This window comes from Bos indicus x Bos taurus, chromosome 1 (assembly GCF_003369695.1).
Source record: "Bos indicus x Bos taurus breed Angus x Brahman F1 hybrid chromosome 1, Bos_hybrid_MaternalHap_v2.0, whole genome shotgun sequence".
NCBI classification, from domain to species: Eukaryota; Metazoa; Chordata; class Mammalia; order Artiodactyla; family Bovidae; genus Bos; species Bos indicus x Bos taurus.
In genome coordinates this window covers 371,833-443,921 of record NC_040076.1, presented here as the reverse complement: position 1 = coordinate 443,921, position 72,089 = coordinate 371,833, and the positions used below count along the sequence as shown (strand labels likewise).

Here is a 72,089-nt window from a genome sequence, read left to right as displayed (position 1 = left end):
CATTGATCTCTGTGGGACACCAACAAGACATCAAGCAAACAACTTCATCTTGAGAGCAAGCAACATCATCTTGGGACTCAAATAATTAAGGAGTTGTATGAGATGTCGTCAGATGGGAAAAGCTATTTAAAGCTGGTTCATGTACCAAGTCTCTTCAGTCATGTCTGACTCTTTGTGACTCTATGGACCATAGCCCACCAGGCTCCTATGTCCATGGGATTCTCCAGGCAATAATACAGGAGTGGGTTGCCATGCTCTCCTCCAGGGGATCTTCCTGACCCAGGGATTGAACCTGCGTCACCTGAATTGCAGGTGGATTCTTTACCCACTGAGCCACCTGGAAAGCCCCAAGTTGGTACACAGTTCAACACAATTCCTTTCAGATGTCATGATGAACTGCAGAGCATTTTTTGCTGCATTCAAACATTGCCCTCTGAACCAGGGATTATGTTGCCATTATGAAATATGTGGATAAGTCTTCTAATCTGTGCCAGTCTTACACTTAGAGCTCCTTACTGGAGGACATAGGGTTTGAAGTCACAATAGCATTCTGCCAAATACCAGAAAGGGGTGGAAATAATGATCCACCTTTGCTGAGAATAATAGCAATTGCTCACATTTGCTGATCACTTTGTATGTGCTGTGTACTCTTCTGAATGCAACCACCCACACCTTTCATCTTTATAAAAATAAGTGAGATGATTATAGCTATGAAAATAAGTGAGATGATTACTGCTATGCAGCATCTAAGATGACTTAGACACTGGCAGCTGTAACTTGCACAAAGTCATAAGTGAAATCATTGATAGAATGAGCTTATATGCTGCTCTTTGGTTTTTGCCATCTGGCCCTGTGTTAGGAAGAGCAGAGCCAATGACGGTGCTGGAAACCGTGCTCCCGGCTCAATGCAGAGACCGTTTAATGGGTCTGCCTGAAGGATCTCTCCCAAGTCACTTCTTATCTGACTGCATAACCTCTCCTTCATCCAACAGTGCTTAAAGGAGAGTCTGTTGTGTGTGCCCTGGAATATACCAAGAATTCAAGAATTCCATGCAATTTCATTTTTCAGAAACAAGGATTCCTCTTATTCATTCATGTATTACCTGGTGAATTATCCCAATTAGAAAAGCAAAAACAAACTCCCAAAACTTAAAACATGAGTGCTGTGAAGTACTGCTTTCCAGAAAGCCTGACATTATCTCTTTGTGTGTGTGTGTGTAATGAAGTTTTATTAAAGTATAAAGGAGATAGAGAAAGCTTCTGACATAAGCTTTAATCAAGATTTTTCCAGCCCTTGACATGACTTCTTGTTTCTCTCTGGTTTATATATCTTTTTTTTTCCCTCAAAAAATAAGGACTTTACACAGGCATTTTAGACTATACAGTGATGTTTTGAAATTAGATATTAGTGGATTGATGATCATAATATATCTATTTAGTATCTATTTTTGTTGTTGTTGTTCTTTGTATACCCTGAAAGTATTGCCAGTTTTAAAATTCATCTCCCTGAGGGAGAGAGTTCCATTACAGGAAGAATAAAAAGACATCTATAAAGAACAACATGGGCAGTGATGTTTTATATCATCTGGGCAAAATGAACTCTCTGCTTATCTATTTATCTAAGTCTTAAAGGCAAGGCAGGTATTTTTTTAAAAGTAATTTAAATATAAACTTATAATTGAATTCTATTTAATGATTATTTTAATAAAATATATAATAAAATTATGAAGTTGTAAGTTTTTGATGAACTATATTTATACAAATAAGATACTATAATTTTATTAAAGTATTGTATCAAAAGATTCAAGGACATCAACAAGTTAAATTGCCTAAACTTTTTAATTACACATTTTAATCAAGTTGCATTTAAGAAAAGCTGATATGCTTAGTTGCTATATGATAAGACTTGAAAATGTCTTTGTGGTAACATCAGAAATTAAGAATGTCAGTGGTTTTAAAGACAGCATAACAAGCTGCTCCAAAACACTAGTTTAAAAACAAAAACAAAAAACAAAAAACTGCTGCTTATTGCATGGATCACTATTACATGAGTCAGTAAGGTCAGTACCCTCATGTGATCTTGGCTGGTGTACTTACGTGTATATTATCAGCTTTGCAGTCTCGGTGATCTAAGAAGGCCTCATACTCCAGTTGGGAGGTTGCTAAATGCTATTTCATGGAATAGGGGTGTAAGGCATATTGCTCATTATCCAATAGGCTGGCTTGTGCTTATTCACATGGCAGTTTTTCTAAGAGATTATGCAAATTCCAAGAGATTTTGAGAAAGCCACAGGGCCATCAGATGCTTGAAGATGGCACAATATCTCTTCAGCTACCTTTTATATCAGTCAAAGCTAGTCCCAAAGTAGTCTACATTCAGAATGTGGAGAGATTGATTCCACCGTTAATCAGAAGAGTAGAAAGCGGCGTGGATACCTGGATAACTGAAGAACTGGGATCATGTTGAAAACTACCATATTGGATAGCAAATCACCTTAAAAGATATAACTTCCAAAATTTTAGTCTTCAGCAAAATTAGAAGGCAATCTAACTTTAATGTATTACTTTCAAAAATTTGAGGAAAGATCATTGTGAGAAATTGGCTGAAATATTTGTGTCATTCCTATTCCAGCACAAATTCTGACAGATTCTATTCCCATTTACATTCAATGCTCTCAAATATTATGAGTGTTTAGATCTTTTGACAGGTAGACATCGCAGAATTTATCTAGATATATTGAATAGAGAGAATAGTGTACAATTTATTCAAGCAAAAGTGAGCTATTAATGTTAGGTGAAGTAAAAGTTGCTCAGTCATGTCCAACTCTTTGCGACCCCGTGGAATTCTCCAGACCAGAACATTGGAAGACTTGGTATTTCTGTTTTTCAATATTTATTCATTTGACTACACCAGACCTTAGTTGCAGCACATAGAGTCTTTCAGTTGCAGCACAAGGAATCTAGTTCCCTGACCAGAGATCAAAGCCAGGATCCCTGAATTGGGAGTGTAGACTTTTAGCCCCTGGACCACCAGAAAAGTCCCAAGATCTGGTATTTCTAATTTGCCAGATTGAATAGGTCTGGATGCTAGTAACTACCTTCTTCTCGTATGTTGAATGTGGTCAAACAGGCTACTGGTTTTCAACTCTTAGGGCCACTCCAAGTACTGTTTTTTTAAAGCTAGGAGTTTAGTTGAGAGGGTTTCCCTTGTGGCTCAACTGGTAAAAAATTTGCATGCAATGTGGGATACCTGGGTTCTATCCCTGGGTTGGGAAGATTCCCTGGAGACAGGAAAGGCTACCCACTCCAGTATTCTGGCCTGGAGAATTCTATGGACTAGTCCATGGGGTCACAAGGAATTGGACACGACTGAGCAACTTTCACTTTCACTTTCTTTAGTTGAGAAGGATACAGACATTTTATTCAGGAAAGAAAAAAAAAAACCTGATAATGTTTTTGACGTCTTCATAGGCAGAATAATAGCTTGAAATGCATGTTAGGCAGGTACTCACCATGCTTCCTTTTTGTATGTAAAATTTTCTGAGATCTAGTCTACCATTTTTAAGTCTCTGGTGGACTCTATCACTGGAGAAGGAAATGGCAACCCACTCCAGTCTTCTTGTCTGGCAAATCCCATGGATAAAGGATCCTGGTAGACTAGAGTCCATGGGGTTGCAAAACAATTGGACACAACTGAGTGACTCAACAACAATCATAGCTGGTTATGTTGCCACACTGGAGCTCTTTTGAAAACACATTGGGAATATAGACCATGTCTTATCAACTTTCATTCATGCCAGATCAGATCAGATCAGATCAGTCGCTCAGTCATGTCCGACTCTTTGCAACCCCATGAATCGCAGCACACCAGGCCTCCCTGTCCATCACCAACTCCCGGAGTTCACTCAGACTCACGTCCATCAAGTCAGTGATGCCATCCAGCCATCTCATCCTCTGTCGTCCCCTTCTCCTCCTGCCCCCAATCCCTCCCAGCATGAGTCTTTTCCCATGAGTCAACTCTTCGCATGAGGTGGCCAAAGTACTGGAGTTTCAGCTTTAGTATCATTCCTTCCAAAGAAATCCCAGGGCTGATCTCCTTCAGAATGGACTGATTGGATCTCCTTGCAGTCCAAGGGACTCTCAAGAGTCTTCTCCAACACCACAGTTCAAAAGCATCAATTCTTCGGCGCTCAGCCTTCTTCACAGTCCAACTCTCATATCCATACATGACCACAGGAAAAACCATAGCCTTGACTAGACGAACCTTTGTTGGCAAAGTAATGTCTCTGCTTTTGAACACGCTATCTAGGTTGGTCATAACTTTCCTTCCAAGGAGTAAGCGTCTTTTAATTTCATGGCTGCAGTCACCATCTGCAGTGACCTGCATATACAATATCCAAAAATATCCAAATATGCAAACACAGTATTTATTCTATTAAAAAAAATTATTGTTGTATCATTGACTCAGTATTGCACTCTGACCTCCTTGTTTCTCAGGCTTTAGTCTCCTGGATAAAACTCCAATGTTGGAATATGTCTCCTAAAACTCTGTCTCTTCTGTTTTCCAAACCAGGGTACATAATACCTATTTTATAAAAGTATCTCTCTTAAGGACTTGAAATTTTTCCTCTGAAACCTTCTATTATACTTATTGTTTTATATCTTACACAATTTCTACTTTGTAAAGTGCCCTACTATCATCACTGAATTTTCATCCCTTGAAGGATGAACACTATGTCTTAACTGCTATTTGTACTTTTTGTAAGAGGAAGGCATGTTATTATTGAGAGCCTAGTCTACCATAGGTATTAAAAAAGGAGAATGAAATTAACAATTATTAAGATTACACAAGTATGCCACATGATATTTATGTCCTTTAACCTTTGTAATCAGATTATTTTGTCTAAAATTTTAAATGAAAAAGACTTGAAAGATTGCTAACTTTTTTCCCAGTAAGTAAGAGAGAAAGTCAAGTTTAGTATGGTTAAGCAAAACACATGTACTTTCTATTTTACGTATTAACACTTCATTAATAATAAATCTCTTTTTATCAACCAACCTTTGCAGACACAGTTTATTTACATATCAAGGGCAAAATCTTCCAGAATAATGTTTATTATGAAAATATTTTAGAGTCCATGATGTTGGAGACTGTGTCCTTGACATCCTTATTTCTCAGACTGTAGATCAGGGGATTCAACATGGGGATGACCACCGTGTAAACACAGACGCCACTTTGATTGTGTGCCTGGAGAGTGTGGAGCTGGGCACAGAGTAGAGGAAGAGAATGGTGCCCGGGAAGATGCTGATGGTGGTCACGTGGGAGGCGCAGGTGGAGAAGGCTTTGTGGTGACCACAGGCTGAAGGCATCTTGAGGATGGTGACAAGAAACACATAAGACAGGAGAATGATGAAGAGTGTGCTGACCTCATTAAAGGTGGAGAAAATAAAAAGCAGCAACTGGTTGAGATAAGTATCAGAGCAAGAGAGGGAAAGCAGGTAAGAGAACTCACAGAAGAAGTGATTGATTGTGTTGAAACCTCAAAATGATAATTTGATAACAGTACAGGTGAGTATCAAGGAGCAAGCTACTCCCCAAGCATAAGATCCAACCACTAACGTGGCACAGAGTCTCAGGGACATGGCCACCACGTAGAGCAGAGGGTTGCAGATGGCCACGAAGCAGTCTTAGGCCATCACAGCTAATAAAAAGGACTCAGTCACCACAATGGTGCAAAAGAAAAAGAATTGTATTACACAACCTACAACTGAAATGGTTCTGTCTTCTACCGTGAGGTTCACCATGGTCTTGGGAGCAACGATGGAGGAATAAGAAAAGTCCACAAAGGGGAGGTGGCTGAGGAAAAAGTACATGGGGGTGTGCACTTTGGGGTTAATTTTGATGGTTGGAATCATCCCAAGATTCCCCGCCACAGTGACACTGTAGATGGTGAAGAATGTCAGGAAGAGGGGGACTTGCAACTCTGGGTAATCGGAGAAGCCCAGGAGAGTGAACACGGCCCCACTTTTACTTCTCTCTGATAGAAACATGGCTTCTGTTTGTCAGAATCTGAATCAGTCCTAGAAAGAAAAATATTAAGGGAAATAAGGATGTAAGACACTTGGTTAACTATTCCTTTCCAAAGCTGGAAGAGGAAGCAAAGTGTCTCTTTTAGAACCTCTCTCTGTGTTTCTTACTCACGATTGCTAAATGTCTAAAATTTAAAAAAGATAACCATTTAAACTTTTCTTTAAGTAGCACAGTACCCTTATTGAAATTTTTAGTTTGAATTATAATTTCAACATTTAGAGATGATATGAAATCAAAAGATTTGGAAGTTATTTTAAGTGAAACCCTTCTATAACACTTTTAGGTCCTCTTGAACATTATAAATTCATAAAAGATTAACCTAGCCTAGTACCATAACTGATTATTTCAGTCCTAAAACTAGCAGCAGAAGTGAGAAAATTTTAAATTACACTTTGCATCACATGTTCACAATGTGACCCTAAGAATGACCCCTCTAATAGTTCACATCTGTGCCTTTATTGTTAATTCCACATGATACTTTAACATTTACTTTTGTTTCTGACTCAGTAAATCTATTGTCAAAATAAACCTTAGTTAATTTTTTTCAGATAGTGTTCTTCTCAACCCAGGGAGCCCTAATTATCCCACCTCATTGCTTGTGGAATAATAACACTGAACAAATAATAAGGATAATACAGTCTATGTCTTTATCAAAGACATGACAAAGCAGAAGACAGAGATCCTTGACTTTCCCTGTAACATGCAAATAAGGATCAATCTACACGTCTGTGACTGGAATCTTGATCCAGACTCCCGGAATTTTCCATTTGTCTAAAAGAGAATCTATGTTCAATGTCTTAGTACTAAGATATTCCATTTACTCATAATCATGTTCCAATTTGTGACAAACTAGTGATCTTAAACCTATGGGAAATTGCCCAATGAAAATGTACATATCAGAGAGCTATACTAGAAGGCAGCAGCAGGTGAGATGAGAAAGGAAGTTGAGAAAAATGTAACTAACTCTACTAAAGATTCTAACATAGAAATGTCCATAAATAAAGACATTTATTCTGTCCCTACATTACCTGTAAAAGAGAAAGATCAAACATTTAAGGTAGTACTTCAGTGTGATGATATTTCATGAGAAAATGCTAATAGAAAAGAATTGTATTTCTCTAATTGGTGACCAATGACTTCTAAAGGGATAGTGGTAAAGAATCCACCTGCCAATGTAGGAGATGCAAGAGATGTAGGCTCAATCCCTGGGTTGGGAAGATCCTCTGGTGGAGGAAATGGCAACCCACTCCAGTATCCTTGAGTGGAATATTATGTGGACAGAGTCGGGTTGGCTATGTAGTCAATGAAGTCACAAAGAATAGGACACAACTGAGCGACTCAGCACACATGCATGCACAATTGGTGACCTACACCTCTTAGACCCTACCATACCAGGACTTTTCTCTATCATTTCCGATAAGGTTGTCTCTAGTCCCATAACTCAAGAAATATATTTTATATGGCTCAACAGTGATGTCAGACCATAGGCAAAACTGAGACACTCAAGATCCCTATATCTTCCTATACTCATAAATTTGAGTATAAATTTTAAAAAAACAATCTATCACAAAGCTAGACATTCTAAATATAGCTGATTTGTCTAAGCCATGTGAAAATTAATATTAAACTAATGCTTTATTTCATCCAATGGATTTTGTGACCCAAATGTTATTTTTAAATTGCTGGTGAGTTTCTTTGGATTTAGGAAATATGACAGTTAATATCTTTCCTATATCTTTTTTCTCTATTTTGTTTAATTTTTGCTCTCAAGGCTGGTTTACATACCTAATTAAAAATAGTGCCTTTTACGTTTCTTTCACTAGCATTTGTTTAATCTCTGGTTATTTTTTTATTAAATATTTGTCTTTATTTCAATTTGACTACTCCTTCAAAAGTTTGTAGACACCAGATAATGCACCTCCCACAGATTCTCAGAGCTCTTCTAACCCTCCATTCCAGGCACTTGTGTTCAGTCACTCCATTGCTTCAGACTCTTGTGAATCCATGGACTGCTTGTAGCTCGCCAGACTCCTTTGCCCATGGACTTTTTTCCAGGCAAGAATACTGAAGTGGGTTACCATTTCCTACTCCAGGGGATGTTCCTAAACCAGGGATCAAACCCAAGTCTCTTGCATCTCTTGCACTAGCAGCAGATTCTTTACCACTGTTCCACCGGGGAAGCCCTGTTGTTTTAAGGGCTCAGCTGAGCCAGTTCTCACACAAAGCTCTGTAGGCTGAGTCCACTTCCTCTTCCTTTACAGTTCAGATTGGTAACTTTCACAATGACTCAGTATTACTCAAGGACTCTCTATGTCTAAATGGTAAATTTTCCCTCACACTTTTTTTCTAATACCCTACTTAGAAAATAATATTAATTTTTGTTTAGAATCTTATTTTTGAATTTAATTTTGGTTGTGTACCTGTGGCGGATTCATTTTGATATTTGGCAAAACTAATACAATTATGTAAAGTTTAAAAATAAAATAAAATTAAAAAAAATAATTTTGGTTGGAAGGGGTATATACAGATATACCTGCTCCCTTCTGAGCCTCCCCCTCTCAGTCCCATGCCTTCTCCTAGGTCATCACAGAGTGCCAGGCTGAGCTCCTGTGTTTCACAGCAGCTTCCCATGATACCTGCTGATGGGTGAAAGTAGAATCTCTCCTGGTTGGGAGTGATGGATATAGTCTTATATCTAAAGTCACAACCTATGGGGCATAAACCCTAGAGACTGTCTGTTGCCTCATTCTCTTAAAGCCTTGAAATGATTAAAATTAATCACAATTCTCTGATGTAATTCTTTCTTGTGTTCTATAAAACCTGGAGCAGCGTTAGGGGCATTTCACATGAACATTTGTAGGTTAAAATCACTTCTCTCAGACCCTTCCTCACACTCATACTTTTTTACAGTTATAAAAATTATGTAATTATAGATGAAATCATTATTAAATATTAATTTAAGGACTATAACATGCCAGGCATAACCTTGTTCCTTCATACTTTTACTCTAACATATGGAAGAAGTATGAAGGTCCAGCATTTAGATCATCATGATTCACTGAGAGTTAAAGCAGAGATATTTACTAAGTTAAATATTTAGTTTGGACAATGAACTGATCCCTTTAAAATAGCTGTTCTGTTTGATTGCACCACCACATCCATTCCATTAATTACTTCTGTTTATTGAATTATTGAAATAACACATATTCATTGTAGAAACCAAGGACTATAGAATTTAAATAAGGAAAATTAACACAGTATAAATAATTTTTATTAACTCAAGTGCATTTCAAATCTCACAGTCAAGTTTAGTAAATATGACCAACATTACCTGAAGTAAAAGATAAAGGTGAGCATCTCCAGTGGTGCAGTGTGGGCATCATTTATCCCTTGAAATGATGTGATGAGAAACTTCACCTCTGTGACATTCTTTCCACAGAATCTATTATCTCATCTTACTATAAGAAATTTATTAAGCAAACCCATATCTGCAAGCATTCTACAGGATACCTCATCCATACTCCTTAAAATTATTGAAGCCAAAGGAAAAAAAAAAAAAAAGGAAAGAGTCAAAATTTGTAACAGATCAGACATTAGGGAGACATGATGACAGTACAATGTGGTACCTGGATTGGGTCCAAGAAAATAAAGAGGGAATTAAAGGGAAAAAGCTGATGGAATCCAAGTAAAATTTAGATTTTAGTGATCATATTGTACTAATATTTATTTTTATTTTATTGTGGTAAGAACATTTCACATAGGACCTACCAAATTAAGATATTTTAAATGTACAATACAGTATTGTTGACTACCAATATGATTTTTGTACAGTATATCTCTAGAACCCATTTAACCTGCTTAATTGATATTTTATGTCCATTGATTTGTAACTTCCTGTTTCCCCCTCCTCTTGCCTCTGACATCTATCACTCCACTTTTTGACTCCATGAACTTATACGTGGAGTTATACAGTATTTGTCTTTCTGTGACTGACATATTTCACTAAGCATACTGTCATCCATGTGGTAATTTACTGCATAATTTCTTTCTTTTTTTATGCCATTTTTATGTACATGCCACATTTTCTTGATCCACTTTTTGGTCCATAGACATTTAGGTTATTTCTAATCTTTGTTATTGTGAATAGCTCTGCAATGAACAAGGGAATGCTAATATCTCTTTTAAATCATTTTAGTTCTTTTGAATTAAATCAATATTTGAATTAAATAAATAAATATTCAGAAGCAGAGTTACTGGATTATCAGAGCATATATTTAATTTTTATACTATGAAAAGCCGCCATAGTATTTTCACAAGTATATTTAAGTAACAATCAGAAGGCAATTTTTCCACGCCAGTTCTCACTATCATAATTCTTTATCAGTGATTTTTTTTCAGAGATTTTCAATTCTGACACCATTGATATTTTGGACTGGATTATTCTTTTTATGGGAGCTATCCTGTGCAGCTTCTCTGGCCTCTGTCCACTAGATGATAGTACATTCACCCCTGTCCCTGCATTGTGACACCAAAAATGCCTCCAGATATTGTCTATTGTCCCCTTGGGAGGTGAGGGGGAGTGAATAAACCACTGATCATCTTTTACTTGATTCTGGTAGATTTTCATGTCCTTCTAGTTAACTTATATGCAATTAAATATCTATTTCCTTACCTCCCAAATACTATTATATAAGCCACCTGTATTATCATCAATCCTGGGAAGCATGGTATCTAAAATGTTTATCCTTACAATTTCTTCCCATTGTTTTTGTTTGTGGTCTTGTGAGTCAGCACTTGTTTTTCCCTGCCAGGCCAATTGGTGTAAACAACGGTGTAGGAATGGTGAAGAGGAGCTACCCCACGTCCGAGGTTAGGGACGGCAGCTGAGAGGAGCTACCCCACATCCGAGGTCAGGGGCAGGAGCCGAGAGGAGCTACCCCACGCCCGAGGCCAGGGGCTGCGGCCGGGAGGAGCAACCCCACCTCCAAGGAACGGTGGCTGCGCGGGTGCAGGAGAGCCTAGAGGAGCTATTCCACGTTCAAGGTCAGAAGGGGCGGTGGTGAGGAGATACCCCTCGTCCAAGGTAAGGAGCAGTGGCTGCGCTTTGCTGGAGGAGCCGTGAAGAGATATCCCACGTCCAAGGTAAGAGAAACCCAAGTAAGACAGTAGGTGTTGCAAGAGGGCATCAGAGGGCAGACACACTGAAACCATACTCAAAGAAAACTAATCAATCTAATCACACTAACACCACAGCTTTGTCTAACTCAATGAAACTAAGCCATGCCCTTGGGGCCACCCAAGATGGGCGGGTCATGGTGGAGAGGTCTGACAGAATGTGGTCCACTGGAGAAGGGAATGGCAAACCACTTCAGTATTCTTGCCTTGAGAACCCCATGAACAGTATGAAAAGGCAAAATGATGGGATACTGAAAGAGGAACTCCCCAGGTCAGTAGGTGCCCAATATGCTACTGGAGATCAGTTGAGAAATAACTCCAGAAAGAATGAAGGGATGGAGCCAAAGCAAAAACAATACCCAGTTGTGGATGTGACTGGTGATAGAAGCAAGGTCCGATGCTGTAAAGAGCAATTATGCATAGGAACCTGGAATGTCAGGTCCATGGATCAAGGCAAATTAGAAGTGGTCAAACAGGAGATGGCAAGAGTGAATGTCGATATTCTAGGAATCAGCGAACTAAAATGGACGGGAATGGGTGAATTTAATTCAAATGACCATTATATCTACTACTGCGGGCAGGAATCCCTCAGAAGAAATGGAGTAGCCATCATTGTCAACAAAAGAGTTCAAAATGCAGTATTGGATGCAATCTCAAAAATGACACAATGATCTCTGTTCGTTTCCAAGGCAAATCATTCAATATCACAGTAATCCAAGTCTATGCCCCAACCAGTAATGCTGAAGAAGCTGAAGTTGAATGGTTCTAGGAAGACCTACAAGACCTTTTAGAACTAACACCCAAAAAGATGTCCTTTTCATTATAGGGGACTTGAATGTAAAAGTAGGAAGTCAAGAAACACCCGGAATAACAGGCAAATTTGGCCTTGGAATACGGAATGAAGCAGGGCAAAGACTAATAGAGTTTTGCCAAGAAAATGCACTGGTCATAGCAAACACCCTCTTCCAACAACACAAGAGAAGACTACACATGGATATCACCAAACGGTCAACACCAAAATCAGACTGATGATATTCTTTGCAGCCAAAGATGGAGAAGCTCTATACAGTTAACAAAAACAAGACCAGGAGCTGACTGTGGCTCAGATCATGAACTCCTTATTTCCAAATTCAGACTGAAATTGAAATGAAAGTAGGGAAAATCACTAGACCATTCAGGTATGACCTAAATCAAATCCCTTATGATTATACAGTGGAAGTGAAAACTAGATTTAAGGGACTAGATCTGATAGATAGAGTGCCTGATGAACTATGGACTGAGGTTCGTGACATTGTACAGGAGACAGGGATCAAGACCATCCCCTTGGAAAAGAAATGCGAAAAAGCAAAATGGTTGTCTGGGGAGGCCTTACAAATAGCCGTGAAAAGAAGAGAAGCAAAAAGCAAAGGAGAAAAGGAAAGATATAAGCATCTGAATGTCGAGTTCCAAAGAATAGCAAGAAGAGATAAGAAAGCCTTCCTCAGTGATCAATGCAAAGAAATAGACAAAAAAAAAAAAAAAAAAAAAAAAACAAAACCAGAATGGGAAAGACTAGAGATCTCTTCAAGAAAATTAGAGATACCAAGGGAACATTTCATGCAAAGATGGGCTCGATAAAGGACAGAAATGGTATGGACCTAACAGAAGCAGAAGATATTAAGAAGAGGTGGCAAGAATACACAGAAGAACTGTACAAAAAAGATCTTCATGACCAAGATAATCACGATGGTGTGATCACTCACCTAGAGCCAGATATCCTGGAATGTGAAGTCAAGTGGGTCTTAGAAAACATCACTATGAACAAAACTAGTGGAGGTGATGGAATTCCAGTTGAGCTATTTCAAATCCTGAAAGATGATGCTGTGAAAGTGCTGCACTCAATATGCCAGCAAATTTGGAAAACTCAGCAGTGGCCACAGGACTGGAAACGGACAGTTTTCATTCCAATCCCAAAGAAAGGCAATGCCAGAGAATGCTCAAACTACTGCACAATTGCACTCATCTCACACACTAGTAAAGTAATGCTCAAAATTCTCCAAGCCAGGCTTCAGCAATACATGAACCATGAACTTCCTGAAGTTCAAGCAGGTTTTAGAAAAGGCAGAGGAACCAGAGATCAAATTGCCAACATCCGCTGGATCATCGAAAAAGCAAGAGAGTTCCAGAAAAACATCTATTTCTGCTTTATTGACTATGCCAAAGCCTTTGACTGTGTGGATCACAATAAACTGTGGAAAATTCTGAAAGAGATGGGAATACCAGACCACCTGACCTGCCTCTTGAGAAATCTGTATGCAGGTCAGGAAGCAACAGTTAGAACTGGACATGGAACAACAGACTGGTTCCAAATAGGAAAAGGAGTACGTCAAGGCTGTATATTGTCACCCTGCTTATTTAACTTCTATGCAGATTACATCATGAGAACCGCTGGGCTGGAAGAAGCACAAGCTGGAATCAAGATTGCCGGGAGAAATATTAATAACCTCAGATATGCAGATGACACCACTCTTATGGCAGAAAGTGAAGAGGAACTAAAAAGCCTCTTGATGAAGGTGAAAGAGGAGAGTGAAAAAGTTGGCTTTTAGGAAATGAAGATCATGGCATCTGGTCTCACCACTTTATGGCAAATAGATGGGGAAACAGTGTCAGACTTTATTTTTCTGGGCTCCAAAATCACTGCAGATTGTGACTGCAGCCATGAAATTAAAAGATGCTTACTCCTTGGAAGAATAGTTATGACCAACCTAGATAGCATATTCAAAAGCAGAGACATTACTTTGCCAACAAAGGTCCATCTAGTCAAGGCTATGGTTTTTCCAGTGGTCATGTATGGATGTGAGAGTTGGGCTATGAAGAAAGCTGAGCTGCTGAAGAATTGATGCTTTTGAAGTGTGGTGTTGGAGCAGACTCTTGAGAGTGCCTTGGACTGCAAGGAGATCCAACCAGTCCATTCTGAAGGAGATCAGCCCTGGGATTTCTTTGGAAGGAATGATGCTAAAGCTGAAACTCCAGTACTTTGGCTACCTCATGCGAAGCGTTGACTCATTGGAAAAGACTCTGATGCTGGGAGGGATTTGGGGCAGGAGGAGAAGGGGACGACAGAGGATGAGATGGCTGGATGGCATCACTGACTCGATGGACATGAGTCTGAGTGAACTCCGGGAGTTGGTGATGGACAGGGAGGCCTGGCATGCTGCGATTCATGGGGTCGCAAAGAGTTGGACACGACTGAGCGACTGAACTGAACTGAACTCAACTGAAAATCTTATTTAGAGCAACCTGGTTGATTCTACTTCTCCAGAAGTGACCTTTTAATTCTTTTAAATTCAGTTTTGCTTAAATACCTGCCTATTCTCCCTTGCACAGTTTTACCCTGAATTGGCAGAAGCAGAGACATGCACCAAAGAGTCTCAGGGCCCCTCTGTCCTCACTCCCAGGAAACACTTGTTCAGGACACTGCTATGAAGGAGTTCAGCTGAGCCAGGCCCTTCTACATATCTTTCAGGAAAATATGCACTTCTTGTTCCTGATATGTAACGTTCACGGTGACTCAAAATTCCCCCAAGTGATTTCCCTCATGAAGAAATAACTGAAGCTAAGGTATCTGTTAGATACCCTACATGGGACTGTGGGAAAGGCAGCCCCCCTCCCCCCTCCAGAGGACTTGTTGATTTACCGGGAAGGCTGAGTCCCATATGTCTCCTCCACTCTCTGTGGCACAAGGCCCTAGAGAGAATCCCTTTCCTTCCTCTTCAGAGGCTCAAAACAAGCAATTAAAGCTAATTATTGTTTTCTGATGCAATTTATATTTCTTGAAAACATGAGGAAAAATCAATAGCAGACTTAGAAACATTTTATATGAAAGTAAGTCAAAAGTTTAACTGTCACCTTCTCATTAAGCCCCATTATCATTCCCAGAGACTCCAAAACTGTTGCATAATGACATCACAGCAAAAGTTACGGAGAAGGCAATGGCAACCCACTCTAGCACTCTTGCCTGGAAAATCCCATGGATGGAGGAGCCTGGTAGGCTGCAGTCCATGGGGTCACTAAGAGTCGGGCATGACTGAGCGACTTCACTTTCACTTTTCACTTTCATGCATTGGAGAAGGAAATGGCAACCCACTCCAGTGTTCTTGCCTGGAGAATCCCAGGGACAGGGGAGCCTGGTAAGCTGCCGTCTCTAGGGTCGCACAGAGTCAGACATGACTGAAGCGACGTGGCAGCAGCCCCAGCAGCAAAAGTTATCTAGATTGCACAGTAAACATTTCTCTTTTTTAAATACATTGTTTTATGCTTTTAACTTCTTTTAGATTTACCAAGGTATAATTGACAAACAGAATTTATATATATGTAAGGTATAAATTTGATGTTTTGATATATGTATGTGTGTGTGTATGTATATATATATATATATATATATATATTAGATTTGTTTAAAATCACATACAATGACACAGACAAAATATGCAATAAAACTAGTGTTTTTCTTATTGCTTGCCTGTTTGCTTCTCAATTCATATATTTCTCAGCTAAATATTACCTAATGACCTAAAAAATTCAAAGGAAGCTAACAAAGAAACACTGAATTATAAGCTGTTGATGTTAGAATTATAAATTATAATTTTCTGTATGACAAAAATATCCTAAACAACTTCTAATTCCTGTAATTTGAAAGATAATTCTGCTTAGAATGTGTATTCCATCCAAAAACTCTAAAGGAATTAAACAAGCTACTGGAGTGGAACAGCATTTCAGAATATGCTCAGGCTCCCCTGTCCCTGGGATTCTCCAGACAAGAACACTGGAATGGGTTGCCATTCCCTTCTCCAGGGGATCTTCTCCATTCAGAGATCTAAGCTGGGTCTCCCCATTGCAGGGAGAGCCTTTACCATCTGAGCCACCAGGGACAACAAAGAGGTGAATATGAAATTAACAGAAATGCTTGCTGCTGCTCATTTATGAAATCAAAACTTAGAAATAGAGTGCAAATCTCAAAGAAATATCAAAGTTACGGTATACGTTTATATACAGGACTTTCCTGGTGGCTCAGATGGTAGAGAATCTGCCTGCAATGTGGGAGGTCCAGGTTCCATCCCTGAGTTGTGAAGACTATTATGATATTAAAAATATTTTAATATTTATAATATAATATAATTTATATATAATAATATACATTATATAATATATATTATATATGTATGTTATATAGATCATATATGTAATATATATCATATATATAATTATATAATATATAATATGTATATGTAATATATATTATACATATGATATATAATATAATATCTATATATAATACATATAAATATATAATATATAATAAATTATGAATATAAAAATATATAATTATATATAAATATATAATGTAAATATATAACTATATATTTATAAAAATATATATATTTATAAATATAAACATTTATAAATATACAAATATATAAAATATATGTATTTAAATATATAAATATATATACATAAATATATATACATAAATATATAAATATATTAAAAAGTATATAATATATAAAATATATTAATATATATTTCATTTAAATTTAATATTTTAATACATATTTAATATAATATATGAATATTATTAATACCATATATATTGTTATATTATATTATATATTAATATACATAATATATTAATATAATATATAATATATATATATAATATTATAGGTATTATGTTATTATATGTGTTATGTATGTATTATGTATATGTACATTATATGTATTATACTATATACATATTGTCGGGGTCCAGCCCCGGTGGATCCAGGGAATTCGAAGGGGAGACGGCATTGGTGATCAGGAAACAACAGTTTATTTAAATGTTAATTAAAGATATAAAGAGTGGTTAAATAAGGATAGCTCAGTGAGGAAATTCAGTGGAGAAAAGAGGCTGAATAATTCAGCCAGAAGGTGAGAGAAAGAACGACGTGGGGAGACCAAGTTTCGGTGAACAAGGCCCACACTTTATTTTCCAAACTAGTTTTTATACCTTAAGTTATGCATAGAGGATAATGGGGGAAGGGGTAGAGTCATGCAGCAAGCCAGGCTTTCTTCCTGCAAACTTATGCAAAAGTTTGGGTGATTTGCATCATCTTCTGGCCCAGAGGCCTGTTAACATTTTAAGACCCTTTCTTCAGAAAACTTATTTTTCTCTAAAGGTGATTGGTCAGGAGCCACCCTCCAAAAGCATTAGATAAAGTTGCCATTCCTATATGGCAAAGATGTGGTGGGCTACAACAAGAAAAAGAATTAACTCAAGGGTCCAAGGTTACAAACATTAAAGCTACTACTTACACCAATTATATTAATCAATACACTGCCAGGGACACAGCAGGTAAGGGATATGGAAACTTAGTAGCAAACATTGGCCCAACAAGTGAAAAACCCTTCACCAATACAATTTCTAATCAATCTTTTAACTGCTCAAAGGAATCTGTATTTAGACAGTTTAGAACATCTCATGCCTCTCACAGTTGGGAGGCTCTGAGCAATCACATGTGGCCGGAAAAACCTATTTAGGCAGGCTAGAGGACTTCCAAAGGAGTTTGTAGGTTGAAACACTATCACACCCAGGAACTTTATTAACTGGAGCTGTAAGTTAACTCTTTTTTTTCAGAGAGAGGTAGTGGGGGACAGCCCCCCCGTAAAGTCAGAGGTGTAGGTGAGAGCACAAAGCAGTAAAGTAGGCAGACTCTGGTTTTGGGGGATAGATGCTAGAGAATTTCCAGGGGGACTCCTGAGGCTCGATCCCGCCTTTGCATATGCCGAGCCTCCTTCCTCATGACCTTTGCCACGGGCGGAGCTCCTGCTCCCGCATCTCCTCCTTTTTTATTTCTTAAAACAGCCAGATGCAGCTCAGTCGCGAGCGTATGAATGTTCTGCCAAAGAATCCTGACAATACAAGGAAGAATGATTATGAGAAGCAAAATTAAAGCACCAGCAGCGACATAACCAAGGATATTAGACAGAATGTTTTTTCCAGAAATAAAGTTAGAGAAAGTGTGAAAAAAGTCATTAGCTGCTCCAGCGATGGTAAAATCCAGTCAAGAGTGTTCTAGGGTCTGTATTTGATTATGAAGTTTCCCTAAGTCCAGGCCAATGTCAGAGCTGTCCTCATGACCTTTGCCACAGGCGGAGCTCCTGCTCCCGGCAATATATTATATTATATGCATATTATATATATATATGTATATATTATAATATATTATATATATTATATAATAAATAATGTATAATATATTATATATAATAAATTATATTATATAATACTATATTATATTATATTATTATAATATAATATAATTATAAATATATAATATATATTTATATAATATATATTATATAATATTTATTATATATTATATATAATATATATATATATATGTATATATATTATATATTATATATAATAAATATATATAATATATGATATATAAGATATACTATATATAATATGATATAATATTATATAATTATAATTATATATATTTATATATACTATATATTATATTGTATATATTATATATAATAAATATAAATAAATGAAATAATATAACTATTATATAATTATATTATATATAATATAATAAAATATAATATAATGTGTATAATATAATATATAATGTTATATATTATAAATATACTTATATAATATATATATTTTATATATTAATATAATTAATATATGGTATAATCTTTAATATAATATATATAATATATAATATAATATTAATCATGTTGTCTTAATAAAAACAATAAATTCTTATTAATGCTGGAAATATTTGAATATCATCATGCTGGATACAGAATGAGATCTCAAGAAATAAAAAAGCAACATAACACTCTTTTCAGTCTTAGTTAAGCATAGTGGTATTTGTATGTTTAGTCAGTCCTTCATTCACATATTCACTCATTTATTCATTTGGTAAATGCTCATGAGAGTTCATTGATATCATTTAGCCACAGGGTATATACCTTTTCATATAATAAGAAGTAGAGTAGGATAATGTTTCATTTATCTCTGGAAAGAGCTACGGTACATGTGGAACTATAAAGGACTATCAAACCATGTTATGGTCGGTGAACAGTTTGGGCCATTTAAAGAATTTCTTATATTTTGTTATAAGAAATATAAGAATTTCTTATATTTTGTTATCAATTTAAATGTTTACTTTTCTTGAACATGCTGCTGCTGCTAAGTCACTTCAATCTTGTCTGACTCTGTGAGATCCCATAGATGGCAGCCCACCAGGCTCTCCTATCCCTGGGATTCTCCAGGCAAGAACACTGGAGTGGGTTGCCATTCCCTTCCCCCATGCATGAAAGTGAAAAGTGAAAGTGAAGTCTCTCAGTCGTGTCCGATGCAGCAATGCCATGGACTGCAGCCTACCAGGCTCCTCCGTCCATGGGATTTTCCAGGCAAGAGTACTGGAGTGGGTTGCCATTGCCTTCTCCATTTCTTGAACATGCATCAGTTTAAATGTTTACATTTCTTGAATTTCTTATATTTTGTTATCAATTTAAATGTTTACTTTTCTTGAATTTCTTATATTTTGTTATCAATTTAAATGTTTACTTTTCTTGAACATACATGTCATATCATGAGGAGTTTTTCATCTGTATCAAGAACATAAAATGTAACGGTAATTTATTGCTGATACATAATAATATTGGTATGTTGGAAATAGTAATTAAATACCTACTATGCAAATAAATACCTAGTAAAATAGCATGTTTTTCTTAGAAATGTATGTTCTGTGTGATTATTCAGGACTATAAATGAAGAAGCTATTATAAGATGTAATAGATTCATTATAAATTTTGCAATCTTATTTATTATCTTCTAGATATTATTTGTCACTTTCAAGCTTGCCTAGAATATTAGAAAAAAATAGAATTATATAATTAAATATATATCAACCTGTTCCATTAAAATTTTGTCTAGAACCTAAATTAGGAAACTAATACATAGTATTATAATGTGTGAGATTTTAGAGGACTATTATCATTTTAATTATGTTAATTATTTTTAATTTTCTTCTCCAAAGAAGTAGAAAAATTCATTGACATAAGTTCACTGGTCAAAATAGTAAATATTTTTTTTTAACCATTTCCCTTTATTTTGTATGCATCAATAAGTTCATTAAGACATTTTAGTTATAAGTACAAAGCCTCCCATATACCACTCTTTACCACCTCCATCTTTTATTCCCTTTGTGAAAACGTAAAGTCCTCATAGCTGCTTTAGAAACATAAAAATCTCTGATTTGTTTGAAAAAGCCTCAGTATGCATAGGCAATGTTTAAAGAGGCTTTGGTAAAATAAAAAGTAGAAAGCTTTTAAAGCAGATGTAGAGATTCTGTCAACTTAGAAGCAAGGCCAAGATGTGAGCGTATATTGGAAAACGATCCAACTTGGGTCATCAGTTGCTTCTTGAGGTTGGTCTAACAGCTGGAGTGTTCTTGTTATTAACTAAGTGTCCTTATTAACCAGGGGCAATTCAGCCCTGTCTTCAGGGTCCTCCAAAATGCTTTGTAAAATAACTACAATGGCCCAAATTAAGGAAAAAGCAAATAACTATAATTGCTCTGGTACATATACTTTGCCAAGCCAACAAAAGCTGATTTCTAAGATGTTGGAAGGCCTTTTTAATTATCAAAGAGAATTAAAATTATGTTGTCTTATTTTTATTTCTATATTTAAAATATTGCTTTTGTTTTGAAGTATTTCAGTTTTCTCTGAAAATTTGCATATATAAGTTTTCAACTAACAATAAGAGACTAATACTTGTTTCCTTATTTTATATTTGCAGAATGTTGATTTATGTCTTGTGTTAGATGCTGTGGAAGATATGAAAAGTTAATAGGTGAAATCTCTGCCTTCGAAGAGAGTATGTTCTCTTTGAGGGAGTAAAGAAATGCATAAATGAACAATTAAATAGTAATGGAAGGAACTCTAAAAAAGTACTGAACTCTTTATGCTAGACTATGCAGATAACTACACATCACATTGACTTATGCAGACACAATAATATTTTTTAGAACATTATAAAAGAAAATGGAAATGGTGCAGAAAACATTCAGGTTTTTGAAAAAAATTACAGATTCGATGTCTGCTCCCACAACTTACAAGTTGACTTTACTTGGGTTCCCTGAAATAATTTCTCCTTTGCATGGTCCTTTTAGCCACTGAGAGAATAAAAGTCAGATATTAAGCTGGACCTGCCATTTTTTTTTTTTTATTAAGTGAGACAATACATATATGTGGAGGATTATGTAGACTTGGGGGCTTTTTCTGATTGTCTTTCTTTGCCAAGAGCAGCAGCAGAGGAAAGAAAATGGAGAGGAGTGGTGTAAATGTGAGTATTGAAAAGGTTTAAGGAAGTGAGGAAGGGTGACCGGATGACAGAATGTCCTTTAGTTCAGTGTTACTCAAAATGCTGGCTTATGAAATATTTATACTGAAATTAGTACAGAAATTGAGAGTTAAGTGTTTAGAATTTTTATGGCAGTTTGATAGAGTAATTCTATGCTAATTTAGTAATAACTGGGGACTGACGGTCTGTGGTTAAGACTTCACCTCTCAATGTAGGGGTTACAGGTTGGAGAGTTACAATGAAGGGGTTGCCTGTTTGGGGAGGTAAGACCCACATGCCTTGCAGTCTAAAAACCAAAACATAAAACAGAAGCAATATTGTAACAAATTCAATAGAGACTTAAGAATGGTTCACATTAAAAAATATTAGTAATAATATTTTGAGGCTGTATTTTTACATCTATAACTTTTTTTTCTCTTTGCTTTTCTAATCATTTATTTTATTGAATTTTAAAGGGGTATCAGCCTGCAATTGATTCTTCAGCTCCAGCAGTTTGGAAAACCCTGTTTTTACCAGAGTAGACATTTTAAATTTTACCAATTGAAAGTTGATCAATTAGCTCAGTGACTTTTTTTGAAACTAACATCACAGTTCCTCCTCTTTTTCAACAGTGATGTAAACATTTTATTATTGTCAATGTGATGTTGGCAGCAGGGGCTTTGAGGATTTCACGGCACCAGCCTGTCTATGACTGCTTGAATGAGGGACTTGCAGGAGACAGGGACATACAGAGATTTTTTTGCCACTGTCATAGATGCGATGAAAAACTTGTAAACAAAAGGATGAATGTTTAATAATGCAGAACATCACAGCAGCAAGGGAATAGAAGTTATCCAGCAAACAGCACTAAGACAAATGCCAGACTCTCTAGAATATTCACAGGACCAGGGTATACATTGCTTCAGCCTGGTTGATGCTGCTCAGGTAAACTTTAGTAGTCAGCATTTTCTCCCCTGATGACTTACACAACTCTGGCTTAGAATCTGGTAAATAACTTGGGGAAGTGAAGACCAAAGAAGAAATGTCTGGCATTAAAAGTAAATCAGGTGGGAAGAGCAAGAAAGATATCTACAAACAAAATCTGTTTCCTGCTCTCATTTCCTCCTACTTTCTGGCTGACTTTATTTATTTATTGTGTGTATGTGTGAACTTCCCAAGCAGAATTGATCTTAGACAACACCTGGATGATAGATGTCAGAAGTCTATGACAAGCTATTTTTGGATTTGGTGACCGGAAATCAGAAAAGTCAACAATAGCTAACAAAACTCAGTCTGTGTATTGCAAATACTGTCAATGAATGCCTGATTTTACGCCTTTATTTTTAAAAGAAAAATATAGTTGACAAAGTCATCTATTTGTCTATCACTTCTACACTTATATTTTACAAAGAATTTTCAATAACTTTAAGATGTATTTTTACCAATCCACTTTTTTAATTTGGAGATTTTTCATAGACATCCTTTTTAATAAGGAAAGTCCAAAGGCAGAATGATTTAATTATAGGAGCCTCAGGGAATTCTCTTAGCATTTTTTATTTTTTAAACCTTTTGGAGACAACTATAGATTCACATGCAGTTGTGCAAAATACAGTGATTCCATGGCTCTTTCACTCAGTTTTCCCCAAAAGCATAACATAACTGTTGCATAACAATAGTATAATATCAGTCAGGAAGCTGACGTTGACATAATTTACAGAACGAATTCAGATTTCGTAAGTTTTACATGCACTCATGTGAGTACCTATGTGTGTATTTGCTGCTAAGTCACTTCAGTCGTGTCCAACTCTGTGCGACCCCATAGATGGCAGCCCACTAGGCTCCCCCGTCCCTGGGATTCTCTAGGCAAGAACACTGGAGTGGGTTGCCATTTCCTTCTCCAATGCATGAAAGTGAAAAGTGAAAGTGAAGTCACTCAGTTGTGTCCGACCCTCAGTGACCCCATGGACTGCAGCCTTCCAGGCTCCTCCATCCATGGGATTTTCCAGGCAAGAGTACTGGAGTGGGGTGCCATTGCCTTCTCCGTGTGTGTATTTAGTTCTCTGAAATTTTTATCACGTTTGTAGATTTGGGCAACCACCACCACTGTCAGGATACAGAATATTCACATCACAAGCTTCTCCTGAGCTACCTTTTTATAGCCAAAATCACTATACTTCCCCATCCTTCCTGAACTCTTGGAAAACTCTAGGCTTTTCTCCATCTTTATTTTTTGTCATTTCAAGTACGTTGTGTAAGTGGAATCATACAGTACATAAGACTATGTGGTTGACTTTTTAAATTAGCATTATTCCTTTGAAATCAACCAGGTTATTGTGCCTATGTTCATTCTATTTTATTGCTGAGTAGTATTCCATGGTATTGTGGGCCACGTCTTTAAATCATTCACCCATTGAAGGACATTTGGATTGTTTACTTAGAAATAGTCTTTTTTTTTTTTTCTTTTGTAATTGAGATAATCCCCTCCGTGATCTTATTCTCAAAGAACTTATTTGAGCAAAGAGATTTGTAAATATTCATCCATGAGTGGAAGGTGGGTAGGGAAAGGGAGGGGAGGAGAGTGTGTTGGGGGGAAGAGAAAGTATAGAATTCTGAGTTGAATTACAGTCATCTCAGTGCAATGATCCTTCACAGGGTCTCTGTTCTGTACTGGGCCATGTTTCCCATACCCAGAGGGAAGATCAAATTGCCCTGGAGATGTGGCCTTCTCCAAGGAGAATCTCCCTCAGGACCCAAAGTTTGCTGCTTAGGGGGTATCTTAGGCCAGAAGTACCAGGAGTGTCGCAGTCCGTGGGTAGGATAGCAATCACCGTGATCCCCTGTGAGGTGGAAATCGCAACGTTGGGGTGGGAAATGGCGGTGGGAGCACTAATGAGAAACTGAGGTTGTTTTTTCTGTGGAGAAGCTGGATACCCGTGTTTGGGCAATTCCAAAGCACGGGGCCGAGGCCTACATGCTTACATATAGAAACGGTGGGTGGCATACAGTGGGTGAGGGGCGGGGGGCAAGCAGTGACGCCCTCCCAGGTGGCTGCGACGGCAGGAGCAGTTAGTGCTACGCCTTGCCGGGAATACCGAGTCCCCTCACTCATGGCAGAAGTTTGAGCCGTGACTCCCACGGCGGTGAAAGGAGGAAGCGTTATGAGCGGTGTCGCTCTGGGGAGTGAGTCAGCAGGGGGAAGGGGCCAGCAGCTTCACTCCCCTTGTTCCTCTCTCCTGATTCTTAAAGGAGTTACAACGGCCCAGTCAGGTCTCAGGTTGACAGTTCCAACCAGTATTTCTCAATATGATTCATAACAAAACCTAAGAGTTGAAGGATCTTGTGTAAAACATACACACAGAGGTGATGGGCCAGGAATGAAGAGACCTTACCTCTTGTTCTGATATTCATCATTCAGTTTCCTCATGTGCAAGACACGAGGACAGTTTTGAAAGGCTTCTTACATTAAAATTGTATAATTCTGTCAAAACCACCAATGTAAACATTTCCGTGTTCCGTTGAACTATCATGCTTCATTACCCTATTGTTATTTAACTCCCATTTCAAAATTACTGGGTTTCCCTGATAGCTCAGTTGGTAAAGAATCCGCCTGCAGTGTGGGAGACCTGGGTTCTATCCCTGGGTTGGAAAGATCCCCTGGAGAAGGGCAAGGCTACCCACACCAGTATTCTGGCCTGGAGAATTCCATGGACTGTGTGGTCCATGGGGTCGCAAAGAGTCGGACATGACTTCCATTTGAGGTGACCACCCCAGAAAAACCTAGAATGAATTATCTCTATTATCATTCTCTCCTAACATTAGATATAAATTGCCACAGATAAAAATTACTTTACAGCGAAATTACTCTTAAGGAAGAAATTCATTGTCTAACAAAAATAAACAATTTCATCTGAATCTGAATAAAAGCAGTAATCTTCAACAAAAAGCTTCTTTCAATACTAAACTCATTTCACTCGTTTTAAAGTATCTAACCTCAGCAATATGTCTTTTGTGCTCATTAAAAGAAAAGCTTTGATGTGCTTTTGTTTCCAGATGTGTTACATCTTAGTTTTGCTAATTTTGGTTTAAAAAAGAAGAAAAAACAAAGCAAAACAAAACCTATCTCTCACAAATTTTCTTTTTTTTTCCTTCAGATTCTAACAGGTAATTTGTTTTGTTTTGTATTTTTGTTAATGCTTGGTGGATATTCTGATAAGCCTCAATGCATCAGATGTAATGGTAAATTTTGACTTAGGTATTCACTTCTGATTATTTCCCTACTGATCATTCCACCACTTAGAAGAGCATAGCAATTCACACGTATTAAGAAGAAAACAGAATACACCAGAATATTTCTCTTTATGAAATATCCAATTGTTATAATAAGACTAGCTCATGTTGATATGTTTGTAGTAAACAATTAACTCTTTATGATAACACACTGTTGAAGAAGGAAAAGAGCTATTATTAATTATTCCAATTTCAGAGGAAGGAATAGAAGCTCAGGGAGGACTGACCAAGGCATAAAAATATTAAAATAGGGGTTCCAGAAGATATCGAAGTTTCAATGTCTGGTTATCTTTCTTTTTTATTGTATTATTTATATATTTATTTTTTAATCACCTAAATAAGCTGAAGTGACATTTAGGACCTATCAAGCTTCTCTGTGCTCTTTATACTTGAGACAGCTTGTTAAAATTGTTAATTAAAGGGGCTTCCCTGGTGGCTCAGTCAGTAAAGAATCCACCTGCAATGCGGGAGACCAGGGTTCGATCCCTGGGTTGGGAAGATTCCCTGGAGGAAGGCATGGCAACCCACTCCAGTGTTCTTGCTTGGAGAATCCCCAGGGACCGAAGAGCCTGGAGGGCTGCAGTCCATGGGGTAGTAAAGAGTTGGACACGACTGAATTAAAATTAAAGGACCCGATTACAGAGGAATACTCAGAGTGGTGGTCCAAGAATCCTATCCACAGCTCTCAAACCCCTTGACCATTCATTCAATTCAAAAGAATGGAGAGTCTTTGAAGAAGGGACGAATTGAGAGCATAGCATTGACATATAAACACTATCAGGTGTGAAACAGACAGCTAGTGGGAAGTTGCTGTATCACACAGGGAGCTCAGCCTGGTGCTCTGTGATGACCTAGAGGGATGTGACGGGGGTGCAAGGGAGGGAAGCTCATGGGGGAAGGAACATATGCACATCCATGCCTGCTTCATGGTGTTGTATGGCAGAAACCAACACAACACTGCAAATTAAACACTCCAGTTAGAAAAGTAACACAGTCTCTCTGGAGAGAGGAGCTACATTGTGTGCGTAGCTCCAGCCTCCTCGGAAGGAGTGGGGTGCTGCTGCCTTTTCTCCAGGCAGGAAGGGTGGGCTTCCAGCAGCTCAGGGTGCTCTTGGTGGGTTCCTTCCATTCATACTTCAAGTCCAAGAGCAAGGCAGAGGGAGTGGAAGGCCACTCTTGGTTACTGCAATCTCCACGGACGAACGATGAGGATGCATTTCCTGCGGACCACAAAAAAGAAATTCTGCCTAATTTGGCAGTTCCCCAGGGGTCCAACGATTACAACTCTGTGCTTTCACTGCTGTGGTCCAGGTTCAATCCCGGGTAGGGGAACTAAGATTCTGCAAGCCTTGTGTACAGCGTGGCCAAAAAAGAAGAAGAAGAAGAAAAAAATCTAATTAGGACTCAGGGGTGAATAGGTGGAGCACAAAAGAGTTTCAGGGCAGTGAAACTACTCTGTGTGATATTATAATGATGGACATTTATCGTTATATGTTTGCCCAGACCCTTAGGATGGGTACCACCAAAAGTAAGCTGTGGGCTCTGGGTGATGATGACGTGTCAATGCAAGACCATCAGTTGTAACAAATGCACCATCTGGTGAGGGATGCTGACCTAGGGGATGTTATGCAAATGTGGGATCAGGGAGTAAGTGGGAAATCTCTGTGTCTTCCGCTCAATTGTGTTATGTGTCTAAAACTTCTCTAAGAAATCAAATCTATTAAAAAGAAATTCTGCCTAAGAGGACCGCTTCAGAGGGTGAGGAGAAGCCAACAGCCAAGGAGTCTCATTCCAGGGTTCCAATCTAGGGAGGGGGAGAAGGAAACAGAGATGAGAAGCCCTTCCTCCCCAGGCCTCAAGTTCCAGCCCCACCTGGGGTGGGAGTAAGGGGTGTCTTATTGTTGAATGAGGAATGGGGTGGAATCAGTTCACTATAACTGAATAGTTTTAATTACTGAGTAGTGATTGTAAATTTGTAACTCAAAGGAATTGGACTTCATTTTAATTCTCTTTAAAAAATGACTAAGTTTTTTACTTAGTGCATTTCTTCCCCCCCCCCTTTGCTACTTTTCTCATCATTTTGTATTTTGCTTTTGTGTTTTCCTATGATAAAATCATCATAAGTATTTCCATGCTGTTATGCAGTCTTCATAATCATCATTTTAATGACAGTACTGAGTTCCCTGTATGAGTGCTGCAATTTGCTTTCTCATTCCTGGGCTGCTGGATCTACAGGCTATTTAGAAAAATTTTAAATAGCTTTTCCCATATTTTAGAATTGTTTGTTTACTTGTTTTAGAACATAAGCTTACTATCATTAATATTTTTATAATAATTTATAAATAGTGCCTATAATTATAAGTTGCTCTCCAAATCATAATTTCAAACTTCCACTGTTACCAAACTCAAATAGGAAAAAATTCCAGTTTATCTAAGTCAGTTTTTGGGATCATCTTTTAAAAAAAGTTTGCTAATTTAGCAAGTAAACATTTTTCACTATAGCTTTGGCTTACATTTCTTTGATAACTAGGGGGCTTGGTGTTTGTCTAATTCTGTGCGTTAAAAGCATTATCTGTTTTGCTTTATTTATTAAAAATCTTTTTCCCAAATGTGAAATGATGAGAAAAATATTAAGACTCTCTAACAGACACATGGTAAAGTGATACAAACAGGTGAGACAGAGGGTAGAACTACAGCTATTAAGTAAACATGTAAGAAAGTGCTGATCTCAGTAGTTACTAAACAAAAGGAAATTAAAACACTAGCGAGGTTTATAAAGATATCACCTATCTGTTTATTACCTCTTTGTAAATTTGAGCCCAATCTTTTATTTACCTTCTAGATCTTATTAACTTTTTCACATGAAAGAGTTTTAATTTTATTGAGTTAAATATAGGATTATTTCCTCTTTTTATGTTTGTTTAACTAGAAAATCAGTCTCTCTTCAAAAATGGATAAGTACTCATATCAGTTTTCTCTGATCTTCTTTACTAAGTCAATTTTTTGATTCATCAGAAGTGAATTATGTTGCATGGTAAAAACTGAAGAAATTCATGAATCCTACTCCCCCAAGGCCCATTTATTGAATGATCCTTTCATTATTCCTTGGCTTGTGATGCTTCTTTTATCATACATGCAAATATAATTTCTTTTCAGTCACCTTATCTGTTGCAATAATCTGTATGCTCATCAATATATAAAAGTAAAGCAATGTTTTAATTACCATAAGTGTACAACTTGTTTTAAATCTATGGTTTACTATCTTTTTGGAAAGATTTCAAAGATGTTACCAAATATTTTAGCAGATGGGGTTTAAATTATTTCCTCAGTATTGAAAATGGATCCTGTTATGATTTTACTCTAGTCACATTAAACCTATAGGTTAATTTTGGAATATTTAAAATCTTGACACTATTGAGTAGTATAAAAAATTGATATAGTTTTTTGTCTTAGATATAAATATGTTTTCTTTTTTTAAAAGTTTTGTCTCTAGACCACTCATTTTTCTCATTTGTATAATTCTTACTTAATTTTTGCTATCTCTGATGGGAATTCTTGAATTTGGTATATAGAATTGGAATTGATGTTTTTCATATCTAATTCTTACTCTTCCACTTTGCTGAATTCATCTATGAATTCTGTTTTTCAATTGGTTAGTTTTCTAGAGCTTCTGCATGTTACTTTCTACAAATCATCATAAATTTTTTTCTGCTTTTTATTATGATTTTGGGTTTTTTTGGTTTATAAATTGTGAAATTGATAAGAATTTCTGAAGTATCACTATTTTTGAATTAATAGAAATATTTCCTTTGCTGGTGATTTGAAAGGAAAAGACGTTAGTTCTTTCCTCATTGAGCATGATGCTGTGTTGTTTTGAAATAAACTCTCTAAATCCAACCTTTTTGTCTTTTTTAAAGGGTATAATTAGAAATGAGCATGTTTTACCATTTGCTTTGTTGCCATCCCATTAAGGAGGTAATACAAGTTTTTGTTATTTATCTTTTTTATGTTACATAGGATGGCTCAGAGTCTCTTGGACTGCAAGGAGATCCAACCAGTCCATTCTGAAGGAGATCAGCCCTGGGATTTCTTTGGAAGGACTGATGCTAAAGCTGAAACTCCAGTACTTTGGCCACCTCGTGCCAAGAGTTGACTCATTGGAAAAGACTCTGATGCTGGGAGGGATCGGGGGCTGGAGGAGAAGGGGACGACAGAGGATGAGATGGCTGGATGGCATCACTGACTCGATGGACATGAGTCTGGGTGAACTCCGGGAGTTGGTGATGGACAGGGAGGCCTGGCATGCTGCGATTCATGGGGTCGCAAAGAGTCGGACAGGACTGAGCGACTGAACTGAACTGAATTGAACTGAGGATGGCTCAGATGGTAAAGAATCCGCCTGCAATGTGGGAGACCTGGGTTTGATCTCTGGGTTGGGAAGATCCCCTGGAGGAGAGCATAGCAACCCACTCCAGTATTCTTGCCTGGAGAATCCCAATGGACAGAGGAGCCTGGCAGGCTGCAGTCCATGGGGTCGCAAAGAGTAAGACACGACTGAGCAACTAAGCACAGCACAGGATGTTAATCAATTTTATAAACAATCTGCTTTTCATTAGTCAAGTGAATGTCCTTTGGCATAATAAATTGTTGACTTCTATTCCTGTTGTACAAAAACACCTGGACAACATCATTAACAATGTAGAGTAGATTTAATATGGAGGAAATTGCCTAGCAGAGAACAGTGTCACACAGACAGATCACCTAGAATCTCACTGTCCCACAGTTTAGGGAACGGAGGTAGTGAAGGACAGGGAGGCCTGGTGTGCTGGAGTTCATGGGGTAGCAGAGTCAGACACGACTGAGCAATTGAACAAAAATGTGCTTCCCAGGTGGCACAGTAGTAAAGAGTCTACCTGCCAATGCAGGAGATGCAAGCGATGTGGGTTTGATCACTGAGCTGGGAAGATCCCCTGCGAAAGGAAAAGGCCACCTGCTCCAGTTTTCTTGCTTGGAAAATTCCCTGGGCAGAGAGAGGAACCTGGTGGACTAGTTCATGGGGTCACAAAGAGTTGAACATGACTGAGCACGCGCGCACACACACACACACACACACACACACACACACACAATCAGGCTCTTGGTATATGGAGGCTCCTCTGTCTGTAGAGGGAGCCTTAGTCTTGCCCTATGTATTCATGAAGACGGCCAGGGATCATCTATGTGAGTATGCAAGAATGGATGCTCCCAGGCCTAGAAGGGGTCTTTCTAGAAAAGAGGACCCCTGGAAAGTTGAGGCTGCCTTTCCTTTCTTTGAGGGGATTCAGGTCTCCTGTGCCAGCTCTCTGCTGAACTACCAAAATGGAGAGGAAACAAGCTAGGACCATGGAGTGTTTCCTGTTCCCTGTTACTTCATTTACAATTTTAGTATCTGTGTTCATCAAGAAGACTGGGCCGTAGTATTAGTCTTTTGATTTAAAATTTTTTTTGTATATAACAATGTATTTTATACTGTGTTTCCTGTGAAGTTATAGCCACTTAGAGCTATTCCAAGACCAGGGGCATAATCTTGTTTGAACCACATGATTCATCTGAATTTACCTTTATTGTAATTGATTCTAATTGTTTTTATGGTTTTGACTTTTGTTAATTTTATGCCTCTTTTAGCCAAGTTGTTTGTTTCTTCCTTTGTGTGTGTTCTATTGGATAGGGCTTCCCTGGTGGAATAGAAGATATTCTGTATGCTCTTATATTTATAATAATTTGGAAAATGGAGAACTTGATTTTAATTTTATTAGTGGTAAGGTTAGCAATTTTTATAGATTTATTGAATTTCTGTTTGTGATGTTATTATGAAAACTAAATATTACAATTAACTCCATTTTATGGAAAAGTAAGAAGAATATATGCTCTTTTGCTCTTTTCCCTCTTTATATACTTTTTGTTAGTTTAATCTGGGGTTGTAGGCCCTGTTGTTTAAGGTAAATAAATGCTTTTATTAAAGTATATTTTGTCATTTGTGTCCTATGTTAGTTACCATAGTTACGCAAATTATTTTAGACATCAATCTTTCTCCTTTAGTTTTTAGTGATTTCTAAAGTTTTTTCTCTTGCAATTTTCAGGGCTTATTGCTAGTTCTTTACCATTCTACTATGACTTCCCAATGATAGAGTTTTAAATTTGATTCATTTTCATTTTCCAGTGGATGAATTAACATCTTAAGCAATCTTTTTCATAGACATATCTGAGATTGTCATTTTGCTCTCAACCATGACTAGCAAATTGACTGGTTAGCATATTTTTTGTGCCATCACCTCTCTATAACTTTACTACTAAAACCCAAAGGCATTTCTCTACTGTTTTCTGCAGAGAAACAAAAACAGAAACTTTATTGATTATACATTAATTCTTGGAAATTACCTTTTTTAAGTTTAGAAGATTTCAAGATGACTTTTATTTTCTTGGAATTCAAAGAACAAAGCTGATAGGAAACACATTGCCTATTAAATCTGCCATGAACACAGTGACACTTCTTTATTTCTATTGGTGTCAGGTCCTTTTATACTACGGAGAGATTATTATTATTTTTTTTTATTACAGTTGATTTTGATCCACTTTTTTCCTTTAAAGATGATCATAGTTTGTAATTTGAGTCTCTGTCATCTTACTTCCATTTCTGTTGTCTTCTTTTACTTTCCTAGGTCTTTATTCTGAATTTTATGATTCCATCTCAAGCTTATCTTGTCTTCTTCAAAATTTATTTTTCTGCTAAGTCAAATCTGCTATTTAGTACTTCCAGTAGAGATTTTATTTCAGTTCTTCAATTTAGATTAACTCTCTTATTTTTGTCTATTTGATAGAAAAAAGTGAAAGTGAAGTCGGTCAATCGTATCCCACTGTTTGCGACCCCGTGGACCATAGCCTACCAGGCTCCTCCGTCCATGAGATTTTCCAGGCAAGAATACTGGAGTGGGTTGCCATTTCCTTCTCCAGTGGATCTTCCCAACACAGGGATTGAATCCAGGTCTCCCACATTGTAGGCAGATGCTTTACTGTCTGAGCCACCAGGGAAGTCCATTTGATAGAATCATGCCCTTATATTTCATTGAGAACATAAGCCAGAAGTTAATTTTTTTTCTTATTTCCTGGAGTAAATCTATTCCTGGGGAAGGATTTATTTTTAAAATTTTATTTTAATATAAAACAGAGAAAATTGCATAAATATGCACAGCATAAAAAGTTGTAAGAAGTTAACACCATATAATTCGAATCTAGGTCAAAAAATTCAATATGGTCAGACTCCCAAAAGCTCTTTGCAGAACAAACTACATAATTTGTAGGGTTCAGTGAAAAGTCAAAATGTGGTGCTCCTTGTTTCAAAATTAGTAAAAATTTCAAGACAACAACAACAGAGCATTAAACCAAGTGCAGAGCCCTTCTGAGCATGCAGCCCTGCCCAGCTGTACAAGTTCACATGCTTAACTTTTGCAGAGGCTGTGAGGAGTAAATGAAATCATGTTTGTGTGGCCACTGTATTGAACTGCATTAAGATGCAATTTTATTTTCCTGTCTTGCCCACTCAGCCACAGTTATCTTCTCCTTCCCTGGAAGAAGACTCCTGCAGGCCCATGATAATAGTCAGAGTCTTGGATAATGCACAACTGCAGAGATTTTAGGTTACAAATATTGTCTCATTTAAGTACTTGAAGTGGGTAGTCCTGGACAATAATCGGAATTCCTCACTTTCGTAGCTTGGTTTTCCCTTGGCTTAGTCCTGCTTAGGGCTAGAGGCCTGTAACAGGAAGGTGATCCTCCGTCTGAGCCCACTTGCTGCGATTTCAGTGTCTTCAGTTAAGTGGGGAAGAGATTCAGAGGATAGGACAGCTTTGCTTGGTTTAGGGACTTAGGTCGTTGGCCGTGGCAGGTTGTCCATGTTGTCTTTATTTTCCTGTGGTGTGTTTAATGGGTACTCAGCTAAGAGGCTGACTGCTGTGTCCTCTCCTGCAGTCATCTGGAGGGTGCATCTCACTCCTGTGGTGCCTAATGATTCAGTTTTAGCTCACCTGATCTCTGACTTTTGCTCTTGCTGCACCTTTCAGCTGTAGTCTCCATGGATCCTCAGGGAGCACTATTCAAGTGGGAGGGGACATGGGTAAACCGATGGCTGATTCACGCTGATGTTTGGTGAAAACCAACACAATACCTTAAGGCAATTATCCTTCAATTGAAAATAATAAATAAAAAAAAATAAAGACTGAAGGTAATTGAACATATGCCAGACTTTTCTCCCACATGGCCCACATCTGATTCTGAGACAAAGCTCATTTCTCCTGTTCTGATGAACTCAGGGAGATAGTCCACTTCCAGCACTCTGCCACCCAGTGAGTTAAAGGGCCCTTCTCAAACCCTCTACATTGCCTAGGTGAGAGTCAGTCACCAGTTCACAGTCTATTGTGTGCATGAGTCAGGCCCTGGACCTCGAAGACTCTCACCTGTTGGAATACACTCCCCAGCACCTTGACTAGTCCTGTTGAGGACCATCATCTCTTCCTACTAGACATGGAGGAGAGTTGCCTCCATGCATAATAAAATTCTCATGGTATTACAAAAGTTTGCTTCCAGAATGCAAATCTGTAAACTGCAAAATTGTGTTGTTACGAGTCTAATAAAAACCTATGCTTTTTGGTCAGGATAAAGATAGTGAAACTTACTTATAAAACTGACCCTACATTTTTACAATGGATCAAGAGTCATTCATGTACTACTCACCTTCACATCACCTTCTAGGCATTTTGAGAATGGAGATTTAGGTTGTGGATGGAGCTTCCAAGACTCTGATGCTGGGAGGGATTGGGGGCAGGAGGAGAAGGGGACGACAGAGGATGAGATGGCTGGATGGCATCACTGACTCGATGGACGTGAGTCTGAGTGAACTCCGGGAGTTGGTGGTGGACAGGGAGGCCTGGCGTGCTGCAATTCATGGGGTCGCAAAGAGTTGGACACGACTGAGCGACTGAACTGAACTGAATTTTTTTTAAATGGTGACAGTAGCAACGATGTAGCAAAATTAGATCTCTCACATATTGCCTCTGAGAATATTAAAATGGTACAGCCATTCTGTGGTTTTCAGTCTGTTTGCCCTCTGATGGAGAAGGATAAGAGGCTTATGAAAGCTTCCTGATGGGATAGACTGACTGTGGGGGATAATGAGTCTTTTTCTGATGGGCGGGGCCATGTTCAGTAAATCTTTAATCCAATTTTCTGTTGATGGGTGGAGCTGTGTTCCCTCCCTACTATTTACCTGGGACCAAACTATGGTGGAGTTAATGAATGGATGGATGGCATCACTGACTCGATGGACGATGGACGTGAGTCTGGGTGACCTCCAGGAGTTGGTGATGGACAGGGAGGCCTGGCGTGCTGCGATTCATGGGGTCGCAAAGAGTCGGACAGGACTGAGCGACTGAACTGATGAACTGGGCAAGCCTCAGGCAATCCCGGAGGCTGCCCCACCACCGGCCCCACCATCAACCCAGCCCCATCCTCACAGGCGACCGCACGTGCTGCGTGCATGCAAGCACACACCCACAGAGACACATAGACACAAATACACAAACACAAACCCAGACTCTGAGATGGGTCAAGAGCCAGAAACCCCAGGTATCAGAGACAGAGAAAGAGAGAGAGAGAGAGGCATCAAGAGGACCACACAGGCTTCCCATCCCTTGACCTCCACACACTCCACCCTCCATTCTGAGTATCCACCCGGCCCCCCCGTCGACCCGACCACACCCTCGCCCACCGACACACTCACACACACACTCTCACTCACTCACCCTCTGGCCTGGGGACTGGGTCTGGGTCTTGCCTAAGGTAGCCAAGCCGAAGGGGACCTTTGAGATCTCAGCTGCGAACAAGAAGTCTTGGAGACCCTACTGGTGACTGCCAGCCCCAGGGCACCGTGTCCATCCTGGGCTCAGCCCAAGGCTGACGCCCCTCCCTTGGGGAAGCTGCTAATTCCTCACAGCCTTTCTCTGAGGTATGTCATGGTGGGTGCCAGTGTGTCTGTCTCGGGTCGGATGCCATTCTCTCTCCCGTGTCTGTCTCGCGTTTTCCATCTGTCAGTGGCTCTGTGTCTCCCTCTCTCTGTCTGTGCCTCCGTGTGTGTGTGTCTGTGTGCAGTTGTGTGTGCTCGCACACGTGTCTGTCTCCCCCTCGCCATCTTTGAGTCTGTCTCTGAACCTTCGTCTCTTTCTGGCTCTGTGTTTCCTGATACCGGGCCTCCCATCCCTTCCTCTGCCCCCGGCCTCTCCTAGGTGCTATGACTCTGGCTCTTGCTGGCGAACTTGTGTCTGTCGTCTGTCTCACTTGGCCTGGCTGCGTGTGAGTGTCTGTGTGTCTGTCCGTGTGCTTGCCTGTCGCTCATCTGCTCTCTCAGGAAGGCCCTGCGCTTGGGGGGTGGCGTGGAGCAAGGGGGAGTCTCGGTAGGGCAAAGGGGCGGGGCTGACGCTCTCCAGTCGATCATGCTGGTGGCTCCCCGTGCGTTTGGGCACCGGGCAGGTGCAGAGCATGAGGGGCTCTCCGGCCCCAGCTGGACTGCACCTAGGCCCAAAGGAAGCTCAGAGGACCGCACGCCTCCGGGGCCACGTGGCCCTATGCAGTGAATGGGATGGGGTGGGCCTGGAGAGGCCCAGGGTGGGAGAGCGCTGAGACCTCCTCGACCCTCACCCAATCTTCAAGCTTCCACACACATTCCCAGCCGCCTGCTCTGGGTCCCAGAAGCCTTCCGGACGCGGGTGCTGGCCAAGGGTGGCAGTGTGTGGGGGCCGGGAGGCTTCGGCCAGCCGCCCGGCTGCCCGCCCTGGCTGCCTGGAGTCTGGTGGCCGGTCCTGCGGCGCATATACAGCGCATGTCAGGGGAGAAGTGCGCCTGGCTCTCCCAACCAGCAGGCAGGTCAGAGCGAAATTGAGACGCAGCGCAGGGCTTTCAGGGTGCCTGGCAGCAGCCGCCTCTGTCTACAAGCCTGAATAGGCCTGATCTCATCTGATCTCGGAAGCTAAGCAGGGTCAGGCCTGGTTAGTACTGGATGTGAGACCACTTGGGAATACCAGGTGCTGTCGTCTTTTTGCCTCCCCTCTCCTTTCGCCCCAGGGCTCCAGCTGCGGTTAGCGCTGCAAAACCTACCTGCCCCTGATGTTCCCATTTCTTTGCCCAGAAAATGAGACTAACTACAATATACCTGCAACCACAATAAGCACCCACACACCCAGGCTATTTTCCAGCTATACTTACATGCTATGAGGACATGATCCCTTTTCAGTACATGTAAAACACAAAATGACACGCTCATGTCATTAGGTATTTTTAAAATTAGATTAGCACTTTGCCCTTCTTTACACATCAGTCATGATTACTTATCTCAATAGCTAGTTTCTATTTTATGTCAGGAAGTATCTACTAAGATAGTCACTGTTCATATTATTCTCTTAAGTCTGTACACGATGGAAGCCAACTCCCTAGCCTGGAAGGACGGGGTCCTGGGCACCGTATCTGACTTTTGACAGTTGACTTTGCACTTTCAACAAGAGATAATGTGCCCTCGCTAAGAGGCACTGAGTGATTGTCATCTGAGACAGAATCTATGGGACTGCAGCTTCTTCACGTGGGGCGGATGCATGTTGATGTATGGCAAAACCAATACAATATTATAAAGTAAAAATAATAATAATAATAAAAAGAAAACCTAAGGGATAGCCAAGCTACATTTCCTTCTGTTTTTTAAGCTAGGGGATGCTTTCTGTGAAGCTTACATGGGGGTTACAAAAATAAAGACATAAAAGAGCCTCCAGGAACTACCAGTGATCGTGGATTGGAGTCGGAGAATGACTTCTCCTACCCATCCTTGCATCGCAGTGAGGAACTGAGGCCCAGACACAGCTGGTAGGGAGACAAAGACGAGTCTGTCTCCCCACTGTCCCACTTCTCCCCATCCCAGACTGGCACACAGACCAGATGCCTGACAACACATAGCAGTCACTCTGGGGGATACCTCAGACTTTTCTAATTTAGCAGCATTTTAGTTCACATATGTGACAATGCACGGAAAAAGTAAAAGGCATTCATGGTTTAAATCATACAACGTATTGTTAACCTTCATTGAAAGTTCATTTCACCTGGATTAAAGCATGGTCTCCACCTGGGCCCCACGAGCCTCCTTTGGGCTTCTCCTCTCCCGCCGCCCCACCCTCTGTGCCATCCCCACCTGCTAAGCACAGTCTGGCCGCACTAGCCTTCCTGCTGCCCTGTGCACACAGTCCTGCTCCCTCCAGGGGATCTGGGTGTGTGAGGATCTCTGAACACACACACACCCTCCTTCTCCCTGCTCCATGGAGCACCCCATTCCCTGTTGCTCTCTCCACAAAGTCGATCCTCAAACAAAATGCTATAGAATTCACTTGTTTGCCGACTTATTTCTCTATCTTACTTGACTAAATCAAACTCTATGAAGTCAGATACTTTGTAGATTCTTTTCCTTACTGACTCCCCAGCACCTAGAACAGTGCCTGACACACAGTAGATGTGTGAAATATTTGTTGAGTGTTGTGTGAGGGGATGAAAGGTGAGAACAAAGAATGGTGAAACCACGGAAACAAAGCGGGAGCCCCAGGAGAGTGGGTGCTGAGCAGGGCACAGGTCACCATGCCATTGCTAGGGCTGCACCTAAGTTCAGGGTACATCTTTCAGAACACAATCACTGAGAACAGCATGGCATAATCACTCACCAACAGGTATCACTGTGGCAACAATACTAACAAACAGCTTTAATACACAAGTGTTTTCCCAAATACTATATTTCACTAAGTTAATCAAAAGATGTTTCTCTTATACTGACAGATCTCTATTTTCAACTCAACACAAGAGCTGGCCATTTTTGAAGAAAGATCTTTAACATCAAAGTGAGGACAGTTAATATTAAAGCAAATCCAGGCTCTAGAACACTTCTGTTTTCTGCTGGTTTGAATCATCTTCAAATCCTCCAAAACAACAGACTTGAGACAAGACCCTGGGGCTTTGTAGAAACGAGGACATTTTCTCTTCGTTTTCTGTCTATGCAGGCGATGCAGGCAGAGCCCACAGGGTCTCTAGGGGGGTCACAAATAGCCTTTCCCTTAGAGACACATACAGTGTTTCCTGTTTTTTGTTGTTGTTGTTGTTTTTTAATAGTCCTAGGTCATGCAACCTGCTCCAAAAAGCAAACATCTGGATTCTGATGGTAAAAAGAATGTCACCACCTCACCAAAACAAAGAACTAGAGAGTGTTATCAATATTCCACTGTTTAAAATATATATATATATATATATATATATATATATATTCCACTGTTTTGAACACCTACACCTAAACTTTGATCTGAATTGAGTTCATCCTCTCACCCTCACCTCTTTCACTACTTCCTTGAATCAGTGTGTTATGATGCCTAGGAGAAATTTATACATCAAAATATTCTCTTCAAGATCGTAAGCTGGAGCACAGGAGTTCTAGAGGGTCCAGATTTTAAGGTGAAAGAAATGTACAGAATAGCTACAAAGTAAGGGGGAAAATGAGAATAATCAAGAGAAGAAAGAAAAACAAACATCGAGGAGAAGGGAAACAAGAAGAATAAGAAGGAAAAAGAAGGAAGGGGAAGCAAAAGAGTAAAGGGAAGCATGAAAACTCACAAAGGGCTGCCCACCGAGGGACACACAGGCTGGGCTCTGCCCAGTGAAGGGCCTCTGAGTACTGGGCCAGTCAGGAGCCAGTGGGCAGGTAGGGGAGAAACCCACCATGTTCCAGTGTCCTCAGAGTGTGGACCCCTCATGCAAACTACCAGGGCACTGGCCTCCCACCCCTCCTCCCAAAACTGGGGAGCTTTTCAGAACTGCCTTCTGTCAGCCCTGCATCCGCAGACAGTCCCTCTTCATCATCAGGACAGGTGTTTTCAGAGTGACCCAGGGAGAGCTCTCAAGAGCACATCTCAAACTGCCAACTCCTCCACCCACCCTTCCTAAGGGTTAAGAAGCTCAGTTTAGTTCAGTTCAGCAACTCAGTCAGGTCTGACTCTTTGCCACCCCAGGGACTGCAGCACACCGGGCTTCCCTGTCCATCACTAACTCTTGGAACTTACTCAAACTCACGTCCTTCAAGTCGGTGAAGCCATCCAACTAGAAGTCCAAGAAACTAGACTGGTTTTAAAAAAACATTATTGTCTGAAGTAGAGTGGGAGAAAGAACATTCCTGACAAATATTTAAATGCTCCATTAAAAAAAAAAAAAACCTCACAAAAATTTCTGGGTGCTCCACAATTCCAAATATGCTTCAAAAATGATCTCTTTGTCATCACAAATAAGCCAGTGACTTACAAAACAAAACACACCTGGATGAGGTTTACATCTGTAGAGAGGACAGGAAGAAAAAAGATAGGATATGCAAGTCAATGGACATGGGCTTGGGTGGACTCCAGGAGTTGGTGATGGACAGGGAGGCTTGGTGTGCTGTGGTTCATGGGGTCACAAGAGTCGGACACAACTGAGCGACTGAACTGAACTGAACATGGGCTGATTTAACAAAAACTGAACATGGAAAATCATCTCCAGGAGACATGGTTGATCTGCTTGAGAGCATTTTATTCCTGTGTCAGGTGGCAGGTTGAGAGATAACACCCCCTGGCCCCTTACAGAATCTCTGCTTTTCCTCAAGTGAACATGGAGTCAAGCATCAGGACAAACCTGGAAATCAGTTGAGAATGTACTTCACAGTATATTTCATCCCACAGAAGCTATTTTATTTAGAAGCCATAGAAACACTTCTTTTGGATACTAGAGGACATAAGAGTTGTCCTTCTGAGACTATTTCTTTTCATCTCACAGCCATGGGGCATGATCCAGCTGTGTTCCCACTTCCCTTTCTACCTTAAACCTGAGGGATAAATGTCAACCACCTTTAAAAACTGCAAGTCCTTCTGAAATTCATTTCAGCATTTTGGTTCACCTCAGTGTTATACTCAATTCCTTTCAATTTGATCTATTTCCCTCTCTCATCTTTTTGTATACCTCACATATTCATAAGCTGCTCATATATTTTTTTGGAATCAAGGTGGATTACCATTCTTTCAGCCAGCGAGTAAACACAGGTCTTAGGATTCCTATACAAAAAGTTTGTCATGTTTCTACCAGCTATCCTTCTATATTTTCCTCCAGGATTTTCTGTGCCCAAATTGCTTTTGTAAAATCAGTCGTCTGTTCAATCTCTTGACCATTCACATTTTTAAAGAAAGATAATGGACTTGGACTTCCCTGGTGGTTCAGTGGTTAAGAATCTACTTGCTAATACTGGGGACAGGAGTTTGATCCCTGGTTCAGAAAGATCCCACATTCCAAGGGACAAGTAAGTCCACGAGTTGCAACGACTGAAGCTGGAGTGCCTAGAGCCCATGCTCCACAAGAGAAGCCACTGCAATGAGAAGCCCCAGCACCACAACTAGAGAAAGTCTGCACATAGCAACAAAGACCCAGCCCAGCCAGAAATAAATAAATAAAATTAAAATTTTCAGAAAGCATTTATTCAAACAAAGAAAAAAAGGGACTTTCCACAGTCCAGTGGTTAAGACTCCATGTTCCCACTGCAGGGGGCCCAGGTTTGATCCCTGGTTGAGGAACTAAAAATCCCACATGTAGCAATGAAGATCCTATGTGCTGCAACTAAGACCAGGAACAGCCAAATAAACATATATACTTAAAAAATTTTTTTTACAAAAAAGGAAGATAACGGCCTTGATTTTCCAAAGATGCACCAAGAATGATCAAGTCACTCTCACACCTTGACCCTGTTCTCCACGAATTCAAAACTAAAATTAAGTCTCTCTGCATAAATCTATCAAATAACATTTGGAGCTTGGTGATGAGCCCTTAAAATGGTCCTCAGGCTCTTTCAGCACACACAGAATTCCATCAAATATAATACTTGCATTCATGTGCTAAGTAGATATTTTATTAATATTTATATATTTTCAGCAAAAGATCTTCATTTATTCACTCAATATTTAAGTATATACTGTATCCAAAGGTCTTGAAATGTTAGGAGTCTACACAGAAGACAGATAGTAGATACAGATCAGATCTAAACCTAAGTAATTCACATGATAGAGATATGAATAAAATGCCAGGAGGCTCCAGAAAAACCACCGTGGTCGGGTGGGTTGCATCAAATAAGTAAAGGGAAATGGAGAGAGAGAAGATAAGGAGAAAAGATAACTGGAAAGGATCTCTTCTTATTAACGTTTCTGCTACAAACTTCTGGAGCAAGCACATTAGTCTCGAACTTCCTTTCCAGCCTGTCCTTCTAGGAGATTTCACTCTATGGACTTCAGATGGTCAGCCTCAGCACCTCAGGCTTCTTTGTGAAGGAAACACAAAGACACTGTAGGAACTGAAGATCCCCAAGAACCCACAACCCCTGAGGCCTCACTGCAGCCTCTGCACCTAGATTCATGTAGAGGAAGGTCAGTTTCTTCACCAGTAGATGAAGGTGGAGAAAACCAGTTTCACAAAATGGATTGTGGAAAAACAGAAGTGCAGTCCCTGAGAAAGGCAGAAAAGGCAGCACCACGAATCTGAATTGGCCTGCCATGTGGATTAGTGGGGCTTTCCAGGTGGTACTAGGGGTAAAGAATCTGCCTGCCAATGCAGTAGACAAAGGGACCCCAGTTTAATCCTTGGGTTGGGAAGATGGCAATGGAAACCCACTCCAGTATTCTTGCCTGGAGAATCCCTTGGACAAGGAGACTGCGGGATATAGTCCATAAGTTCACAAAGAGTAAGACACGACTGAAATGACTTAGCATGCACACATGGGGATTAGTAACCAGTGTAAAGAAGAGCCAAAAGGCCAAAGAAAAGTCAAAGGAAAACCAAGTTGTCAATTTTCTAAGATAGAACCACAAGTCTTTCTTCTTCAGAAAGAAAAATAATCAGTGAGTTGTTTTACTTTAAAACAAAGCTGAAAGGGACCACATGCTACAAACAGTAATTTTAGCTGTAAAGTCACTACACACAGATCACAGTCAAGTGCACTGGAAATAGTTTATCACTATTAATAATCATATTATCAGTATTTGCAATTAATATGTATTTTTCAAAAAACGTAGGGTCTATGCATGGTTTTCAGTGTTACTGACATTCTCACTTGCCTGCTTACGACAGGGAGGGTGAATGGTCCCAGAATGAGAATGCCCTGCAGAATCCCACAGAATCACAGTAGGAAAAGTTTTAGCAAGGGCCATTAGACCATTTTGGACAAAACAGTTACTGGGCTCTTGGGTTTATTAACAGATCAGCTGGAGAAAAATAAGTCACTACATTAAACTATTTTCTACTTATCTCCATCATCCTCTTTAAGAATACACATTTTAAAAGGAGACAAATTGCTATATTAAAAATTGTTACTCTGGCATTTTGCAAGTTATATCAAATAACAAAGAAAAAATTAGTTTGCAAACGTCTCGGCCTCAATTCCAACTATCATCTCTTACCAAACTAAAATTCATATTATCACTAAGTAACTTTCTGTCTAGCATTCCTCCAGTTTACAAAAAAAAAAAAAAAATCAGTAACATAAAATGTTTCATAACTTTTTTAAATTGCCCTAAAATTTTAGAGGATAATATAAATGTTTCAGTTAAAGTTGAGAAGTTCAACCTAGTGATGAAAACAATGAAAACATCACCCTAATCATTGGTGTAAAACACAAGATATGAACAACTGTTAAAATATCTCTCTATGAAATTGATTGATTCTACTGTAGCTACACCTAGCTATTTCCTAACCAGGAAGTAACTTCTAGAAAAACATCTACTTCTGCTTTATTGACTACTCCAAAGCCTTTGACTGTGTAGATCACAACAAACTGTAGAAAATTCTTAAAGAAATGGAATAGCAGACTACCTTACTGCCTCCTGAGAAATCTGTATGCAGTTCAAGAATCAACAGTTAGAACTGGACATGGAACAACAGACTGGTTTCAAATTGGGAAAGTAGTATGTCAAAGCTGAATATTGTCACCCTGCTTATTTAACTTAGATGTAGAGTACATCATGTGAAATGCCAGGCTGGATGAAGCACAAGCTGGAATCAAGATTGCTGGGAAAAATATCAGTAACCTCAGATATGCAGATGACACCATCCTTATGGAGGAACCCTGAGTTTCCTGCCTCAAGCCAAGATGAGGCCCTAGTCGCCTGCACCAACTCGAGAGGAATCCCGAGAGGCCCCCCACAACTCGAAAGGATTCTTGACTTCCCAGAAACAACATGAGAGGCTCCCTCAGGTCCCCATGGTAACTCAAGGGAACCCACACTTCCTGCCGCAACTCAAGAAACACCTTGAGATGCCCCCTTCAATGCGAATTGAGGCCTGATTCCCCTGCCGTGACTCCAGAGCACTCCCGCACTCGCCCTCGCAACTCGAATGGAGATTTAACTTCCCTGAGGCAACACAAGAGGCTCCCTGAGTTCCTCGTGGTACTTGGAGAGGAATCCCAAGCCTCCCGCCGCAACTCGAGACAAACCAAGAGATTCCCCCGTCAACGCGAGATGAGGCCCTTTTCTCCTGCAGTACCTCGAGAGCAATCCCAAGTTCCCTCTCAAAACTCGAGAGGAGGTTTGATTCCCTTCATGCAACTCAAGGGGGCCCAGAGATCCCCGTCACAACTCGAGGTGAAAGCCGAGTTTCCCGCCACTACTCGAAAAGAGCCCTGTGTGTCCCACCTCATGTGGACATGAGGGCCCATTCCCTTCTTCAGCTCAAGAAGAATCCCAACTTCCCCTCGCACCACAAGAGGAGGCCTGTGTCACCAACTGAATCTCAAGTGGAACCCCGCGGATCCTGCTGCAAGGAAAGAGGACGCCAGATAAGTCCTGATTCCCCTGCACCAGCTGCAATGGAACAGTGAGTATCCCCTCACAACAGGATGGGAGGCCTGTCGCCCAAGCCTATCCTCTTGAAAAAGCCCAAATTCCCCGCCTGAACTCCACCAGAGGCCTGATACCCCTTTGAAAACTCGAGAGGAATGCAGAGTTCCATGCCTCAATACCAGACGAGGCCTGACTCCCTAGTTGAACCTTGATATGAAGCCCGAGATCCCTGTCGCCGCCGGAGAGGAACACTGAGTTTCCCGACTGAACTCTAGACACAGCCCTATTCACCGGCAGCGACTCAAGAGGAATCCCGACGTGTCCCTCACAACTCGAAAAGAGACCTTACTACTCTGAGGCAACACGAGTTGGTCCCTGAGGTCCCCGTGGCAACTCGAGAGGAACCCCAAGCTTCCCGCCACAACTCGAGAAAAAACACGAGATTCTCCCCTCAACGTGAGATGAGGCCCTTTTCCAGAGCAGTGTCTCCAGAGAAATCCCACATTCCCTCTTGAAACACGAAAGGGTACTTGACACCCTTGATGCAACTCAGGAAGGTCCCCGAAATACCCGTCCCCACTTGAGAGGAACACCGAGTTTCACGCCACAACTCAAGAAGAGCCCCGTTTTCCCCCTCCTCAACTCGAGATGAGGGTCGATTCCCCTGCTTCGTTGGGAAAGGAATCCGGACGTTGCCGTCGCCCCTCAAGAGGAGGCCGGTCTCACCTTGAAACTCGAGCACATCCCAGGGAGTTGTGCCTCAATTCGAAAAGACCCTGATTTCCCCATCCACTCCAGATAAGCCTGATTCCCTTGCACGGACTTGACTGGAACCCCGAGAATTGACTCAAAACACGAAGGGAGGTGTGACAGCCCCGTGGCACCTTGAGAAAAAGCCCCAGACCCCTATGTCCACTCGAAAGGAAGACTGACACCCCTTTTACACCTCGAGAGGGAAGCGGACTTCCATGTCTCCACACGAGACGAGGCCTGACTCCCCTGTTGAAACTCCATAGGAAGCCCGAGATCCATGTCAGAACTGGAGAGGAACCCTGAGGTTCCGGCCTCAACTCAAGATGAGGCCCTATGCCCCTGCACTGACTGGAGAGGAATCCCGAGAGGCCGCTCGCAACTCGAACGGAGACTTGACTTTCCTGAGGCAACACGAGAGGGTCCGTGAGGTCCACATCGCAACTAGAGAGGAGCCCCCAAATTCCTGCCAAGCCTCGAGGAAAACCACGGGATTCTCCCCTCAACGCAAGACGAGGCCCTTTCCCACTGCAGCGTCTTGAGAGAAATCCCACATTCCCTCCTGAAACTCGAAATGGTACTCGACACCCTTTATGAAACTCCAGAAGTTCCCCGACATACCCGTCCTCACTCAAGAGGAACACCGAGTTTCCCAGCACACCTCAATCTGAGCCTCTTTGCCCCTCCTCATCTCGAGATGAGGGTCGATTCCCCTGTTTTGACTGGAAAGGAATCCTGACCTTCCTGTCGCACCTCAAGAGATGGCCAGTCTCACATTGAAACTTGACAGGAACCTTCGTGGGTCGTGTCACAATCCCAAAGACACTGATTTCCCCATCCACTCGAGATAAGGCCTGATGCCCCTGCACCGATTTGAATGGAACCCCAAGAATCAAGTCACAACACAAAGGGGCACTGACACCCCAGGTGCATCCTCCAGAAAAAGCTGCAGTTTCCAAATCCAACTTGACAAGAGGCCTGACACACCATTCACAACTCGAGAGGCAAGCCGAGTTCCATGCCTCAACACAAGACGAGGCCTAACTCCCCTGTTCAAACTCCACAGAAACCCCGAGATCGATGTCAGAAATGGAGAGGAACTCTGAGGTTCCTGCCTCAACTCGAGATGAGGCCCTACTCATCCCTGCAGTGACATGAGAAGAATCCTGAGGTTCCCCTCGTAACTCAAAAGCAGATCTGACTTCCTGAGGAAACACAAGCGGGTCCCCCAGGTCCCCACACAACTCGAAAGGAACCCTAAGCTTCCTGCCACAACTCCACAAAAACCATGAAATTCTCCCCTCCACACGAGATGAGGTCCTTTTACGCTGCAGCGTTTCCCAAGAAATTCCACGTTCCCTCTTGGATCTCGAAAGGGAACTTGACACCCTTTATGAAACCCCAGAAGCTTCCCGAGATACCCGTCCCCACTCAAGAGGAATGCTGAGTTTCCCGCCACAACTCAAGAAGAGCCCCGTTTTCCCCTCTTCAACTCGAGATGAGTGTCAATTCCCCTGCTTCGTCTGGAAAGGAATGCCGGGGTCCCCGTCACCCCTCAAGAGGAGGCCGGTCTCAAATTGAAACTGGAGAGGAACCCGGGGGTCTTGCCACAATTCAAAAGACACAGATTTCCCCATCCACTCGAGATAAGGCCTGATTCCCTTGCACTGATTCGAATGGAACCCCGAGAATCAACTCACAACACGAAGGGAGTACTGATACCCCAGTTGCAAATTCGAGAAAAGCCCCAGGTCCCCAATTCAACTCGACTGGAGGCCTGAAACCTCTTTTACAGCTTGAGAGGAAAGCAGAGTTCCATGCCTCAACACAAATCGAGACCTGACTCCCTGTTTGAAACTGCAGATACACCCCGAGATCCACATCAGAACAGGAGAGGAACCCTGAGGTTCCCGCCTCAACTGGAGATGAGGCCCTCTTACATTACACTGACCTTAGAGGAATCCTGAGAGGCCCCTCACAACTCGAAAAGATTCCTGACTTCCCATAGGCACCATGAGAAGCTCCCTGAGGTCACCGTCGCAACTCGAGGGAACCCAAAGTTTCCTGCCACAACTCGAGAAAGACCTCCAGACTCCCCCTTCAACGCAAATTGAGGCCCGATTCCCCTGCCGTGACTCAAGAGCAATCCCACGCTCCCCCTCGCAACTCGAATGCTGACTGGACTTCCCTGGGACAACACGAGAGGCTCCCTGAGTTCCCCGTCGGTAACGAGAGAAACGCCAAACTTCCCGCCACAACTCGAGAAAACCACGGCATTCCCCCGTCATCGTCATCGTGAGATGAGGCCCTTCTTTTCCTGCAGAGCCTAGAGAGCAACCCCGAGTTCCCTCTCAAAACTCCATAGGAGGCTTGACTCCCTTTAGGCCACTCAAAGGGCTCCAGGAGATACCCGTCGCAACTCCAGAGGAGAGCAGAGTTCTTTGCTTCAACTCGAGACGAGGCCTGACTCCCCAGGTGAACCTTGAACGCAACCCCGAGATCCCTGTCGCCACTGGAGAGGAACATGGAGTTTCTGGACACAAGTCTAGATGAGGCCTATTTCCCCTGAAGTGACTTGCGAGGAATCCCGAAGTGCCCGTCACAACTCGAAATGATACTTGACTTCCCTGAGGCAATAAGAGCGGGACCCTGAGGTCCACGTTGCAACTCAAGAGGAACTCCAAACTTCCTGCCAAGCCTCAAGGAAAACCACGGGATTCTCCCCTCAACGCAAGATGAGGCCCTTTCCCACTGCAGCGTCTCGAGAGAAATCCCACGTTCCCTCTTGAAACTCGAAACGGTACTTCACACCCTTTATGAAACTCTGGAAGTTCCCCGACATACCCGTCCCCACTCGAGAGGAACACCGAGTTTCCCGGCACACCTCAATCTGAGCCCCTTTGCCCCTCCTCATCTCGAGATGAAGGTCGATTCCCCTGCTTTGTCTGGAAAGGAATCCCGACGTTCCCGTTGCTCCTCAAGAGGAGGCCGGTCTCACATTGAAACTCAACAGAAACCCTCGTGGGTCGTACCACAACCCCAAAGGCACCGATTTCCCCATCCACTTGAGATAAGGCCTGATGCCCCTGCACCGATTCGAATGGAACCCCGAGTATCATGAAAAAACATTAAAACCATCTTTAGTGAAAAATATCCATATAGAAAAGGTCACGCCAATCCCATATTCACCATGTCTACTTTAAATCCATCAAGTTTGTGCAAATCACTGAAAATCTCAGTAACACTCTTTAAAAAAAAATTATTTAATTTTTTAACTTTACAATATTGTATTGGTTTTGCCATATATCAACATGAATCTGCCACAGGTATACATGTGTTCCAAAAAAAAAAAAAGGATGAGAAGAAAAGATATATTCATACAATTGAACAATTGCTGAAAGGAAGGTGGGGCTGTGGATTACATTATACTGTAGAAACCATATGATTTCCTGATTTTGGGATTATGTGCAGGTTTTTTCAGGAGAACGCACCCATTTTGGATAAAGTATATAGAGTATTTTAGATGATGTGGCAAATGCGAGCCCTTTCCCCATTGCTAGGAGTTTTCTGTACATTTTAAATTCCTGGAAAGTAAATTATGTTTCAAAACAAACAAGTCAATACCATAAAAGAAAATCAGATTAGACAGGCATGAAACTTTCCTATAGAGGTCAAGACTTACCCAGACGAAGTTCAAGGGATGCTGTGATGCTCACTGCCCTCGAAGGAGTCCACATGGAATGAAGAAGTACTGTGGGAAGTCTATTAGTAACCACCATGCCTTGGGTCCTCTGGATGACCTATTGCAGGAGAAACAGATTTTACAAATAAAATTTTCCCCATAACTTTGAGAGAGTCATTTCTTAGGCAGGTTGATAAGTCTAGGGGTCCCCAAGGAGAGAGGGGTCTGGAATTCTCAAGGAGGAAGAAAGGACAAACATTTTTTTTTTCTTCTCTACATTTCTTAGGATTATATAACAATAATGTATCCTGCCTGAGGACAGTCTCTGAATTAAACCTTCTGGCTAATTCTGTTATCTTAAAATGTAAATTATGGGAGTAGGTCTGGTGAGGTCTTTACAACCTCCTGACATTCTTTGGATTCATTGGAGAGTATGTAACTTCATTGCTAACACTAGCAAGGGGGTACCCTTTCTGCCCCCTTCTGATGCCCATGTCAGAAGCTTTCTCTATCTCCTTTATATTTCAGTAAAACTTTATTACACAAAAGCTCTGAGCGATCAAGCCTCATCTCTGGCCCCAGATTGAATTCTTCTCCTCCGAGGGCCAAGAATCCTGGTGTCTTCACGTGATTCAACAACAACCTTTCAACTTCACAAAAAGTTGTTAGACTACATTCAGTAAAGTTGAACAATTTCCAATCAATTTCCAATCATATAAAATACTACAACTTACAATCCCAATAAATATACAAAAATCACTTGCGTTTCTATACACTAATAACAATCAGAAACAAAAATTAAGAAAGTCCCACTTATAATTGCATCAAAAAGAATAAAACATCTAGCAACAAACTTAATCAAGGACATAAAAGACCAGAAGTCAAAAAACTAGAAAGCACTGATAAAGAAACCAAAGAAAACACAAATAAACAGAAAACTATTCCACGCTCACACACTGGAACAATGAGGAATTAAAATGTCCATTCCAACCAAAGCCATCAACAAATACACTGACTGCAATCACAAAATAATATTCAATGGCCTTTTTCACAGAAATAGAAATATTCCTAATATTAGGCTGCTAATATTGAACAGGACCTTAAATGGCCAAGAAGACTCTGAGAAAGAAGAACACAGCTGGAGGCATCTTCCTCTCCAACTTCAAACTACATCACGGACCTGTAGTAACCACCACAGTGAGGAACTGGCAGGAACACAGACACATGGACTCCAGGAAAGAATAGAGAGCCCAGGAATGAACCCACATGTACGTGGTCAGTTCATGAAAATCAAACCAGGAACGAGTGAAGAGGAAAGGACAGTCTTCTTAAGAAACAGTGACAGGAAAACTGGCCATCTACTCGGAAGAACATCAGTGAAGGTCATCCTCTGGATCATCTAACAGAAATCGAACTGAAAACCCACCATTTTGCACATGGAGCTCTTTCCCCCCGAGTCCTCTGAGATGGACCTCCGGTCAGCGCTCAGCTGGACACAGGACACGTCTACTTTGTCCTCATTTTCCCCTCTTGCAGCGCCTCCCTGCTGGTGGGCACTGAGGCAACCCCGCTCCTCTCAGCTGGGACGCAGCCCCGTTACCCAGGAGCCCGAGCCCTGAGGGCCCTGAGGAGACAAAGCTCCCGCCAGCTGGTCACTGAGCCCAGTCTGAAGGCAAAGCGTCCTGTGCCCACGGGTCAGAGGGGGTTTTGGCGCCCCCTGCGGGCCCCCAGAGAAGAGCGGGCAGCCCTGCACTCACAGACCTCAGAGGGCTCACCCAGAAGCAGCTCTGCTGTGAGCACTCAGACTGGAAGCCCAAACTGAAATGGAGCAGAATAGCTCCATGACCCTCCTCAAAACATGGCTAAGGAACAATCAGAGCCTGTATCAAATGCAGCCATAAAAAGGAACACATTTGAGTCAGTTCTAATGAAGGGGATGAACCTAGAGTGTATTAAACAGGGAAGTCAGTCAGAAAGAGAAAAACATGAAATCGAGAAGGATGGGTCTGATTAATCTGTTCACATAGCAGCAACGGAGATGCAGACATAGAGAACAGACTTACGGACAAGGGTGGGGAACAAGAGGGAGAGGGTGAGATGAATGGAGAGAGCAGCATGGATGCATGTACACCAACATTTGTAAATAGAAAACCAGTGGGAATTTGCTGTTATGACTCAGGGAACTCAAACTGGGGCTCTGTAATAACCTAGAGAGGTGGGGATGGATGGGATGTGGGAGGGAGATTCAAGAGTGAGGGGACACACGTACACCTATGGTTAATTCATGTGGATGTATGACAAATCAAACCAATATTGTAAATCAATGATCAATCAACTAAAAATAAATAACTGAAAAAAAAAAAGATGAAATGAACAGAAACACAAACTTTGCAACTAACACTGTAATTCAATTTAAAAAACTATAAAATTTTAGAAAACAACAAAAGATTTACATGACCTTTGGTCTGGTGATGAGTTATAACACACAACAAAAAAAGCCAACTTACCAAATTAGGAATATAAATTATTTAAAACATTGACTTTTACAATTTTATACATTTACTCTGTGAAGGACCTTATTCGAGAGAACCAAAAGACACACTATTAAATGAACCACTGACCACCCACCCTTGCCAGGCAACAGAGAAGAGAAAACACTTGCAGGAGTCATCTTACAACGGGAGGTCCTGGTAAGGAACAAGGGACTAACAAGCTACCACCAACCAGGATTCTGGAGAGGTCAAAAAGAGATGGGAGACTGCAGTCCAGAGGTCCTAGCAACTTCCCAGGATCCTCCTCGCTGGAATCCACCTCGGCTGAGTGATGCGTGTGCCCCCAGGAAGGATTCCAATTCAGAATGACTGGCAAGAGACAAACCAGAAACTAACCCAATGACCATAAACCCTGAGACGGTGAGCCACGTGGCAGAGCAGTTCTCTCCGTTTCCCTCACCCTCCTGCCCTCTGCCCCGGCAGCCCTTCCCAATGAAGTCTCTCGCTTGGATGGCACTCCTCACCACGGACAATTCATTTCCAAGTGTCAGACAAGAATCCATTCTCAAGCCCTGGAAGGGATCCTCCTTCCTTCATCAAAACCACAATCCAGGAGAAAATATCTTCCAAATGCTACCTTGTAGAGAAGGCAGTGGCACCCCTTCCAGTATTCTGACTTCAGAAATCCCAGGGACAGAGGAGCTTGGTGGGCTACAGTCCAACAGCAGGGCATTTCTGAGGGGAGGAAACAGTCCCAGGGAAGCTGAGGCACTCGCCGAAGTCCCCAGAGCTTTCGACGGCACAGCCAGAACTGTGGCTGAGGACTCCCAGTGGCCAGGCCTCTTGATCCTGGCCTTCTCACCAGGTACATGTGTGGAAAACTAGAATCAAAAATATGCCTGAGGGCTTCCCTGGTGGCTCTGTGGTAAAGAATCCGCTTGCCAGTCCTGGAGATGCAGATGTGATCCCTGCTATGGGAAGATCTGCTAAGATCCACATGCTATGGAGCCCATGTGCCACAACTACTGAGCCTGTGCTCTAGATCCTGGAAGACACAATGCCGAGCTCACATACTGCAACCACTGAAGCCCGTGAGCCTGTGCCCCACAACAAGAGGAGCCACTGGAGTGAGAAGCCCACACACCACTAGTTATGGCCCACGCTCACCCGAACTAGGGAAAAGCCCACACACGAAGACCCAACACAGCGAAAAATAAATACAATTGTTTTCCTTAAAAATGCATATCTGACAAAGAATCTGTACTCAAATTGTCCAAGAACACTAGAGCAAAAAAGCCCATTCATAATTGGTAAAGATTGAAGTAGACACCTGGCCACGGAGGGTATACTGATAGTAAACTATCCTACAGAAACATACTCAAGATACTGGTGGGATGCATGCACAGCCCCCTTTGGAAGACAGTCTGACAGTTTTTTCAGTAACCACATGGGACAAGCACTGAATTCTATACATGACAGGTGGTGGACGCCAGGTATCTTACCATTGGAATGGGAAGTTACGGAGAAACAAAAGGAAAGGTTCCAAGATCCATGGAGACATCATCACAAATTACCTTTAACTGAATATGTTCAAAGGTAAACTGGAATACATGTATATATTTCCGAGTATTGTCAGCTGAGCATATTTAGCTCCTACATGTATGTTGTGCATATCATTCTCTAATGAAAGGGACATTTGTCCCTCGTGGTCCTGTGGTAAAGGATATGCTTACCAATGCAGGGAACACAGGTTCACTCCCTAGTGCTAGAAGATTCTACATGCCCAGGGGCAACTAAGCCCCTGTACAACTACTGAAGTACTTGCATGCTACACAGCCCAAGTTCTGCAACCAGAGCAACTGCTGCAATGAGAAGCCAGGGCACGGCCACTAGAGGGCAGCCTCTGCTCACTACAACCAGACATCTAGCAACGAAGACCCAGCATAATCAAAAATAATTCAATGTTAAAAAAAATAAAAGGACAGAAGTTCTTTGAATAAATGACTGAGATTAGGGGTGAAGCAGTACATATATGAGCCAGGATAATATTAAAGTATGAGAAAGTAAAGAAAGTAAAGACAACTATCAAGCTGTCCAAACTGATAAAAATGAATGATTACACAGTTTTATCTGTATACACTAGCAAATAATAATCTGAAAAGGAATTTAAAAAAATTCCCTTTCAATAATGTCAACATTAATAAAATACTTTGCCATGGATGTAACGAGGATGACAAGACTGGCACACTGGGAATTATACACGGTTGCTGAAAAAATAACATGAATACATGTACAGATGTCCCATAGTGATGGAAAGACTTAAGATGGCAATACCATGGAATGTATCTTCAATCTGAAATGAAGATCAAATATGACTTGATCACTCAGAGCTTTTGTGTCATAAAGTTTTATTAAAGTATAAAAGAGATAGAGAAAGCTGCTGACATAGACTTCAGATGGGCGCAGTAAGAGTACCCCCTGCTGGTCTTTAGCCAGATGTTATACAGCCACTAGCAGTCTGCTAAGGAAAGAAAGGCAATGTCTCAGAGAATGGCACCAGGCCTGTCACCCACAACATGCATTGAGATAACATTGGCAGCAGGTGAGTCATCCTGGGCCATAAAATGATTGACATGAATCTTGAAGAAAGGCAGATTTCCAGGCAAATATATCATTTCATTAACATAGATTAGGAGAACAAGGTATGAGTAAGACATACTGGTTTGTCAAGTCAGTTCTGAGCCTTTAGGGGAACTGACCTGAAGCCAGAGTTTAGCGGAAATACGTAGTATATTAACATAGCTTAAGACAAACATTTCCTTACGAAAAAATGCATTGCTTAGCTCAAGGTTTGAGAAAAGTTAAGTTCAGGTGGAGCCAGAAGTCATCATTGCAACACAGAATTTTCAGAGAAACCTCCTTTTAAATTTGTATCGAGAAGGGGAAAAAAATGTAACACTAGTTTGTTTCCTCTGGCTGCTTGAGAGAGAGAGAAAAAAACGTCTGACACTTGCAGCCTATTCCCTCTGTCTGGAGAACCCAGGCCTTCCTGCCTGTTACCCTCTCAGGGCCTTTAGGAAGCAATACACAAGCTGACCCTAACATACACGTGGAATGACAAGGGACTCCAAAGAGCCAGAACAATCACGTGAGTCTGCAGTGCTAAGGTCCTCTGGTATGCTGTGCTAAGTCGCTTCAGTCACGTCTGACTGTCAGAGCCTGCCAGGCTCCTCTGTCCATGGGAATTCTCCAGGCAAGAATACTGGAGTGGGTTGCCGTGCCCTCCTCCAGGGAATCTTACCAACCCAGGGATCGGATTCCTGCATTGGCAGGTAGGTTCTTTACCACTAGCACCACCTGGGGCAAAAGTGCCTAAACGGAGATCAGGGAAACCCAGTTAGGAGAAGGGACTCAGAGGAAAGGAAGTGAGGCAAGGAGACTCTTAGTCACACTCAGAGAAGCCCGGCAGGTAGTTCTGCAGGTGGAAGAGGGGAGGAAGCAGGCTGGAGCTGTGTAGAAGATGAAAGAGGGAACTAAAGCAGGGGCCCCCAACCTCTAGGATCTAATGCCTGATGATCTGAAGTGGAGCTGATGAAATAATACTAGAAATAAGTGTTTGGTCACTCAGATGTGTCCAACCCTTTGTAGCCCACCAGGCTTCTCAGTCCATTGAATTCTTCAGGCAAGAATACTGGAGTGGGCTGTCATTTCCTTCTCCAGGAGATCTTCCCCACCCACTGATTGAACCCGGGTCTCCCACACTGTGGGCAGACTCTTTACCAACGGAGCCACCAGGGAAAAAAAATAGAAATAGAGTGCACAATAAATGGACTGCACTTGAAACATCCCAAAAGCTTCCCCCACCCCTGTCTGTCAAAAGATTGTCTTCCAAAAAGAACTCCCGAGGTCCAGGAAGGAACTTCAAGTGTACTTGACTGTCCCAGGTTGCTGGCTTAGGGAGATGCTGAAGCAGGGGTGTCCAAAGAGGTAGAACCTCCCTTGCGTGGGTTCCTCAACAGACCTCCGATAGCCTTGGTGATGGAGGGAGAGATTTGTTTCATTTTTTTAAATATCCCTGTGGGATAAACTGAAAACTTAGCAATTCTTTTACAGTCTTCCTAATAAAATGTTTTCTTTCTTTACTGAACTGTGAAGTACCAACTGTGACAATCACTGTTCTAATATACCTCATAGTGTTGCCGACACTATGGATATAATTATTGAAATTGAACTTATTCAATAAAAATGATGAAGCATCTGCCCTGTGCCCAGCACTTTCCAAGGGTTGGGGAGTACAGTGAAAATACTCCATGAGATGCACAGCTGGTAGGCACATTCTTTAAAAAAGCCTTTTACATTTCCACCAATAGTTTATTCTCAATGTCAACACTTGCCAATTAATACCATGCTGGGTGGGAAGCTCATTAAAAACCCAGGAGCCAGAGTTCCTGGAAGGATATCCCATTCTCCCTTGGACAGTCCTCCACCCTTTCTGGCTCTCAGTTTCCTCATCTGCAAAATCATGGACAACTGATTATAATTTATCCCTGGAACCCAAGTCAATTGAGGGGGAGGGGAAATATTACTCCAAGGCCTGGATGAGAGACCAGATTGAAAGAAAAATATGTCATTGCTGGTTTTCAGTCAAACAGACAGATACAATGAAGGAAGGAGCCCCTGGCCCTGCGGGATCTGCCTAGGGCTCTAGTCTGGGAAATTCTTACACATCAGGAGATGGCTCCGAGCTGGATTTCACCAAGAACATCCATGCAAAGGACAAGTCTGCAGAGCTCTGTGCCCATCAGCCACAGGAAGAGACTGCCTCCCAACAGCCAGCAGCATTTACAAGTGACCTCCTAAGGCCTTTGCCAAACTACAGGGGCAACTCTGGGTTTTCTGTTTCCCTCACTTTTCTGACTCTTTTCTTAAAAAAAAAAAAAAAAAAAAAAACCCACACATTTCTTCATAGAATGCCACAGTGGAAGGAAAATAGGCCTTCAAATTTTTAGACCTCAATTTGCAAAAAACTTGGAGCTTGGTTGTATTTTTTTTTTTAATTAAATCACCACATAACTTAAATTTTTTACACGTTCTAATTATTCAGTTCCAAAACACCAAACTTATTGCACAGGGTTCCCATGGAAAGGACCCCTCGCAGCAGGACAGCCACAGATTCCACCATGAAAGGGCAGCAAGGTGCCCTCCTCCCTTCTTTTCTGCCTGGGTGGCCACCAGGTATTTAAATCCATGCACCCTACTAAATATCTAGGGTGCAACTGGTGGACCCTTCCCTTTCCCATCGCAGCAGGTGGTCAAGGGCCCACTGGGCTGCAAAGTGGCAGAAGCAGGGCTGGGCCAGCCAGCCAGAGTAAGGGTTATGAAGTCCCCACAGGTGAAATCACCAGGAAGGATAAATCCCTTGGACTTCCAGCAGGCACTAGGCTGCTTGGGAAAACCCGCGCGGGTCTGAGCTTTATGCGACAGGGTAAAGCGGTAAAGGCCTTGACCCCAAAGGTGAGGCCTTTCCGTGACCGCCAGGTTAGGGGGCTCTGAGACTGTGCCAACAGAGAGGGCAGAATACGTGGTTCCCTCCTCCACTGAGTCCCAGTTTCCTTACTTGTGGTCCACACCCCTCCGCTCCGCTCACTGGATGCTGATCACTGGGAACCCAGGAGCGCAAGAAATGGGCGTTCCCAGACGCAATGGAGACCCCTGAGAGCACAACTGGGACCCCCTGCCCCGGACGCGCTCCCGATGTGCCACGCCCCCACGCCCACTTCCAGGAGAGGCCCGCGGGCCTCACTATTGCCCCAGATGAAACACAAGGACAAGCAAATCCACCCCACAGAGACAAGCCAAGCTTTTTATCAGCTGATCTGTCTATGATTCAGGGATAAAACTATGACTACAGAAAGGAAAGATGACCTGACCTAGGACTGCCATGATATTCTACAGAACCAGACAAAATTGGTTACAAGGAAACTTCTTTTTTCTTGGAAACTGTAAAGCTGGTTCTTTTGCATATGCAATTAAAAACAATTAGCTTGTTACAAAGGCCTGCCTAGGGCAACGCTTGAAGTTAATCCTTGCCACAGAATTCAACAACTTCCCTAGTGTCTGCCTACAATGTGGGAGACCTGGGTCCAATCCCTGGGTTGGGAAGATCTCCTGGAGAAGGGAATGGCAACCCACTCCAGTATTCTTGCCACCACCCCCCTCCCCCCACCGCCACCCACCCCCCCCCCCCCAAAAAAAAAAACAAGCTGTTCAAATAAATATTTTAAATCTCAGGTGGAAAACTAGAAGATCCTTTGTCTGTCTGTCTGGATTTATGTATGTCTCAGTGTGAGTCTTCTGTTTTTTGATAATATTGCTCAAGTTCTGAGTTCTTATTTAAATGGTCTTAAGGAAAGGAAGCCCTTACAAATCAAACAGTTGTAAATATAAGAAAACTTTGACCTAAATTAATTTCAGATTCACGTGAACTGGGAAATAGTCAATATTAAATATCTAGTATTTTTTTTTTTTTTGCTACTCTACTATAGACATGTCTAAAAGTCACTAACATTAAGCACAAAATTTTCATAGTGCCTAGGTTTATTATAAGTTAAAAATTGCTATATTGTTGTATCTGTCACAAGCTTGTCAACAAGAAAGTACCTCTAAACAATAACAAAAAAAAACTAAAAAATGTAAATATGATATAAGCTTTTAGATAAACTATTAACAATAATTATACTCTAAAATTTATATTTTTATAAATATATTATTATTATATTCTAAAATTTTTCTCAACATTGAAACTCTGGTATCTAACACAGAAGCTGCCTCATGGCAGTCACTCAACAGTCACTTGCTAAAGACTGGACTCAACAATTCCACAAAATGAGGTGTGTACTGATATAATGTCATACATGTCCACATTCCATGTAATATCCATGGACTGGAAACAGTGTAACTACCTATCAACAGGGAACTTGATTAAATACATAGTAAGGCATTAATACAATGGAATACGACACAGCTGTTTAAACCAATGTACATGTCTAGATATAGCAACTTACATGTCTACTTACATGTACCCACTTGTGAACAAAGCAGGGCACAACCACGTGTGCACATTGCAGTGCCACTGGTACCAAAAGTGTGTGTTAGTCACACAGTCGTGTCTGACTCTGCCGGGGTCCAGCCCCAGCAGGATCCAGGGAATCCCTCAGGATGATGGCGTCAGTGATAAGGAAAGTAAAGGGAGAGAAAGAGGCTTGATCTTCCTTGGTTTACACAGAAAGCCAATAAAGCTCCTGACACGGAACTTGCTCTGTTCACGGAGGCTGCAGGCGCCCTCTCGGTGGGGTGAGGACACAGGACGCACCCTCCCCGGTGAAGATGCAGGGCACCTTCCCGATCAGATCTTAGAAGCCCAGGAAAAAAAGTGAAGTCAGAGAGCCCCTGTGCCCTCAAGGAGTTATCCTGAAAGAAGAACAGAGAGAGAAAGAAAGAAAAGGAAAGAAAGAATGACACGGGAGACCAAGCTTCGGTGAACGAGGCCCATAACTTTATTTTCAAAAAGAATTTTTATACCTTGACTTGTACATAGAGGGATATGAAAGATGCAAAGTCATACAGAGTCAGCCCAAACATTACATCTGTTTTGTCTTTATCGAAACCAGGATTTTTCTCTGCATACCTTTCCCATAAACAATGTTGTGTACATTATCTTCTGGCCTTGGAGGCCTGTGGAGATTTTATGACCCTTTTTTGATAAAGGCTACTCAACCAGAAAACCTATTTTCCCTTGAAGTGTTTTTTCTTTATATTTCTAATCTATGTCAGCCTCAGAAAGTGCTAAACAGAATTACATTCTCACGGAGCAAAGGTGCAGTGAGTTACAACAAAGAAAGAACCAATTAGCTCAAAGGTCTGATGTGGTTAATTCCAAGGCTACTACTTGTTTTTCTTACATTCCAACTATGTTAACCAATGCACTCCCAGGTGCACAATGGATAAGGGATATGGGCACTTGGCAGCAAGCATTGCTTCAACAATGAAATCTTACACCAGCACTACTCTAATAGTTTTTAACTCTTTGAAAGGCTCTATATTTTTAGAATGTTTTAGGCTTCCTGTGTCTCTCACGGTTGGGAGGCTGTGAACAATCATATGCGTAGCTGCAAGAGTCTGGATAAACCTGTCAGGCAAGCTAGAAAGCCATCAGAGGGGTTTGAATTGAAACACTTCTATTATGCCCAGGAGACTTATTAACTAAAGCCCTAAGTTGACTTTTTCCAGAGAAAGGTGGTCGGGGATAGCCCCCTGTTAATGTCAGAAGAGTTGGTGAAAGGCACAAAATAGTAAGACAGACAGATGCTGGTTTTGGGGTAGATGCTCAAGCAGATCCAGGGGGTCCCTCGAGTCCTGATCCACCTTGCTCATCAGATCTCTTCCACATGAACTTGTCATGGGTGGGATCACCCGTGCTGGCTCCTGGCACGACTCTTTGTAACTCCATGGACTGAAGGCTGTCAGGCTCCTCTGTCCATGGGATTCTCCAGGCAGGAATATAGGAGTGGGCTGCCATGCCCTTAAAGAAGACAGTGAATCTTGACTGAACTGTTTGTTGGGGGAGAGTACTCATTGGAAGCTTACAAGAAACTATTAACAGTGGTTATTCGTTTGGAGGGTAGGTGGGAACTGGGTGGATGGGTGTCAGAGGTGGGAGAAAAAAACTCTACTGACTACCATTTTATACTTTCAGATTTGGGAACCCACATGAACATGGTTTATAACTCAGTAAATGAATTTTTAAGTGCTCTGTGACCAGAACCCAGTAAATTCTGTTGAATGAGTTACCACACACATGAGAGCTTCCCCATCATCTGTTCCCCTCTCCACCACCTACCCTGTCACCATTGCTTCCACTGCCACTGCCCTGGGAAGACACAGGACGCTTTTTAAAAGTTCCATCATCTTAAACTTTTAAAGCCATACTTTCTAACTATCCATTTATAGTCATAAACCCCTCCATCACTCTTTACAACTGACAAAGTGCTTTCAAACCTATGATCTAACTGGGTCCTTAGGACAACCTGAGACAGTTTATATGTTTTGAAAGTGAAAGTCACTCAGTGGTGTCCGACTCTTTGTGACACCATGGACTACAGAGTTCATGGAATTCTCCAGGCCAGGATACTGGAGAGGATAGCCTTTCCCTTCTCCAGGGGATTTGCCAACCCAAGGATAGAACCCAGGTCTATTGCACTGCAGGGGGATTCTTTACTCATTGAGCCACAAGGGAAGCCCAAGAATACTCGAGTGGGTAGCCTATCCCTTCTCCAGCAGATCTTCCTGACCCAGGAATCAAACTGGGGTCTCCTGCATTGCAAGCAGATTTTTTACCAACTGAGCTATCAGGGAAGGAGAAATTTGAAGTTTTGGGAAATTAAGGGTTCTGTCTGAGATCACGCCTCTGAAAACGACACAGCCAATCCTGATTGCCTGATGAGGATGGCACCTCCCTCACCATCCTTTCCAACTCTAAAAAGGCATAAAAGAAAGATGACAGGAGGTCTTCCACAGATTTTATGTCAGTCCCATGGCACTCTAGGTCAGATTGATGTATGTGTGGGTCAGTCTAGGTTGCGGTCCCGGGGGACAGGACTTGCTGAGAGAGGAAAACAGCCAACTTTTGTTTTGATTGTTACACTCACCCAACAGGGAAGAAAAAGGAAAGGAAAATGTTCTTGGCTGGCGTGGAGAGAACCCTGCCAGAAAATGGGATGGATGCTCTAACTTGCCAAAGACATCCCCGGAGGCCCCATTAACACCATGATACTGAACCAGAGAGATGCTGAACAGTTAGGAGTGCTGCTGATTCCCTGGCAACTTTTGAAAGCAAGCTTATGTTTCCACTGACTGAAGCAAGGGGCGGGGGGGGGGGGGGGGGTGGGGGGAGGGGGGAGTGGTGGGATGTCTAAGGACGGAATTAGAGAATGAGAGGATTTGGCTGCTGAGGACGGAGTTGCAGGTTGTCCTGGGTATGTATAACAAAAAGTTTCCCTACATCAGATTTTCCTCTGGTTCCATTTCTTAACCTCCAGACTGACCCTAGAGTCCCAGATTCATGTGATGCTGCAAGAGAATGAGAAGGAGGAGATGCACCCTTCACGACCACGACCTAAACACACTGCTCGAGCTGACTGGGGACTTAGAGAAGAGCAGCAGCAACAGTGGAAATGATGAGAATTCATCAGTGTGCCCCCTGAATTCATTGTCATCTAAGACACAGCATGTGATATAGGGAAATTGTGTAATGTGCACCGTCCAGGGCCATTCATAATGGTCTCAGAACAAATGAAGGATTCACATGTTCCCATTAGCAAGAGTCTAACTGGAATAAAAAGGTGACCCAAACAAGCTCCTCTGACCCCGTCTAAGATGGAAGACCCATCACCTTAGGAAAAACAGACTGTTTGTGTCGTAACATGATTTATTTACCCTGCATAGGAGAGAAAGCAGGATACTCACCTTCACACAGAAAAAGCAGAGAGGACTTCCCTGGTGGCACAGTGGATAGGAATCCATCTGCCAGAGCAGGGGCATTTGTTCTATCCCTGGTCCAGGAAGACTCCACAAGCTGCAGATCAACTAGGCCCGTGTGCCAAAACTAGTGAGCCCACAACCCACAACTACTGAAGCCCATGTGCTCAGAGCCTATGCTCTGCGAAGAGGGAAACTCCTGCAATAAGAAGCCTGTGCATTGCAACAAAGAGTAGCCCTTGCTTGCCATAACTAGAGAAAAGCCCTCATGGCAACAAAGATCCAGTGCAACTGAATATAAGTTTTTGACTTTTTTTTTAAGGCAGATAATTTTTAGTTTTAGTTTAGTTTTGTTGTTTTTTTCAAGAAAGGAACAAGTAACTGTCCATAACTCTTCATCTAATTCTGACACCTTCAATTCACACCTATTTTAATCACTGCAGAGAAAGTAAAATTTTCTCAAGGACTATCATAAAATATAAATGCTAGCACCTTAGTTTTATTTTAAACCTAAATTCTCAAATGAACTAGCTAATTTAACTCAGCTCTGATGTGGTACCTTTCAAAGTGGGCAGAAGGAGCCAAGATGTGATACATACAAAGTCCATCAACACCTCAATTTGGCTCTGCAGCAGCTCAGCAACCTGGAACAATTAATTCTCTTTCCCCAAAAGCTTCTGACTCTGTGCAAACATACATACCCACCCTCTGTTATCTAAGAGATCAGGATGATGAAAGGGAAAAGGAATTCTCCCCAAGATCAACATCTGACCACCCAAAATAGGACTGCCTTCACATTAAAACAATTCTCCACAGTCCCATTGTTCTATTTGTTTTGAATGATGGAAAATCTAATTGCAGTAAAATGTTAATAGCTTCATTGTGTGACCACAGGGCTAATCAGTTATATATCTAAAGAGTTTGGGGCTCAGCTGTGAGGTATTTTTGGATCAATATCAGATCTCTTGACCTCAATGTACTATTACCAAGGATTTAGTACATGAAGCAAAAATCCCACAAAATGGAGAACCACAGGACCAAGACTAAGAAGATTTAATATGAACATGCTACGGTCTGACCCAGGCTGGGGATATTCAGGTTTATACTTGGTGAGTCCAGTTCAGTGTGGAGTGGGCGCTGGCACAGATTAAGAGTCGGGTAGGAAAAAAAAAAAAAAAAGAGTTGGGGCAGGGGGAAAGAAAGGTGCTTAGATCCATGTGGGGAGTGAAATATATAACAAGCACTCAGAAAATTTTGGCAAATCTTGAAGAGGGGTCAGGGAGTTGGGAACTGTCAGTAGGGCAGGCCTAAGGAAGGAACCCTGGATAATGTATGGAAAGGAAGAATCAACACTTTTCTGCAGTCGGATGTACTTGCCCACGATGAGAACAATTTCTGTGCAAAGAACATGAAGAAAGCCTCCAGGTGCCATGGAGCCCTGGGCAGGAGGTTTGGAAGAACAAGGCCACTCCCCTAGGCCCACCCACCAGACAAGAGAAAGACAGCGCCCCCACCAAGGGCACCACAGATGGGGGAAAGAAGGAAACCACCTAATACATGCACATTGGTTCATTAACCCACATCAGAACTGTCTCCTGTGGTCTGTCACATGGTCCTATAAACACCTTGGTGGGAGACTGGGAGCGATGGGCCATGGCCTCCCTGCTCCCCTGGCTCAGTTGCAACAATGCCACTGCACAGAGAAAGCGATAGTCCTCGAAATATCCCCACAACTCAGGCATCTGCCTCAGACTGAAAGATGCCTTTTCTATCTTCATGCCTAGAGTGATCCGGATCCTTCTGTTCCATGGGAACTAGATCCTGCCACTAAGGGTTTGCATGCTACAACTGAAGATCCTGCATGCTGTAAGGAAGACTGAAGATCCCATATGCCACAACTAAGACCCAGCAGGGCCAAGTAAAAACATGCATAAGTATTTGAAATCAACAACAGAAGTAGTCATAACAGCTCAGTGTATTGAGTGCTTACTCTCAAACACCTCACATTCCCTACATAGTTAAATCATGTTGCATCCACCCCAAGATACAGATGTTACAATGGCTTCCAATTTACAGAAGAGGAAACTGAGGCACAGCATGCCAACCTTCAGCCCATCTTGTCCCCTCACTTTGTGAGGAACCTCATACCACACAGTACAGCCTGAGGACCCCAGAGTTTATGAGCAGTGCTTGTCAACTTCTGGGAGGGCTGTGGAGAGGGTGAAAAAATACTTCTTGATCTGGACTTTGGAAGAGGACTCTTGACTCCCTTGCTCTCAACATTCATATGAGTCATAGCTATCTTATTATTTTGCTGTAGCACAGGGTATAGCCAATTCTTACCCTAGTGTCTTTTTGGACCTCCCAGTCACTGGAGAAAGTTGCCAGCTGCTGCCCTTGTGAACAGTTTGAAAACTGGAAAAGGCTAGAAAACATCCTTCTGTTCTCTTGAGTGTCTGGAAAGATGGCATCTTGGAAATTGACTCCATGAGGCAAGAGGTTATAGTTCTCATCCATCCTAATGGGAAAAAAGGAGGTAAGAGCTGTAGACTGGACACCCATGGGGTGTACCGTCTTGAATCGAGAGTCAACAGAAGACTGTGACAGTGTTCCCAGTTATACAACGTCTTTTTTATTTTTTAAGTAGAGTTTAATTACAATGTTGTGCTAATTTCTGCTGTAAAGTGACTCAGTTATACATATACATACATTTTAAAATATCTTTTCCATTATGGTTTATCCCAGGAGATTGGATATGGTTCCCTGTGCTAAGGTAGGACCTTGTTGTTTTTTCCAAATGTAACAGTTTGCATCTGCCAATCCCAAACACCCAGTCCGTCCATCTCCCTCCCTCCATCGCCCTTGGCAACCACAAGTTTATTCTCTGTATTCATGAGTCTGTTTCTGTTTTGTAAATAGGTTCATTCGTGCCATATTTTACATTCCACATATAAGTGATATAGTATTTATTCTTCTCTTTGTGACTTACTCTGCTTAGTATAATTATCCCTAGTTCCATCCATGTTGCTGCAAATGGCATTCATTCTTTCTTGTTATGGCTGAGTAATATTCATATATATGTACCACATTTTCTTTAATCATTCAACTATCAAGGGACATTTAGGCTGTTTCCATATCTTGGCTGTTGGGAATAGTGCTGCTATGAACATGGGGGTGCATGTATGTTCCTGAATTACAGTTTTGTCCGGGGCATATCCCCGGACGAGGGGGACTCTGGATCATATGGTGGTCCTATGAGTTTTCTGAGGATCCCCCATACTGTTTTCCATAGTGGCTACCCCAACTTACATTCCCACCAACAGTGTAGGAGGGTTCCCTTTTCTCCACACTCTCCCCAACATTTGCTATTTGTTCTGTTTTTGATAGCCATTCTGCCTGATAGGAGATGGTACCTGGCTGCAGCTTTGATTTGCATTTATCTAAGAATTAGTGACGCTGAGTATATTTTTATGTGTCTAGTGGCCATCTGCATGTCTTCTTTGGAAAAGAAGACCTATTAAGGTTTTCTGCCCATTTTTTGATTGGGTTTTTTTGTTGTTGTTGTTGTTGAATTGTATGGTCTGTATATTTGAAATTAAGCCCTGGTCTATTGCATCATTTGCAAATATTTTCTCCCATTCTTTAGGTTGTCTTTTTTCTTTTTCTTTTCTTTTTTTTTTTTTTACAGTTTTCTTTGCTGTGCAGAAGCTTGTAAGTTTGATCAGGTCCCCTTTGTTCATATTTGGTTTTATTTCTACTACCTTGGGAGATTGACCAAAGGTAAGAAAACAAAGGTCTAATTTATGTCAGAGAACATTTTTCCCATGCTCTCTTCTAGGAGTTTTATGGTGTCATGTCTTACGTTTCAGTCTTTAAACCATTGTGAGATATTTTTCTGCAGTGTGAGGGCATATTCTATCTTCACTGATTTACATGCAGCTTCCAATTACACATCTACATGGCTCAGATTAGAGGAGTCACTCTCTCTGATTGTTTCTCTACCTCACACTGCACGTGTCTCTCCTTAAGTTTTTCAAAGCACATGAATTGGGGGGTGGGTGCAGGTGAACATTTGTGTATCTCCCAAGCTGCCTTCCTTCTCCTAGTGGAGTGCTCCTTGTTTCCTGGGCAAAGGAAAGCCAATTGCAATGACCCAGGATTCAAGTCCTATGACTGCTACTTATCTCCTGTTTGACACACAATGAATTTCTTAAATTCTCTAAGCTTAAATGTACAATCTATAAAACAAGGATGACAACAGCATTCTTCTTTGTTTAATGGTGGTGTAAGGAGTGCATTTTAAAAAAAATATGTAAAGCATTTGGCGCAGAGTAAGCACAGTATAAAACTTAACATTTTTACAGAACCCTGCATAAAGTACCTGTTGGCAAGATAGAGAAGTCAAGAGAAGGAAAAGGAGAGATGGAAGCGGCACTCCAGCCCAAAGTAGGCATTTGGGGGCTCACCAGGGAGTCTCCACTGCCACTTTCTCCTGTGACACTGACCAGAATCTGTTCTTCTCTCCGAGGGGCCCAGAATAACAGAGGAATGATTTATATGTGGTTGTTAACACACATCAGGGCAACACAGCCCTGTGAAATAGAAATCTTGTCAGACTACCATTTGACTCTGTATCTCTGCCCTAACGTTTTATAAATATGTCAGAGAAAAAGAGGAAAGAGCTGGCTGACCACCAGAGAGCCAGTGGACAAAACTGTATTTCATTATAAAATTGGAAAAGAAAATAATGTCTTCTTAAGTACTGTGGCTCTTTTTACTTTGGAAAATAAAGTTTTCTTGTTGAATAGTTTTAGAGCTGGTTTCCCTAAATAAAGACATGTAAAAATCTAAGTTTCTCCATATCAAGAAGGTACTATCTCATTCCTTGCCAGTTTTATTTAGAAACTGTACTTCTCCAGCATTTTTTTAATTCAACTTAATCTGGCTAAACCACTCAAGCCAACACAAAGCACGCCATGTATTCTAAACTTAGATATTCTGGCTTTAATATGGAAAACGTGTTACCGCAAGCTTACGGATACCCCTCTGTGGAACCTTCTGTCTTCTTTCTCAGTGATGTGAAATCTCAAGAGCTCAAACTTAGTCTGCAGACCAAGGTCATGGCCATTCCAAATATCCTTAATGCTATGCCACATACTGGGAAGATGGGACTTATTGTCCAATCACTATCTGTTAGATTCCATTTTGAGGTTCTTCCCAGTTCCTCTGTATCAGCCTCTTCCTCAAACTGGAGAGAACCAATGCATTAGGGTTCCACCTGCTGTTTTCTATTGCAAACTTCAGTTGAGCCCATAACCTGAACCCTTGTCTACATGCATTTCGTTGTGACCACACGACAAACTTTCATGGAACTTCACAAGATTCCAGGAGTCTCCCAACAGACAAGGCCTGGTCTAATTCACCTCTCTGTTCTTCAAAGCCCTGTGAGCACCTTCCCAATCCCTTAATGCCCCCTCCCCCAGGCCCTTCCTCTATAAACTTTTGCTATTTGGAGGAGCCTGGCATTGAGGTCTGCTGGCAGCTGATATGAGCGAATCTGAGTGAAACAAGAGGACAGCTGGGCTGTCCACACCAGTCCCATCTTGGCATTTAAGCAGGTGTGCAGGATTGAGTAACTACACATTTCTCATCTAACCTGCACCAGGTGTTCTGCATCAGTTACTAGGATTTAATCTCAACCAACCTTGTTTGGCACATTATGAAGGTGAGGCTCTTGAGGTTCTTGACAAGGTCAGTAACTTGCTCAAAATGACAGGAAGAATGGACCCAGAATTCCAACAACCATCTGATTCCAAAGGTGTTTGGATTGGTTTTGACCACTGTCCATCCCAAACAACTCCCACGGCATCCACTTTAAAATATAGCTTTCTTCCTCTATAAGGATTCCACCTCAATTAGGGTTCCACTTTCTTATTTCAAACTCCAGGAGATGCCATCACCTGAACTCTTATCCACAGGCATCTCATCTGCACCACAGACCAACTTGCATGGAACTCAACCAGAGAGGGCTCCTGTCCGATTGCCCTTCATACTCCTCAGAGCGCTGTGACCAGGGCCTTCTTCCCCCATTACCCCCCACATAAACCTCTGCTATTGAAAATGGGCTGTTTGTTGCTGGAAACCACCTTGAGCTTTGGCCTGAAACACTCTTCCCTGGTCAAGCACGGGAGCCATCCCTGTTTTTCCAACAGTGTTAGCCAGAGGCACCCAAGATCTCTGTAGACTCAACATAAGGAGCACCAAAGAGCAGAAAATGGGAAGGAGACCAGGGGAACATCACTTAACATCACCCAGACAGGATTCTGGAGGAGTTCCAGAGCCTGCTGGGGATAAAGGTACCTCTGCTGGCCATGCCAAGTGGCCAAAGGGATGGTATGGGCGAGAGTTGGCAGGCTCACCTGAGGAAGAAGAAATAGGAGTAATACTGGACCACGGTGTGGGAGTGACTGGAGAAGTAGCCCAGGCCGGTGAGGTTGAGCCTGGAGCCCCCGGGCACCTCGAGCATGCTGCTCATGCCTGGTCGCACAGCATCTCGATCTCAGCGGAGTAGAAGAGCCCCGCGTCGCTGGCCTCATACTGCCCGGGCAGGTAGCTGTACAGGCTGTGCATCTCCTTGCAGCGCCAGCACCTTGGCGTACACGATGATCTCGGCCAGCTCCGCTGGGCAGCCCTCGCTCAGGGGTCTCCACTCGGAGGGCAGCTGGCAGCCGCAGGCGACTTCTAGCCCGCCGGCCAGGCAGAGCGCTGCGAGCAGCAGCGGGTGCAGCATGCCGGCGGCGAGGGCGAGCGGCGGGAGCCGCCAAGTGGGCTCCGCGCCCCAGGCGCGCTACCCGGGGCGCATGGCCGGGGGAAGCGGGGAGCCCCACAGCAGCAGCGAGAGCGTCTGGGAACCCGAAGTGCCAGGCCCCACCAGTGGGAGGGGCAACCCGGGGCGCTCGGCTCCGCGCACTGCTGCGGAAGCTCAGCGTGCTGCTCCCTCCTCCTCCGGGATCCCCGTGCGGGGCCTCGCTTGGGAGGCTTTTAAAAGGGCACGGGGAGGGCCGGCCACCGCCGCCTCCTGCCCGCCCGTGGCTGGGGCGTGGGCTGCAGCGGGAGGGGCGGAGGCGGGAAGCCGTCCAGGGTCGCGAGGTGCTGGGGAGACCGCGCAGTCGGCGCTGGACCGGGAGTCCCCGGGCCGAACTCGGTGTTTGCGCCAGCGCGGAGGTCCGCGGCCGAAAAGTCAGTGTGGGGAGAGGCGGCCCAGCCCTCTTCCGGAGCCCTGCGCACCGACCAGGTGGAAGCTTTGCAGGCACAAAGCGCGCTCCAGACATGGCCTTCTTAGAATGATTGCCATCAATTGCCATGAGTACTCAGCCTACGTTTTTGCATTTTCTGAGTAGTTCCTTTACACTCAATGGCACAGAAATCGAACTTTACTGTCGCAGAGTTTACCTTGGAAATTCTGTGTGATCTAATAAACTTTTCTGCTCTCCCTTTCCATCTCTTATGTTTTAACGATGCTCTTAGGAAAGCCTTCAACATCTGAAAAGCCAAAGCCACATTGCTTGGATTTTCCTACAGCTACATGGTCTCATGATTAACCTCATTCCTACTTTCAGATTCTGAACACCCTACACCTGAGAAATAGATTCAGAAGTTCCAAAGAGCTTTTCATAAGTCAATGAGTGACTCTGAAGAGACCTAAACTCCACAGTTAAATCTTTATTTCTAAATTAGGCAGTTCCTTTTATCTCCCAATTGCCTTTATTATTCTTCATGTAGTAAGAAAAAAAAGATTATTTATAAGTATAAATATTTTGTATAGTCAAAACATCATATATATGAAATAGCATGGATATAATATACATATCATCGTACATATGTCATACATATTATATTTACAATAAGTTGATAAGCAAAACTGCTGTAAAATGGAAGGCTCTTTGTTCTGCAAGCATCTTATTAACCAGGCTTTCTGCAAGTTTAAGTCTTAGAACTTAAGAACTTAAGAACTCAGCCAAAGTCTTCTCTGACTGAAAGGAAGAGTTTTAGGGAATTTGGGAAGGAAAGATAAGGAGAAAAGTGGGGAGTGGGGAAGGGAGAAAATTCCAAGGCCTCACATCCCGTGACAACCAAATCTTCCTGTGATCCCCAGATCTTCAGTTAGGACAATTAAATTCATGCATGCTTCTTGTGACAGGGCAGAAATCCAGCTGGCGTGAGGCAGGGACTCAGGAGGAAGAGGCCATGAGCAGCATGGTCTCAGGGAACCAGAAGACCCTGGGAAGGCTTTGGTCGTGCCTTGAAGTGAAATGGCCAGGACTTCAGCCAGTGTGGCAGCCCAGCTTCTGAGGGAATGAAGGCTAAAGATCCATAAGGTCTTAAAGATCCATAAGACACCAATCCAGAATCCAACCCGTGACTCAATGGACAGATGTGTGCTTAATCGCTCAGTCATGTCCTACTCTTTGTGACCCCAGGGACTGTAGCCTCCCAGGCACCTCTGTTCATGGGATTCTCCAGGCAAGAGTACTGGAGTGGGTTGCCATGCCCTCCTCCAGGAGATCTTCCCAACCCAGAGATCAAACCCAGAACTCCCACATTGCAGGCAGATTCTTTACCGTCTGAGCCACCAGGGAAGCAGTGACTCAATGGACCAGATTCTTATTCCTACAAGATCATCTGTGTTGGAAGAGGAAAGAAGTAAGAGTAAGAGCTCCTCACGGACAATAACTAACCTCTACATAGCTGGAAGTCAGCCTGGAGCCTCAATTAATTCTGTAGAAAACAGTTATATTGAGGGAAGCAATGGACAGTAGTCCCAATGGTATATGACTCCTCCTGACAACCCCACCACCACCATGGGAGATGGTAGAGTTAAGCTTTTCCCACAGGAGAAATGGCATTTGAGGATGGCATCAGACATCCTACGTTAGGACTGCCCATTTGTCTCTCCTTCAATATACGAGTTAAAACGTTTCATAACGTCTTAGTCTGTTCAGGGTGCCGTGGCAAAATACCACAGCCTGAGGGGCTTAAACAACAGACATTTATTTCCCACAGTGCTGGAGGCTGGAAGTCCAAGATCAGGGTGTCAATGGGATTGGTTCCAGGCTAGTAAACGGCCACCTTTCCTCTGTGTCCCCACATGGCCTGTCTTCTTTGTACATGTAGAGAGAGAAATGTCTGGCCCTTCTAAGGACACCAGGCCTATCAGATTAGACCACACTCTTGTGACCTCATTTAACCTTAATCACTTCCATAAAGGTGCTATCTCCAAATACAGTCTCACTGGGGGTTAAAACTTGAACAGAAGAATTCAGGGCAGAGAGGAGGGGATGTGAACAAGGGACAGAATTCAATCCATAACAGTCATTTAGCAGGTGTTCTGCAGGTCTGTAGAGAAAGAGGGGGTATAAAATGGTTTATATTTCTGGCATGCTAACTTAGAGCAAGCATTGCCAAATTATAATATTAACAATAACAACTGCTAACATTTATTCACTGCTTACTATGTGCCAAGCACTATTGTAACATATTGCTTATGTTATCGTAACGAATGCTCCAAACACTCAAAATGGGCACTGCTATCATCCTCAGTTTATAGACAGGGGACTTAGGTACAGAGAGGTTAATTGACTTACCCAGGATCACATAGCCAGAAAGGAACTGAGCCAGGATTCAAACACCAGCATCAGATTTCAGAGTTCATGTTCTTAACTACAGCATTAAAATATGGATA

The 72,089-nt window shown here is 41.9% G+C and overlaps 2 long non-coding RNA genes and 1 pseudogene across 2 annotated transcripts; 1 reads left to right on the top strand and 2 right to left on the bottom strand.

The window, feature by feature from the left end:
- Positions 1-26,499: 26,499 nt before the first annotated feature.
- On the bottom strand, positions 26,500-69,572 carry LOC113899109 (annotated as a pseudogene).
- LOC113905776 lies at positions 33,114-34,844 on the bottom strand. The gene is made up of 2 exons (XR_003506133.1): positions 34,710-34,844; positions 33,114-34,068 (listed from the first exon to the last, which is right to left on the bottom strand). It is a non-coding gene; the product is annotated as an uncharacterized LOC113905776 (long non-coding RNA).
- LOC113877264 lies at positions 64,795-67,198 on the top strand. Its single transcript, XR_003507340.1, has 2 exons — positions 64,795-64,883; positions 66,712-67,198. It is a non-coding gene; the product is annotated as an uncharacterized LOC113877264 (long non-coding RNA).
- Positions 69,573-72,089: the final 2,517 nt, after the last annotated feature.